Source organism: Chelon labrosus (assembly GCF_963514085.1).
Source record: "Chelon labrosus genome assembly, chromosome: 19".
Classification (NCBI taxonomy): Eukaryota; Metazoa; Chordata; class Actinopteri; order Mugiliformes; family Mugilidae; genus Chelon; species Chelon labrosus.
The window spans coordinates 25,787,270-25,859,358 of NC_140352.1; the positions used below are offsets into that span (position 1 = coordinate 25,787,270).

The 72,089-nt window shown below is 41.1% G+C and overlaps 1 protein-coding gene across 2 annotated transcripts; it reads right to left on the minus strand.

Annotated features, from left to right (window-relative positions):
• Positions 1 to 9,503: 9,503 nt before the first annotated feature.
• LOC311504799 (zinc finger protein 518A) lies at positions 9,504 to 43,353 on the minus strand. Of its 2 annotated transcripts, none has more exons than XM_084568097.1 (3): positions 42,971 to 43,353; positions 41,477 to 41,551; positions 9,504 to 27,314 (listed from the first exon to the last, which is right to left on the minus strand). In XM_084568097.1, exon 3 carries the CDS (start codon positions 27,294 to 27,296, stop codon positions 23,271 to 23,273), a length of 4,026 nt encoding a protein of 1,341 aa, XP_084424223.1. In that variant the 5' UTR covers positions 27,297 to 27,314; positions 41,477 to 41,551; positions 42,971 to 43,353; the 3' UTR covers positions 9,504 to 23,270. The 2 variants fall into 2 exon arrangements, with proteins under 2 accessions (XP_084424223.1, XP_084424224.1); XM_084568098.1 differs by lacking the exon at positions 42,971 to 43,353 and adding an exon at positions 41,796 to 41,938.
• Positions 43,354 to 72,089: the final 28,736 nt, after the last annotated feature.

Here is a 72,089-nt window from a genome sequence, read left to right on the forward strand (position 1 = left end):
TAACCTTGGAGACAGGTTTGGTCATAGCATCTGCAACCATCTTATCTTATGTACATAATACATCCCAGTCATACACATTATGTCAACACACGGTCAATAATATTAGCCCCCTTAAGAACTGACCATTTTATTTAGCCATAGCACAAACCACTGTTGTGCAAAGATGTGCTTTGACTTTGTAATGCTCAAAGCTTGTAAAATCAAGTTAAAATTAAGAGTTAGCTCCCAATTTACACACAGTATAAATCCTCCAGTAAGGGTTTTGGCTGGCACTTGAGGAAGCATCATACCAAAAACAAAACAAATCAGTTTACACTTGCGAAAGAGAATTGCTGATGCTCACAAAGCAGGAGAAGGATACACAAGTTATCACAGCGTTTCCAAGTGTCAAGAAGTGGAGTGTAGTGATGGGAACTGCAGTTCTTTTGACTGTACTGAATCACTAGAATCAGTTCATTAAAATGATTCGTTCACCGAATCATTCAGTGCTTAGCAGGAGCCCTGACTGCATAGTGCACATATGTGAAACTCAAGGTCTGCTGGCCACGTCCGGTGGTTGCCATGGCAACCACTCGGCGTATCGGTACACTCTAAGAAATGAAACATCACATTTACTTAATATAGTTATGGCAACCGGTCCCACGAAACTAGGCTGAATAAATGGGAAGAATACTAGAAAACTAATTATTACTACATGCTTTTAAGCAAATCCCACCAAACCATCTTAATTAAATCTACTCAACGTGCTTATGTTGACTTTACTCAATGCGCTTATGTTGAATTTACCTAACGCAGTTATGTTGAATTTACTCAACACGCTTATGTTGAATTTACTCAACGCGGTTATGTTGAATTTACTCAACGCCCTTATGTTGAAGATACTCAACGCGCTTATGTTGAAGGTACTCAACACGCTTATGTTGAAGGTACTCAACGCGCTTATGTTGAGATACTCAATGCGCTTATGTTGAAGTTACTTGACACAAATGAGTTGTATTTATGTTGTAGTGTTTTGTTGATTGTACTCAGGGCCGTTTCTATGTATGTATCTAGTTATGTTTCCTCAAAATGATTTATTTGCCTTAAATATACTGAATTTCATTTTGTTAAAGAAACATGATTTTTTTATGTCAAACCAATAACTTTTTTAAATGTTACATTTACACTATTAAGTTATAAAGCTTCTGCATAATTTGCTCATCCATTGCATGATAAAATTATTTCTGTGCACTAATTTCTGTTACTTAAATAAATCCATTTTGTACATCCTTCTGGCTGATCCAGCCTAAGCTCTTATTTACAGCATCTACCATAAAATTTCCAAAAACAAATAAGACATACAGAAAAACTTTTTTACTGAAGTGATTTTATTTTGTCAAATAACAAAAGAAGAAAAACTTTAACTCAAGGCACTGCAAGGTAAGAAAAAAAAAAAGGCAGTGCAAGTATTTGTCCAACAAAAGAGCAACCACGGTCCCTGACAACAGCTCACTCACAGAGTCTGTTTTTTAGGAGTTGGGTTTTCTTTGAAAGCGTGTTTCCGTCCAGCTCCATCACAACTTTTTGCAGCACTTCAAAACAATATTTCAGTTGAGGAGGGTAAGTGAGGTTCAACACATATATTAGGCCAAATAACATGGCAGCAGCTAATGCAGTGTTGTCCAGATCATGCAGTACCATCTGGCCTTCCAAGACGACCACAATGTCTTCAGGTTTACTGGTAGCATCATGTCTAGCGGCATATATTCCCCCACCACGGTCTCCTCAATGGATCCTTGGAAGGAGGGCTTCATCTTCTGCCTGCAGAGCGCACAGTCACAAAAGTAAAGTGAGATCAAACAAAACACATTAAACATATACACTTGAAACATTATACTACTGAATATCTGCACAAATAATATACAAATCTCTGAATCCCTCTGAATATTTTATAATAATCTATTAATTCCATTTCGTCCTCCATTTATTCCAACGCGGTTTAAAACTCGTGCACGGACACAGTGAAGTATAAACAGGAAATGACGTTACACTGTCGGGTTCTGTCCAATCAGAAACAAGAAGTGTTCAAAAAAACAAAACAAAACAAAAAAAAAACAAGAAGCGTTGGTTGTTCAAACCATTTCCAAATGTTGTTGTGTCTTGTGAAATGTTGTGACCTTCAGGGCCACCGTACTAACTGGATGTGATGAATATAACTAAATGTAAATAACTAGCGCCTGTTAGCTCCTCCTTGTCTCACTATCGGTGAGTTATTAGAGCAGTGTACAGTTTCCTCATATGCTGAATATGAAGCCTTTACTGTGAAAGTTTTTTTTCTCCTTAAGGCTGATATAACTCATCATGGTAACGATTTTCTGTCATCGGAGTGGATGGACTTCGGCCGAGTAGGGGCGTCCACTGTAAATATCTGCAGTAAAAGGTAGCCGTAGCTGTTTCCCCAAAACTTTTCAGGGCGACTTTGACTTTCCACACCTCGCGAACGTGGATATGACTCCGCAAGCTAACGGGGCAGTTATGACCCTCCCCTCTCCACTAAACGCAAACTCCAGTAAATGTTAGCTAACATCGTCTTATTCATGTTGCTCAATGTTCCTGGCTGATAAAAACATCAGCTTTATGAAAACTATACGTCTAAAGTGACTACTTTGAACCCTGACAAACATCTGATAAGTTTTAATTGTCCTTACCTTGTCCATAACTCTCCAAGTCGACTTCAATTTGTCCAGTGAGGGTGAAAAGATGGCGGACAAAATTCCTGCAGTTTTCCGAGGGGGTGGAGTTTCCAGAGGAAACATAATTATTTTCTGTTTTCTTAACATGACCAAGATTTAAGGGATTACACATGATTGAAGCATGTTCAGAGGAGAACATAACTCAATCATGTTTTCTATACGAAATGTATACATGTAAATTGAACAATCCCCCTTTCCCCCTTTTTTCAGTGTAGAATAAAATTAGCATAAAGTATAAAAAATAGGCAAGTAAGTAATATAAATATAGAAAGTGACAATTGTGCATTACTGGAGTCTGTGCAAAACGACTGCATTCAGTCCAAAATGTATCTGTGGTTGGTTGTGGGGAGGGCGGGGCAGCACTCAGGCAAGTTAAACTGATAATACAAGGAAAACAACAATCCTCTATATGTCAATAAATAAAACATATTTTGAGTGTTTATAAAAATGTTTACAAAAGAGAATACAACAAACCAACACTGATTTTAAAGTGCAACAATGAAAACAAAACAACACTAAAAATAATGCTTATTTAACATCACAGTCACTTATCAGCAACACCTGATATACTTAATCAAAGTAATAATAACAGTTTATGTGATGGTTCTGGAGCTTCCTGGTCAGGAAGTTCAGAAGATCCCTCTGGCTCAACGTCTGGAGCTCCAAAACATTCTAGAATTGCTCCTGCAAAGAAAAGGCTCCTTAGGTTATCACGTAAAATAGATCATTAGTGCATATTCCTATTTTATAATTGCAGTGATGTTGCTGTAATACAGAAAATGAAAATGAATCTGTTTTTATATTAAACACTGTGACCTACAGTGTGCCCAATAACAAAGTTGTCACTTTTAAGAGTTTTCTGCATTCATTTACACATAGGACTAGTGAAATAAATAAATAAGATAAATGATCCACTACCACAATAGTATAAAATAAACACAATGCGTCGTATGTATGAATCACTTAAAAGACAAACCTTTCAAATATTTCTTTAAATTATAAAACTGTAGCACACTTCTAATTAGAGGCCTTATAATACACACAAACTTGAAAATGACCATGACAGGACAGACTGTCCATTCACATGCGACATATTCATTTTACATTTGTGAGTTTGTGACGAACACATCCCAGCCAGCGAGTTAACATTTACACTCAAAAAAAGGAAATTGGCTAACTGTTATATTTACTAAAGTGTAACATGTAGTTTGTAAGAAATAATTTCATGTTTGCAATATGAATGTGATTAAATCACGTATAATCAGCATGAAATCCAACGACTTTGCATTTATTAGATTCATTCACGTTGAAATAAACGGAGACAATCACGTTTCTACGTCATCGCGAGGCGAGAAGAGAATTGGGAAGCGCGCAAAGAAGAGACCTGGGAGTTGGCGTGTTCATGGAAAAGGTAAGCAGTAGAGGTGTGCGATACCGCTAGATTTGGTATCGATCCGATACCAAGTAAATACTGGGTCAGTATCGCCGATACCGATACCGATATCGATACTTTTTAAAAATTAAGGTGGATGCGCCATCAATCTGAATCAATCTAAATCTGAATGAATTCTCATGACATTTTAAGTGTTACTTTACCACAATAAAAGTTTTTGTTCAGAAACAACACAAAATGATCACTTGAGGACAAATAAAAACAAATTATTTTTCAGGCAGAGTGTTCAGAAACTACAATAAAAACTAAATCTCTCCCTTCATTGAACTTCTTTCTGGATTTTTTTTACTTAAATAAACAAAGTGTAGAAAATTATCACTCCACAACAAATATTACAAATAATGTAAGGACGTGTTTAGGAAGTGTAATACAATACAAAAATAAGACAACATTTCTCCCCTTTAGTGCACTTTTTTTCGTCGTATCAGCAACTGTAGGGGCCAAGTGGGCGGGGATTTTAAAAATTTCTATATGCTTTTACAAGTTTGTTGTGTTACCACTGTATCTTACCACCTTTTTACAAATAGCACAACTTGCTATCGTTTCATTTTCGGCCCGAAAATATAACCAAACTGCCCTACTCTTTCTCTCGTTGTGTGTAATGCGTTGCTGCTGGCCGAGCCTGCTAGTAGCGGTGGGCTTGTTCGGTCACCTGGCGCTGTAGAGTCACGTGATGGTACAACAAACACGCGCGAGGGGGAGGAGGAGCAAAGTGAGCCTGATCTGCTCTGTGACAGCAGCGGCATCTAGACAAACAGAGTCAGGTCGCTTCTTTAATGAAACGAGAGAAACTGAAACTTAAGTATCGATCTCATTACATTGGTATCGATCAATCTCGATACCAACGTTGGTATCGATATTATCGATATTTGGATCGATCCGCCCACCTCTAGTAAGCAGAATTTCATTATCATCCATCTGAATGTAAACGAAATGCTATGCAAAAATACTGTAAATACCACAGTCTTTTTGCCATTTTCATAACGTTTTTATTTAAGGGTATTTGATATTTTTAATCAGACTTAAAATACCGACCGTCATCATGTGTATGGCTATGGCTAATCATCACACGTGGAAGTAACGAATTATATTTACCGTCATTATGGTAACGTCGTTTTGTCAATTTGTAATTTTTTGAGTTTTTATTTCTTTAAATGGGTAATTTTACCGAAGTAAAAGAGCCCCGGAGAAGAGACGTTGCACTCAGCTGACGGAAAACGCAACTTTCAATGTTAACGTTTGCTGGCTGAGAGTCAGGTGTCTGTGTATGGAGGGGTGAAAGCTTGTCAACAGTGAAATAATAGACTAAAATGAAGGATGGCGTCCATATGGGTTACGGTTAAGGTTAGCGTGCCGTCGTGTCATCGTGCCTTATCAACTGGTCGCAGCTACCATATACATGTTAAATGTTCCACCCTGCGAGCACTTCCAGTGAGCTAAATCAAACACACCCACGATGCTAACATGCTAAAATGTTAACGGTGGATATTCCGGATGACTTCTGAGTTTGGCCTGTGTGAGTAGTTTATGTCGTCTGTGGCAATAATCCCCGATGTGTCTGCAAGTGTTAAAAAAGTTCGGTGTACGCGGTGGAACAGAGAGGACAAGAAAACTGGTTGTATGATGCATTGAGAGTGAATGACCTGAACCTATGGAGCCAGATCACTGACATTAAAAACTGTCATTGAAAACAGAATTTGGTAAAATTGGAAAAATCTCAATGCCAAATTCTGTTTTCACTGCCAGTTTTTAATATCAGTGATCTGGCTCCATATGAACCCAGTGAGGGGGTGGAGGCCTTTGTGGTGCACAAGACTCAGTGTTGATTCTATAAGAAATGTCAGGCTATTTAATTTGCTTGGCTTAATATGCCCAGCACCCAGTGAGTTGTCCATAGCTCTTATTTATGGTTAATCATTTGTGTTCAGTTGTCTTGAATTTGTTTTTTTCTGGTTTTGCTACTGAGGCTACACTGAGGTCGGCAGTTGTATTTATAACCGGTAATAAATTGTTTGCCCGGCTGCAGTGTGCCATTTATAGAGACTGATCTTTAGAAAAGTACTGTACTTAAGAACAAATCTGAGTATTCCTGTTTTTGGTTACTGTATACCTCTACTTAACTTTATCTCAGTGGCAAATATTGTACTTTCTACTCCACTGCATTTGTCTGATGGTTTTAGTTACTTGTTACTTTTCAACAGTATGTAATTAATATATCTATATAATATATATCAATGAATGAAAACTAGCTCCATTAACATGCATTAAATAATTATAATCAAGTATATATATTATTCTGAAATGGGTCATTGTGCATGATGAGTACTTTTGAGTATATGTTGATGCTAACTTGCTTGCTTTTGTACTTTTACTTGAGTTAAATTTTCAGTGAAATTTCAATTGTAACAAGTATGTGTAGTATAGCTACAATGGGGGCACCAATGTAGCTACAATGTAGAATCACTACTTGCGGTGCATGTTCAGCCCTTGTATACTTTTCCCATTTCTCTTGCACCCTCCTAGATCTCATCATCTTCTGCCTCTGTGCTCTCTCTCCTCTGTGTGTGTTTGTGCCAACTTATCATAAACATTGATAAACATTTTTGTGTAATACAAGATGTTTTCCTATTGTATTCTAAACGTAATAGCCTACAAAAGGTTTCATTTGGATATTCAAATCACTACAAATTTTCGTTCAGGGGAGTGACCCCCATACTTTTTCCACTATACCTGATTGTTTACAGGTCTGTCAATGATTATTTGCTAATTTAACTTTCATGGACATTAACTGATTGATCTCTCTTTTTTTCACAGCAGTTTGTGACTGTAGAAGTGATCTGTGTCATTATCTCACCTTAAGACTGTCCTGTGTGACCGCACTGACTGCACCTGTGTCTGCCGTCTATCTGCACCAGTGACTGACTGCAGGTTTGTTTTTATTTTATTTTCTGGCAGACCTTTTTCGCTCTACTTGTTAGTAATTGGGAAAATTAAGGACAGCAACAGGTTCTGCTCTGCTAATCCTTCTGTTTACATCCATTGAATGGTACTCTGTACTGGAGCTGTTGAGTTTTCATTCAAACTACTGTTCTTTTTGAGTCTGATTGGGCTGTTCATCATATTCGAGATATGATGGATGGAACATGGAGAAACTGGGCTTTTTGACTCTTTATACATGATTTTACTATTATCTAGATTTCTGTTTGTCTTCATCAGTGCAGTGATGTCTGACTCATACTATTCTTTTTGATCTTTTTTTCACAGCAATTTGTGACCGCAGAAGTGTCCTGTGTCATCATCCGACCTCAAGAGTGTCCTGTGTGACTGCATAGACTGCATCTGTGTCTGCTGTTCAACTGCACCAGTGCCTGACTCTAAAAGTACAAAGTACAGTGATCTTTCTGTTAGCACTTAAAATAATTTAAATAACTGAAGCAGTTTGCTGTATTTTTTGTGTCAGTTTTTCAAAAAAGAGTGAAATTTTTATGTTTGCAAGCCAACTGCCAGTTGATTATTGCCTCTTTTGGGAAATACAGTTTGATTGCAATATCACCCATTTGTTTTGTTATGTTTTCACCCTTGACACCGAACAGACTGTAGACTTTGTGAAACTTACACTAAGTTTCAGTTACTTTTCACTGTAACTATATTTGTATTGTTCACATTACTCAATAGTAATTCTTTGAATGAACTTAAAAAAATCATGGAAAGTATTTCCACATAATTAAATGGCTTTCTTTCAGCATTAAGCAATTCTGTTGAGCCAACTTGGTTTACTTGGGTTGGATTAACTTAATTTACGGGTATAATTTTAAACCTATTATACTAAGTAGGACCTAACCTATATAAATAAGTTGTTCTAACCCAAATAACTTAAGTTTACCCAACCCAAGTAAATTAAGTTGGACTCACTCCTAGTAAATACACTGAATCAACCATAATAAATTAAGTTGATTCAACTCAAGCACATTAAGGTGGACCAACAGAATTGTTTAATGCTTAAATAAAACCATTTAATTATGTGGAAATACTTTCCATGATTTTTTTAAGTTCATTCAAAGAGTTATTTTTTTGAGTGTATCAAGGGCTAACTAGCTGGCTAGTTAACATTTATCCAGGGCTAGCTAGTTAACATTTATCCAGGGCTAGCGAGCTGGCTAGCAGGACAAATAAACAAACTTGCTAAACGGCGTTTCACCTCCACCTATCCAGTCCACGCCACCAACAAATGCCTTACCTTTATCTTTTGACCGTTTTTTTCTTCCGTTTTCCACATAACTGAGAAAACTTCTTTTTGATGCCATTATTGTGTTTGTTTTGTTTAATATTCTCGCTAACGGGAAGGATGAGTAGCTGTCAATCATGTCCATCACACCTGTCAGCGGTCCGCTACGTCTTCTTCTTCTTCTTCTGTAATGTTTATTGGCAGTTTGCATACTTACTGCACTACCGCCATCTTCCGGGCTGAGGAGTGACCCAATGGGATGCTATTTATACCCTATTTAAACAAATAAAGGAAAAAAAATAAATAAATAAATAAATGTCCGCTACGTCACTCACATTGCGACAGTGCGGTCCAACGAATATGACGCAGTATTGCCACAAAAACACCAGTCACTGCTTATTATTGCAGTTTATTTTATTTTTATCCTACGACGTTCATTTTTAAGCATATAAGGGATGTAACAAACACACTAGATAGCTATAGATAAAGTCAGAACATTTTAATTCTCAGATGAGGATGAACATGCAGCTTTGGGGCCCCCTGGTGGCTTGGGGGCCCTATAAGCATTTGCCTAGTTCGCCTATAGCAAGAAACGGCTCTGGTGTAACATAAACATAGTGTAAACGAACGAAGGCAGAGTGTATTAGTGACGTAGATCAAAAGGTCCAACGTCAAACACGCGAAACGAAAGGGGCTAGTGGTACATTGAAAAAAACAACGGTCTTTCGTTAGTGAAGCAAGGGTTCGATTCCCATTGATTGCTTTTTATGTATTTTATTGTAATAAGTATATAATTTATTTATTATCAGCTTTAAACCACATATCCATGTGGTGTAGTAGAACAGGAATGTGCATGGCAAATCAACTCCCATACAAGCATGAAGACACGTCTCGATTGTACTGCATTTTATTCTCCACTATGTCCTAATAGAGCACTGTGTCATTGAAGCTTCGAGTAATGAACCTTTTTTTGAATCACGTGTCGAGGCCATCACTTCGTATAAATCTCTATGGGCGTGTCTTCGAAGGCGTCCTCAGCCACACTGCGCATGTGCAAGAAAGTACGGGAAACCGCGTTGGGACGGTCTTCATTCATTTTAACGCCTGCAGTGCGTTTTAAATAACTTGTTTACGTAGATTCAATTCAGCACAATTTTGTAATCCCAAAACCTCTTTGTATTACATTAATGCAATGAAACTCTCTTGATTTATTTTTCAAAAGTGGAATTATTCAATAGTTTCACCTTACAAAAATGATGTAATGCAAACAACATCTATGTTTCACTTCTTAGAGTTTACGGCAGCCTAGTGCTCTTAAGTTACATCAGTCCATATAATTGACCAATAAAGGCTCAAGTCACAAGCATTAGAGCACTAAATACTGAAATATGTTTCTTATGATTCTTATACAAAGACGTAGTAACGCTGTACCAGTTAGCAGACAACGGACTGAATCTGTTACTGACTTGTTCTGCTACTGTCCCGGTAGCACATACAGCCAGGGGCGGCGCTAGGGATTTTGGGCCCCATGAAAAGAATCTTTACAGGGCCCCCCAACACAGCGGCGAGATTTTTTGATGCTATTTTACATACAATTATGCATTTTAATGGTATTTTTGACTATCATTACCATATTTGTGAAAGAAGAACAACATGACAGTTGACATGTTACAGTAGGGGAAGAACTGAGCACGAATACAATGGAATTCATTTTGATTCATTTATTTGCTGCAACACTGATTCTTAAATTGGAAATAAACTCTTCCATGAAAAAATAGCAATTATAATCAGTGGAGAGAAAAAAATCTCAGCAAAAACCAAAACACCATCAAAATACAAAATGGCCATATATGATTTCTCAACATTTAAGTAGAACTTAATATATGAAAGAATGGCAAATATATAACGTTGCCGACTGAGTCAAGCTTCCTTTTGCAACCTTTCAATCACTGGTCCTTGCTGTGGCGCTGTGTGACAAACCACCGGTGCGCAACCTGCAGCTGATCCAGTCGGACTGAACCATTTTACTTAAATGGGGGGGGGGGGGGGCTGCAGGGCTTGCATACAGCAAACTGCAGGGCTTGCATACAGCAAACAGAAAACTTACTAAAATATAAATGACAACACCACTGCAGATAAACACCAGTTTGTTAACATACATGCTAACATACAGATACACTAAAAGTGTCCGTTTGCCAAATAACAGCATGTTTAAAACGATATTAGCATGCTAGCTTAGCCCCGTAGTTAGCTGCACTTTTCACCGTATAGTAACCACCACGTCCTGCTAGTCTCGTTTTATACTACACAGTGAACCTGAGTCCTCTGTGCAGTACATTCACTGAACATGCTACACGGATGTTAACAAGACAGTAATTTTAGCGATACACTTACTAAACGTGAATCAAGTCCTCCGCGAGTCCTCTTTCTTTTATATTGCGGATTTAAGCAAATATTGGAAACTAGGAAAGGCGGGGAAATAAAAAAAAAACAAAAACAAACAAACAAAAAAACACTGCAGCTGCAGCTGAGATTCTGTTACTTTTAAAAACTTCAAATATTTAAATTATTAATGTTTTATATTATGTATTCCCTTGTAGGTCTAATGCAAATATAATGCTAGTCTTGTGCAATATAGACCGAAGACCGAACACTATGTGCGTGTATTTTTCCAGCCTGTCAAATAAACAAATAAAGTGTATGTGACTAAATGTCTGGTTGTTAAATATGTTTTATTGCACTGAAATGAAAACAAGAAATAATAAAAGTGAGAAATAATAAATAAAAGGCAAAATGACAAGCTAAAACTATTATAAATACTTTACAAGTGTCAAACAAATGAAAGATTGTCCTTGTCATCAAAAGATCTTGCCCCTACTCCAGATTTGCATCTCAATATACAAGCTGGCTGATTTTGGATGATCTCTCCCCCCCCCCCCCCCATCTTTATTTAAATTCATCACCAATGACAAATAAACAATACTGAACATAGGGTACATACATTCGACTCAATTAGAAGACCCAAAGGCTTTGTGGAGAAAATAACTAAATAAAAAAATATAAGTGGATAAATAAAAATCACAGTGAGGATCTAAAGGCTCTGTAGAGAGCTACAGTCCGGATGGCCTTCCTGTTAGTTAGTCCTGTTAATGTATCAAAATATATCCTCATTTCATTTTTAAATTGGTGTATATTGGGTTTTCTTTCAGTCCATTTGCATTTATGTACATAAAATCATCCAAATAATATAAAAAGGTTTAACAGAAAGACATGACTTTGGTCCATAACTTTTTTCTCAAAGTAAAAAATAACATCCCTTTTTTGCAGGTTGATCTTAATCCCACATAGTGATTCAAACATATTTTCAACATCAATCCAGAAAAACTTTACATAGATACAATCATAAAATAAATGTACAATCGTTTCTGTCTCAATTTTACAGAATACACAGGAATCCGAGAGATCAGGTCTGTATTTTTTGAGAAGATGGTTCGTTGGGTAAATTAGGTGTATCATTTTATAATGAACATCATTCACTTTATTGTTGATCAGATATTTTTTTATACTAAGTCCATACCAATTTCCAGTTAATTCCATCAAAAAGACCATTCCAATAACTTTTGGCACGAGAATTAATAGAGCATTGCAACATATGTCTAAACAATTTATTATTGCATTTTTTATCTTTAATATTGATGCCATTCAGCAGGATATCAGTCTTCAACATTGGTTGTTCATTGAACACATTGCTGCCTTGTAATAGTCTTAAGAAGCATGTTGGTATCGCATCAAACACTATACAATATTCTCGTGCCGGTATTGGAATACCGAAGGTCTTTAAAAATTCTGCGTATGAAAGTAATTGACCGTTCTCGTTGAGCAATTGTGATATGAACAAAATCTTGTTTCTTACCCAATTATCAAAAAATATTGATTTAGTTTTATATCTGATGTTTTTATTATTCCAAATTAAGTGTTTGTGGGGAGAGAAATTATGTTTGTATATAAGAAGCCAACATAAAAGCGCCTGCCTGTGAAAATTAGATAGCCGAATCGGGAGATTATTTATGTCAAAATCACATTTGAGAAGAAATTCTGTTTTTTCAAAAATAAGATTGGGAAATAAGTACCATAATTTATCTTTATTTTGGATGTAATGTTTAATCAGTTCACTTTAAAAACTATGTTAGATGAATGAAAGTCCAGCATATTTAATCCTCCTTGACAGTCTGAGTTACATAACACACTCCTGTTTAGGATTTTGGATGATCTTATCTGTCACATCTTGCTGTAAATGGAGTCACGTTTGCTCAGGCGTCAACAGTCCCCCCCCGCCCTGCACGCTGGCTGCGTCATTCGCGTGAGTCACAGAACTCGTGCAGTTCCGCGCTCGCCCGACACGCTCACGGCTGAGCTCAACTGAACTGAGAAAAGAACAAATCAGTTCATGAAGTGATTCCATTCAGTAAGTTCACTCAAAAGATTCGTTCATTGGAACGAATCATTCGCGAATGACACAACACTAGTGGAGTGAGAACCATCATCAAGAAATTAAAAGAGAGCCACATTGTACGGAACAAGCCTGGTGGTAGGAAGGTAGGAAGCGAAAAATTTCTAAGACCCTGGAAAGAAAACTTGTGAGAGATGTGTCTAAAGACCCCAGAACAACCACCAAGACACTAGGGAATGACTTAGCCTTGTCGGGAATTGTAGTCTCAAAGAAGACAATAACTAGAGTTCTGCACAGGAATGGACTGCGAGGTTGCAGACCAAGAAAAACTCCACTTCTGCAGAAGAGACCTTAAAGGCAGACTGAAGTATGCTAAGGACAACCTGGAAAAAGATGATACATACTGGAAGCATGTCCTTTGGTCAGATGAGACGAAACTAGAGCTCTTTGGCCACAGAGACATTGCTTATGTTTGGAGAAAGAAAGGTGAGGCGTATAACCCACAGAACACCATCCCCACAGTGAAACACGGTGGTGGGAGTATTATCCTGTGGGGATGCTTTAGTGCATCTGGAACTGGGAATCTGGTCAAGGTGGAAGGAATCATGAAGAAAGAAGGATATGTGAAGATTTTGAAAGAAAATGTCAAGCAGTCAGCATCAAAACTGGGTCTGGGTCGTCGCTTTGTCTTCCAACACGATTACAACCCAAAACACACGTCACTCCTGGTGAAGAACTACCTCCAGAAGACCAAAGTGCCCGTAGGTGTGAGTGTGAGTGTGAATGGTTGTCTGTCTCTGTGTGTGGCCCTGCAATGGACTGGCGACCTGTCCAGGGTGTACCCCTGCCTCTCGCCCGATGACAGCTGGGATAGGCTCCAGCAGACCCCCGTGACCCTTAACAGGACTAAACGGGTATAGAAGATGAATGAATGAATGGTCCACTTTTCTCCTTTTCGACAAATTCGTTTTAGGTAATAATGGTGCCACAGAGAGTAATTTAGACAGAAAAAGCGCACGTAGAATCTTAATAAGAATTAAAGCTGCAAGCAACATTGAATGGGCCCTCGCACCCCACACCCGTCGGGGACCGGCAAGGACGAGGTTACTGTAGTTCTCAGGGGATACACTGGAGTAACAATGCACTGTGGCACGATGCATAGTCTGTGCAATTCAATATTTGTCAGAGCAAATCATCTGTGACAGCTGTAAGTCTTGGCTGTTTTGAATGTATTCTCTCTGTGGCATCAAAGTATGTTAAAAAAGCTTCACACACACACAGACAGACAGCCCACCAGAGAGAAATGTAATGGCTCCATCTGCTGGACTGTCAACATTTGAAGTGAATCCAGTCAGTCTGACAGTAACAGCAGGTCACACTAAAAAATAAGACATTTCCTGTTCTCAATGGGTGGCGCTACAATAATTGTATAATTATTCTCTCTGTGGCATCAAAGTATGTTAAAACAGCTTCACCAATCATTACAGGTTAACCAACACATACACACTGACATTCAGCCACCAGAGAGAAATGCTATGGCTCCATCTGCTGGACAAAGTAGCACACTACTTGAAATGATGATGAAATCAGTAAGACAGTGAACCATTTCACTTTCACAACCACAACAGGCCCAAAGTTTAACGAAAACTCACAATTTTCGCAGTAAGTCATCACGACAGCCATTAGTCATATCAATCTGATAAGGTTTAATACCTGATTTACACACCCTACGAAAAATTCTGTCCAATTTTGACAGTTTTATCAAAATAACAGGCTTCCTGTTGGGTTTAGAATTGAAAGTTCCTGACAAATAATAATAATAAAAATAAACAGTACGAAAACAATAGGGTACCCTGCACTTTGGTGCTCAGGCCCTAATAACAAACAGTACGAAAACAATAGGGTCCTTGCAACTCTGTTGCAATGTTATATAGCTGACCAGGCCCCGGCCCCGGCCCCGGCCCCGGCCCCCCATCACAGTCAGGAACGATAATGTGGCCTCCAGAGAAAAAAGTTTGGTGACCCCTGCTCTATAGAGCAGGGATGGGCAACTGGCAGCCTGGGGGCCGCACACGACCCGCGACCTCACTCGAAGTGGCCCTTAGATTAAATTTGAAAATTATAAAATTGTGTCCTCTGCGGCACTGAATCAGTTGTAATGACACAGTTGGCCACTAATAGCGCCTCTAATGCAGACGCCGCCTCGTGCACGCTTCCACCAGGTCTTCGCCACCAGTGAAGAAGAGATGTTGAGCTGTGGCTAAGAGCGGAGGAAGAGAAAACTTGATGTGTGTGTTTCAGGTAAAATGGGAAGATTATCTGTTCACAGAATTTAAAAGCAAACCTATGTGCTTAGTCTGCTTAGAGACGTTATCTGCCATGAAAGATTTCAGTTTAAGTTGCCGCTACAACATGTTGCACAAAGCTAAATACGAGAAGTATACTGAAGCTGCAAGGGCTGCTATCGTAGCGGACCTCAAACAACAGCGACTTTTTACCAGTGCCCACTGCTGGTAGCGGCGAGGTAGAGTGGGTATACAGGGAAAATGTTAAACTGTTTCTTAGTGTGAAAATGAACAAATTAGTTCTTGCAATTAATGTTTGTCTGCTGTTGTGCAGCTTTCTGCCATCCTTGGGATGGATGGTGATTTGTATGTTTTTAAAAAAGAAAGAAAGAAATAGCAAGAAGAGTTTTTTTGTTAGTGTCAATGAAAATTGTGGCCCCCTCCATCTTTTAGGTTTCCCATCCCTGCTCTAGAGGTACACCTAATATTATTCCAGTCTGGCATAAAGACAAGAGTTCACAAAACATATTCATCACAAATACAGGGTGGATTTCAAGGTGCAAAATATTCACAAGCCTCAAGAACAGGATGAAGAGATGATTAAATTCATTCATTCATTCATTCATTTTCTATACCCGGTTATTCCTGTTAAGGGTCGCAGGGGTCTGCTGGAGCCTATTCCAGCTGTCATCGGGCGAGAGGCAGGGGTGAGATGATTAAAAACATCTAAAAATATATAATAAACAGGAGTGACGCTGGACAACGAGCATTTATTAATGACGGAACAGTAGCAGTCGGAAGAATACTGTACAGTGTATAGGGATATATAGTCTCTTCACATTCAGCCCAAGTAGCAAAGTTGAATAAAGACTGTTCCTAAACATTTCATATGATACTTTTGTTCAACCCCTTGAAAAAAAAGTTAACCATCTGGAGGAGATTCCAGGAGACAAGAAAGTTACACTAGACTAGGAGAACTGGACAGGCCGTAGAAGGTCCTTGACCCATTAGCATGATCAGTATCTGCTCCTTTGTGCAAAGAGGAACAGGATGAGCACTGCAAATGTGAATGTCCCTGACCAAACAATCAGGACCTCTAGTGGGCCCTATGCTCAACATTATGGAGCTCAACTGGCATTTGCCATAGAACACCAGAATTGTCAGGTCTGCCTTGTGTTAGATTGGAGCAGGTTCGCCCTGAGCAATATATGACAGACATGAAAGGGTTTGGAGAAGGCGTGGAGAACATTATGCTGCCTACAACATCGTTCAGCATGACCGGTTTGGTGGTGGGTCAGTGATAGTCTGGGCATATCCAGGGAGGGACACACAGACCTCTATAGGCTAGACAACGGCACCCTGACTACAGTTAGGTATTGGGGTGAAATCCTTGGATTTACTGGTGCAGTGGGTCCTGGGTTCCTCCTGGTACACAACAATGCCTGGCCTCATGTGGTATGCAAGCAGTTCCTGGAGGATGAAGGAATTGATACCACTGACTGGCCCCCATGCTCACCTGACCTAAATCCATCAATGGAACACCTCTGGGACATAGTGTTTCGCTCCATCTGACACCAGCAGGTTTGTCATCTCATTAGGGGCATGCCCTGACATTGTCTGGCATGCATACAAGCATATGGAAGCCATATGACTACCATTCATAATATATTTCTAAAACCAACATTTAACTTATAATATCCTCCTGACAACCAGTAGCTCAAATTTGTCCTCTGTGGAGGACATTTGTAAACCTGAAAATCTCCCACCCACTGCATACTACTGAACTAACTCCTTTTGCTATCTACAGAGGACATTTAGGGATTTTCAATGATACCCGATGTGAGGGGATGGGGCTTTGGTACCTTTCTCTTTCTCATTAAGGAAAATGTCATCCATCAGTCATTAGATATCTTAAAAACAAAAACTATTTTTTCAAAAAAAAAAAAAAAAAAAAAAAAATCCAGTGTTCTTATTTACCTTACAACGATTGGGGATTTTTTTTTAAAAAAAATGTGATTGGACAATATTTTTTTTTCCTGGTAGTCAGGAGGATATTAACCACACTATTATATTAGAGTTGGAAATAAAAATAGCAAATAACAGTATAACTGCACTGACTGCACGTACTGTAGTTCCCTGACTGTTCCCTGCGTGTCACCGAACTACTTGTTACATAGGTAACTAAGCAGTAATGTTACACAGAAGATTCTGAGTGAATGGATGAACTTTTCTATGGGCTTTATAAGACTTTGGCTTCGCCAGGCTAGTCATTTCAATTTTTGCAAGTTTTATGCAAAGCTAGTCTAATCGTAGCCAGAACCCATCTTTAAATCCAGATATTATTCTGACTATTTCATGAAGAAATGTACTTCTCCTTTTATAAAAGAACTTTCAGTCTGATCTGGTCTGGCTCCAAGGTAATTAACCTAACTAGAGTTGTCATGATACCAAAATGAGTAACCACGATACTATACCAGACAAAGTATCACGGTTCCGGGTATTATGGCATTATTCGAATTTCTAGTATAGTAGGAACCGTTACGATTTGGCACCGCGGTGTACCGTGGGTACCGTGGGTATCGTGCAACTCTAAACCTAACTTAGATTAAAAAACATATGACAGAGCAGGTCATTAAAAAAAACAGTAACTGCATGTTTTTTTTGTTTTTTTTATTTACAGCCATTTTGAAAGTATGAAGCATTAGCATTACTTGCATTGTTCACTCTCTTTTGCATATTATTCAGAATAAAACAGTCATTTCCATGGTTCGGTCATCATGTAAAATAACTATTGAAAACCCATGAAAAAAATAAAAAATAAACTGCAGTACAAGAAAGTCCTTGTCCTACTAATATTGCAAAAAAAGTGATGTCAAAAAATGTCAAATGTAAAATTAAAATAAATGTATGTATAGCATACTGGATTTGATGACATCATCAATATTTACAACAGCAAGTTAATGGAGTCCAAGCAGATGGTGGGCATAAAAATGTTTACAGAGCATGGAAAACAAAGCATGCCAGTAACTAAGTCAGTAAGCCAGTTCTCAATGTATTCGCCTTTTTGGCTTGCAGAAACAGCTAGCAACCGTAACACAGGTTCAAAGGCAAAAAACTTTCTATTCCCCTAGAAAGGTGTGGTGCCCAAAAAAGCTCAAACAGTGTCATTTTGTAGAGGGTGGTGATTTACACAGTGCTTGGTATTATTAGTTGCTTGTTGTATTAGCAAGCAGGCAGCCAATATCATTGTCCAGATTTGGAGGGGCTAATATGCCCACAAACATTACTGTAAAAATATGTGTTGGTGACAAAAAATAATTACTGTAAATGATCAAATATTGGCAGTGCTGGGAAGGATACTTTTATGTATTCCATTACAGAATACATGCCCTAAAATGTAATTTGTATTCCATTACTCAATCTGAGTAATGTATTCTGAATACTTGGATTACTTCCACATTGAGTTTCATTCCATATGTCTATCGATCGATCTATGAAATGTATGCACATAATGTAAGAGCACTACCTTAACAACACGGATGAGACAAATAGCAGCTATAGGAAAACTAAATACACTGTTGAGACGTGGCAATCTATGGCCACATTTATGTAGGATTAAATAAAGTATCCGCGAATAAATCAAATTTATAGTGAACAGTTTACTTTTTATAATAATAATAATAATAATAATTTAAAATCTCCATTGTCTAAAAAATCAAGAGCACAAACACTGGATTTTAAACAAATGCTACGCGAGTCCCGTATGTTGTCCGAACCGTTTCTCCGTCAGGTTAAATTAAATACAGAGCAGGTGAGCGGCCGGGGTAGATATAGAAACGCATTCTTATGCTGGCTCTGTTCTGCCGGCCCCGGCTCCAGCTCCAGCTCCAGCTCCGACCCTCCGACATTATTTCTGACTGATCAAGCAGATAGCGCAACTGGATGTTAACGTCGTAAAGTCTTCGGCTCCATGTTCTGCACTAAAGCTTCAGACATGCGTGGAGTTTCTTTAATTTATTTAGAGTAACCGCCATGTAATCCTTTCATTTCAACAATGTAACTATATTCTTAATACATCTATTTAATTTGTAACTTTAACGGAATACAGTTACTCATAATTTGTATTCTAAATACGTAACGCCATTACATGTAATCCACTTCCCCACACTGAATATTGGCTATACGTAGATGGCAACTAATTTAATGGTAAATTTCACTGTATCTTTGTAAGAAGATTCGCTGCCTCTAACATGTAACAGCAAATACATTTAGAAAGAAATATAGTACTGACAATTGAGCAAGAAACTATTTTGTATGATACAGTGCTGCTTAAATGTATTTATGTACAAAAAATACTCAAAACAACAGCTGATGTCCTGAAAGAAGACTAAGAATACCCAAGAATTACTGCAATTATTTATTCAGAAAATTTAACCAACATTTCATATCTGTGAGGTGCACCTCTAGGAATTTCAAGGTCAAATTAGAGTCCATTTGTTCAGAAGTGAAACTCTGGTGTTCTTCAGTGCCCACTTTGTTTAAAAAGACTAAAAAAAACAAAAACAAAACAGGGATGGAAGTGTACAGTATAATGGCATGGACAAAGAAGCTTTCTGTGGCCCTCTGAAAAAAGAGTTTTTGCTCGTCAGGCTGGAATATGTAGCAGAACCATTTCTAAGGAGTTTGGACTCCAAAAACCCTGTCAGATTGTGAACAAATGGAGGACCGTCACCCTCCACAGGTGTGGTCAACCAACATCACACCAAATGAAAGACACACATTAGTTTGAGAGCTCTGAGGGGAACAAAGGAGCTTCTAAGCAACTAAAGGCTTCTGTCACAATGGCTAATGTTAATGAATTCACCATCAGAAGAACACTGAACAACCATTTCTTCCCATCTGCAGTTTGAGCCAGAAGTCAGAAGAGTATTGGGAAAATGTTTTGTGTACAAATGAAACCAAAACAGAATGTTTTGGTTTAAATGAGAGGTGTCATGGAGATGAAAAAAGCATCAGAACTTAACTGAAACAGTTCTGTACTGAGAAATAGGACAAAATTGTGCTGTAAAGCTGCTTTGATCAGTTACCGGAAACAAGTAGTTGTGGTTATTTTGGGGGGGTCACACTAGATACTTAAAACAATGGTTCATGCACTTTTGCAACTCATAGATATGTACAAATGAATAATTTTCTTGAATAAATGAATACACAGTATAATATTTCTGGTTCATTTGTTTGACAGGGTTTTCTGGGAAAATCCAGTTTTGAGTCATTTTTATGCAAAAATGTAGAAAATTGTGAGGGACACAAAAACTTTTAAGCAGTACCGTATACGCTTAAAGAGTAGGAGACAGGGCTGGTTGACCTGATAAAACCACATTACTCCAGTCTGCTGCAAAGTTTGTTTGGTCAGATATACTGTTGTTGTTTAATAATTTTAATATCTTCCACTTCTGATGTTAGGCTACTGTCAATAAATAGTTGACTACATGCACAAATGTTTACATCAAAAGCCATCCAATATATTAAAAGGCAGGATATCTCTTATCTCTTCATCAACACATCATTATGTGAAATATCTTAAGGGGACAACGAGTTTCACTGGCTATTTATCAAAACATATTCAAGTTACAGTTATGCAATGAATATGGACTCAAAGTGTAGATTCTCAGCTTTAACTTTGAGCATCCACATCAAAATTGGAAGAAACGTGTAGTAATTACACAACTTTTTTTTTTTTTTTTTTTTTTGCTGCTCTTAATGCAAGGGAAACAGGCCATCTTTAGGCTGCAGAAATAAAACAAATTCATTACAGTTTGACACATTCTGAGAAACACAAAAAGGCATGGACATCCACATGGAGGATCTCAAGATGCAAACCACTCATATACCTCAAGAATAAAAAAAAGCCACATTTGTTGTTGCCAAAGGACATGTTAAAAAAGGCTGGGTGCACTCAAATGAAACTGAAATCAACTCATATCAGACGGACCAGAATAAAAAAAAAAAGTATAGGAGAGTAGAACCTGGCTCAGAACCAAAACTGTGATTTATGAGCATGCATGGCTCCAGTAAACACCAGTGACGCATTTACTGAAGACAGAAGCAGCCACATGAATTATAAAGTGTATAGGTATATACTGTCTGCTCAGATTCAGCCAAATGAAGTCATTTGGACAATGTTTCACAGTACAGGTAGTTATTTGTCCAGTTAATTTGTATAAAATTGTTTGTAATTTTTTACACTTTTACTCAACTTTGGATGTCATCATTTATCATTTATAACATAACTCCACCTTGAATATGTTTTGGTTTATAGCTAAAATAAAATGTAAAATGTATCAGGGCCCAAGCTAACATCTAACTGTATACCACTTATTGACACACAGGGTATAATTGCTCAGAATAATTAGCATACAAATCACAAATTTTAAAAAGGTTTTGAAGTAGATTTCACTTCACAATGTTTCTAAGACAGGTTCTTTCATAAACATACCATACCTACATTTACAGCATGAACGCAAAATCATGTAGCCTTTGTGATTTAAATTCAGAAATCAAAAACAGGTTCACTTTTCACAATATGAATACAAGCAAATGGCCAGAGCTGCTAACAACAGAATTTATTTTGACTGCTCTGTATTTCTCAAGTACTGATAGTATGCCATGGGTCACCCATGATAAAAAGATAAAAGAAAACATTTTCTGAAAAGCTATTTCAAAAAACAATGCATCTATTTGCAAGACCTGGCAGATTAAAGGGATTACTGTGGTAAATCGAAGCTCTTTTAATGTGAATTGCATGCTACAGGTTACATGAAAACTGTACACTATGCTGGCAACAGATTAAATTATAACACCTTCAATTGAAACATAATTCCAAAACAAAAAAAATATTTTAAATCACAATCATAAAACAATTTAGTTTACAAGCATTAAAATTAATTATTCAAAGTTGCAGCCCTCAGCATTTTCTACATTCTGCGTAAAATCTTGTGAAAACATCAGTGGATTTTCACACATGTCCTGAAAGTAGACACATATTACATATCTGTGAAGTACAAAACTAAGTGCACAAATTCATGTCCAGTCAATGTAATGAGACTCTGGTGTCATTTAGTGCCACGTTTTGTTTGAAAAAAATCTGGCATTTGTCACAGTCTGATCTGATCTTCACAGCAAATGTGATTCAACAGGACTGATAGACCAACAAAAATCACTCCAAAAGCAAGAGGCTGTCCAAGACGTCACAAGGAATCCAGGGTAATTTCTAAGCAACTAAAGACCTCTCTCACATAGGCTAATGTTAAAGTCCAGGAATTCATCATCAGGAGAACAATGAACTACCATAATATGCATGGCAGAGTTCAGAAAGCCACCAACATCTCAGAACTGAAGTAGTTCTGTGCAGAGGAATGGGCTAAAATCCCTCCCAGCTGCTGTAGACAACTGATCAGAAGTTACCGAAGAAGTTTAGTTGCCGTCATTGTTGTACACGATGGTCTCCCCAGATACTGAAAATGAGTTCACTCACTTTTGCACCTCACAGATATGCACAAATGATTAATTTTCTTGAATAAAAGTAACACAAAAGTATATTATATCCGTTTAATTTGTTTGATTGAGGTCTCTTTGTCTATGTCAGGACTTGTATGAAAATCCACAGATGTTTTTATGCAGATATGTAGAAACTTATAAGGTGTGCAAATATTTTTATACTACATTTTTAACTTGTATACAAAAAAATGACAAACCAGGCTACTACAAAATTACCTGAGTAATACATACACCCTTTGCTGATATTATCCCGTTTCTTTCAGCCAGTGCTCATACCGCAACTTCTTAATACAGTGTACCGTCTTCACAGTTCCATTTGACATGAGTAAACATGACATTCAGAATATCATGCTTGCAGTACATTATTTACTAGAATATGCAACTATTAAAAGATAAACTAAGATTCACTTAAGAACATATATTTACACGGACAGAAACTAAACTGAATAGATAGTGGAAGTTTCTTAAAAATAAACAACTTAAACTCTTCCACCACAGAAGGACAAAATATCAACCCAAACATTTTCCACAAAAGGTGGACAAGTTTTCCATGAGAGGTGGAAAACTTTTAGAATAGTTTATTCCAATCTCTAGTTGCCTCCATGAGATGCCTCTGCCCATGGCCAATCCAATCTTCTTGGCAGTCAAAGAGCCGACCACAAAACCAGCAGTCAAACATCACTGGCTCACGTCTATAATCTGATAAAGTTTCTACTACTTCATACTTTCTTTTGCTTTTTTTCCTTAGTTTCAGTTTAAGGAGGAAACGCTCTTGGACAGAACTCTGAACTGGCCGAAGTCTTGGACCATCACAAGGCAGTGCACCTTTGGTCCAGAAATTGTTCCCTTGAGCGCCAAGCTCAGAGAGTGCTTGGACTGTTCTTTGAGACAGAGATACTTTAGAGACAGCACCTTTGTACCTGTTGACTACCTTCATGATACTAGCTACTTCAGGAATGTCAGCATCTGGATGATTAAGGACCACTACAGGTTGGTATCTGCGAGGGAATTTGATCTGCTGTACATTACTTAATGGAGCAAGTCTCAGTGTCTTTTCCTCTTCTTTGGCCACAGGCTTCCACAAGACATTTGTTTCTTTCTCTGTTGGAATTTTTGAAAATCTTCTAGCCTTATGCACTGGAAGTTCATCAAATAACGTTCTCCTGCGCCTTTTTCTTTGGCTTGGAGGCCGAATTGGCCTTGGCGCTAAGATAGGTTTCTCTGCTTCACATGGCTGTACCTTTACATTCATCTGAGAAGGTGAAACACATGATCCCTTGGCTTCTTTCTGTGGAGTATGTTGTGTGGAAATCAATTTCTTTACTACGTTGGGGGTGGTTGCATGAGTCTTGTTTGATGACACCAGGAAACACTGGGTCTGAGATCTAGTGGCCAGTAACAAAGGTTGATTGTTTGAGGTGGGTGTGCCACTCGTTAGAAGGGTAGTGGAGGGAGCGACAATTTTAAAAATGACTTTGTTTCCAGAGTTGTCACTGGTTTGGCTACATTGAGTCCCAATCTGTGCTTCTTGGTTGTTCAGAAGCACACCTGATTTGGGTGGAGAAATGTATCTGAGCAAAAATGCTTGGCGGCCAGTCTGTAGTGTGCTGGGTTTGTCTGTAGAGCTCAGGGGCATGGCCAGAACTGGCCGTGAGTTCAGTGAGAGTTGGGAGCTTCCCAGTCTGAGGCCAGGTGTACTGGGGGTTTGCAGAAATGGGACAGACCTTTGTACCAAGTAACACGTTGTTTTGTCTGTAGGTGTATTATGCGGTGTGCTTGAAAGGAGTACAGGACTCTTAAAACCTGGGTTGTTGATAAAGTACTGATTTGACCCTGGCTGAACAGCAGCAAGAACAGTCGTCCCTTTTTCAGCAGTTCCTGGCTTTGCTACTGGTGCACTTGTCATCCTACTGTTTGGCGTAAGAATTAGACCAGTGGAATTAGTTGATCTTTCTAATCCTGGTTTCACGTAAGATACATTGATCTGAGGATTTGCAGAATGGGTTATAAGTTTGAAACCTGGAGTGGACTTGCCCTGCACTGGCATGGCAAAGCAATTCTCAGCAGCCTTAAGGAGTACTTGCTGCTGACCCTCTGGCAGCTGAAGAATTCTAAGAGTTCTTTTTGTTTGTTTTGAAGAATTACTCCTTACACTCGAAGATTTGTTTCTTTCTACTCTAAGCTGTTGGGTTATGATTGCATTTGAATGTTCTTCCAAAAGAGTACCCGATGAAATTGAATTTCTATTTGTTTCTGATTGTTGTTTGGATATAGGAATGCTCTCCTCTTCAATTTTGATAATATTGAAGTCTTGGAGTACAGAATCAGGGTTTTCCTCAGTCAAAGGATTGTCAACACTAGTTGTGCATTCATCAACTCCACTGCCATCTGCACTTTCCAAAGGCTCTGCCAATGTCAAGCTAAACTGTGATGATTCACAATAAACTTCTTTGTCTGCTGAGTGTTTATAGTTATTGACAAGGTTTTGGATAGTGTTAGGTGAAGTGCTGAATGTTTCCTTGGAATAATTGTGAAAGCTAAAGACTTCTTGGTTTGGTGAATTTTGTGTGCAGTTTTCTGAGCCAACAACGATTTGTCTGTAGCTAAAGGTTGATGGGGATGGCTGTGATGGAGGTACCACATTTTTTACATATTTCTGTCCTTGTTTATTTTTAACCTCCGCTCTAGCCCCATCACTTTGTTCTTGAGGAAGCTGAGAGGATGGGTCCTCAATTTCCAGAGTGTTTAAAGCAGAGATCCCCCCGTGTTTGTCGATGGGTTTCTCATTGACATCAGTCACTGATAACTCATCTATAGCTTCATCATTTTTAACAGTTTTCCTGAAGACTGGTTTGGAAAGCAATGTTTCCTTAGCAACTTTTGAAGGTGAGGAAAAAACAGCAACCTTATCTGCTTTAGGATTACTGCTTTTAGAACTACTATGGCCTACTGATTTAGAGTTAGAAGTTGCAGTGACGGAGTTATCAAAATGATTTTTCTCTGAGTAGGTCATTTCATTTGGATGACTTTGGTCAAACTGATTGGTCATGGAATATAAAGTATTTGCACAAGTGGTAGAATTATTCAATAAAGGATTTGTTTGTTCCCCAACATTGCCTCTATGTACAGTGGAATTAAGTCTGCAAACAGAGGTCTCCTCCTCCTCAATCTTCACCTTTACTGCCACAATATCATCTTCATCCATGTGTATTGAAGATCCACTTCTTGGGGAAACAATTAAGCCACATGATGTTGAGTTCTTGCTATCACAGCACTGCTCTTTAATAGTAGATTCTTTACTTTTATTCGACACAGGATTTGATGTTGAGGAGCTCCCATATTCAACTAAAAAATTGTTCTGGGGGGACAACTCTTCTTTTTCTGTTGGTATTACTTTTAGAACTAAATGTTTTTTTCCATCAACCATCTTGAATCCCATCACTTTGGTTGTACAGTGAGGCGGAAGAGAGATTTTGTTCTTAACCATCAGAACAGTCAGTCCATTGGCATTGGTGTGCCTTCCAGCATCGGAACTTAAAGAGTTGTCACATTCCTGTAACATGACTGCTGTTGACTGTTCTGTGTTACAAGAAACTTTGCTCCAGCTTTTGTCGTTTTTTGGTCCAATCCCATCCATAAAGTTGAGGGTCTCCTCTAAGCATATCTCTGGTTTAATTAATCTGCCATTCTGGTTTGGTAAACTGCCAGAAAGACAATTCAGTTTCTGGGGATTCTGCTCCTGTGAATCACCACTTCTTTTAAACAACAGTTTTAAACTTGCAGGTGTACCAGTGTCTTCTATAGGCCTCCACGCTTTCCTTCTCTGAGCTTCCTCTTTGTGAACAGCTGCTGTGTGTTTTTTAAGGTACTCACTTTTGGCTGCACCATATCCACAGATTTGACATGTAAAAGGAAATGTACCAGTGTGAGCTTTAATATGCTTCTGGTGATCGTCTTCAGTCAGGCTAATATAACTGCATTTTGAACACTTCCAGTGGCTCTCATTATGATGATGAATGTGTTGAACAAATGTCCCTGCATCCAAAGTTGTAAACTCACACCAGTCACAGTTAAACCGGCCATTTAGACTGTGACACATGCTGTAGTGCCGAGTCAGCAAAAGCAGGGAGTACTGAACATCATCATTGCAGAGCTCACATGTAACCAGAGTATTCCTGTGCTCAATCCGATGGCGCTGAAGAGCAGGGAACTCATTTGTAACAAAATCACATAAATCACAAGGGTATGTTGGAAGGGTTCCTTTATGAACTGCTTGGAAATGCTTAAGGAGATCATTGGGGCTAAATGTGAAATTGTCTTTACACACCGAACATCCAAAACTCAGAATTTTTCCTGAGAAAACAGCCCCCTGCTGAATTTTACAGTGGGCTTTATTTAGAGTTTGTTTTTCTTTCTTAGTGGAACTCCCATGTACCTTACAGGTAGAGTCTTCTGCATTATTGAAGAGTGACCCATCGGTTACTTCTCTGAAATGCTTACAGACAAAGTCTTTTACCTTTTCTTTTTCATTCTCCATTACAGAAAGGTTGCAGTTTTTGGCAGAATCGTGAGGTACGGTGCAGTCTTCTTCCATTGTAAATCAGCTGTAAATCTGCAAATTTAAAGAGAAGACAAATGTGTCTTTCATTAATACATGGGCAGATTTACTTAATCCACATATATTGAACATTGCAGCAGAGCAGAAAAAATACGGCCTATATGTATTATGTATGTGATGCAGTGCAATGATACAGGATAACCCCTGTTTCAATCAAGTGGCAACCTCCAGGTCTGAAAAATGTGAGTGCTAAAAGCCAAGTGCCAAAAACTGCAGCTCATCACATGACCACTTGAATCTGGTGGCAAACTGAAGTCAGTCCCCACAGAACAAAGTAATTAACGTTTATTATCTGTGCACGCACTGGCACCCATTGCAAAGCATTCCAACATTCCGAAATGACAAGCTTCGCTTTGCTCAGCAATAACTCGGCCATGCTTTGCAGTTGAAAAATGCTTTGCAGTTGAAAAATGCCAGGCACGGGAACTGTAGCATTTTTTCCGAAAAACGGCATTTCGATACCTTTTACGGTTTGGTTAGGGTCGGAGAAATTTTGAAAAAATCTGAAAAGAAATCTTGTTTATGAGGCGGCACTCTCTCACTTCAGATTTTCTTCCAAATTCTGAAAAAAAAGTTTCAATCTGATCAGGTGGCCACAGTTTTTGAGGTACACAGAGCGAGGAGTGCGCCGACCACGTTCCGAATTTTTCTCCGTGTGTGTATGTGAAAAGTGAGACAGATTTTTCGTCGAAAATCCGTTGGCTAGAGTATAAAATATATTACTTTATACCTTGTATTATATATCATGTGCGGCATGTAGTCATGGCAACGGCCCCCGATGAGCAGACACAGCACAGGTGCACACTGAAGGTGTTTTATTTTTATTTTTTGGATATGCATAATGGGTGCAACAACACCAAAACAAATTCCTTGTAGGTGCAGACATACTTGGCAATAAAGTCTTTTCTGATTCTGAATGTCCATATGTGGATTTATGTGCATATTGGGTTGCCAATTGTCCCTTGAAAAACGGAATCGTCCCGTATTTAGAAACACATCCCATACAACCCGTATTGAGCTGAAACGGGACGCACTTTGTCCCATATTACCGTGAGAATCAAAAATAGTCCGTAAAATGGCAGGCTCTCCGTGACCACCTGAGGGCTCCACAGACTACAGATACTTTTAAAAAGGACTTAAAAATAGGGCTGCAGCTATCGATTCTTTTTGTAATCGATTAATCTAGCACTTTATCAATCGATTAATCGATTAATCGGATAATTTTTTTTTACGTTTTTAAACAACCAAAACAAATAATGCATAACGAAAATTATGTGGCTGTAAAATGATCAAGCATTTGCCTTTTATTTCTCAAAAAAACAGAGAACTCCAACTCCAACATTTGGCTCCAAAACTAAGCCCATTTATTGCAATTTACCATTAAAAGTGCCAATGCTAACAATTAAATAACAATACAGTTAAGCAAACTTACTGTAAAACATGTATAACATGTAAAACTATTAATACAAACTTAAATAGTAAAGGCCATTTGGTCTTAGTTTTGTCTTCTTAATACAACATTACAAAAAAGGATTGCACCTTCTGCAAATTACCCATGTAGATTTCTACACCTGCAGCATTTACCATTAGGATACTAACAAATAATACATAATTTCTGGGGTGAGCCTATTTGCTATGGTAACCTAGCAACCTGTGTGTTTGTTTGTGAACGCGTGCTGTGCGTGAGGAAGAGTGAGAGATGAGGGTGCATGCGTGTGTGTGTGTGAAGGGGTTCTTTTTTAGGCTATACCAAAGATTCTATAGAGAGCCGAAGTCCCGCCCCCTCTACTTCCGGGTTATGGGACCTATCTTTCGAAAAAATATGAACGGCAGTCTATGGGGAAAGATAAATTATTTTCTGGTCCCGATCGACTTGTGCCTTGGATTATACATATGTTGTTTTTCAGAATAAAAAGTGATTTTACATGTCAAGAATGTCACAGTTTGTCGCAAGATAGTTCAGTAAAACGCTATGGAAAATACGTAATTAAATGAACTACAAGTCCCGCATGCTGGCGCGTACAGAACCGACCAAAACTCCCTTCGTGTAACTACAGCTCTGGACATGACCCGATTTATAATGATTTTCACCTCGTTTGATGCTTCTGCCTTCGTCCTGGAAGAAGACGGTAAAGCTCAACAAGGAGACAGCCATAGCTCTCAGACGAGAGATGTAGTTCACTAAGCGATCTCATACAAAACCTAATGTTGTTCAGCTTATTTACGTCAAATAATTTATCTCTTGACGTGAAAAATTATCTTTTAAATCCACACACATCATATGTGAAATTCATGCCACAATTCGATCGGGACCAGAAAATAATTATGATCTCGCCATAGACTGCCGTTCATATTTTTTCGAAAGATAGGTCCCATAACCCGGAAGTAGAGGGGCGGGACTTCGGCTCTCTATAGTTACCGTCTCTGGCTATACTGTCTTGCAATTGAACGTGAATAAGTTTACTAGGCTACTTAAAAACATCAAAGCTAAACGCCGCTACTTTTGTCACTTGCTTTGGACCCTGCGGCTTATACAACGGCGAATGGATTTTTACAGCTAACGGTCACCAGGGCGCACTATCATGTCATAGACGATGACACGAGGATTAAGAACTGACTTTTCTGGTATAGTAGGCTGGTTATTTTGATATAGTAAACGGCCGTGTTACTGCACCTTTACTGCTGTGTTGGCTGTTTCCAAAAAGATGCTGGTTATTTTGTTGAGCAGCCGGGTTACTGCACTTTTGCTGCCGTGTTACAGGCAAGCACTTTCAAAAACGAATTAAATTTAGCCATTTAACGTTATTGCCTCGTCAAGCGTTGTAAGCTTTGTTTTTTGTTATACTGCACTACTACGGTACTATGACTGCAGGAAGTGCGCTAGGAGCGCACCGTTGTATTATTTGTGCACTGCACGAATGCTGTTTGTAATGTCAAAGATGTGAAAGTTTGATCGATTGATTTTTTGTTTGATTGATCGAAAGATTTATGTTTGTCAAATGTAAATAATTGGGACGCTTTGCGTTTCCAAACAGTCATTTCTGTCCCGACAATCCCCTCCGTGGTAGAAGAAACCCTTACGGTAGTTAAACATTAAAACACCAGCGGTTTATAGTCGGGTGCGGCTTATAGTCGGGTGCGGCTTATATGGCACAATCTGTAGTTTCCCCAAAATTTAGCTGGTGCGGCTTATATTCAGGTGCGCCTTATAGTCCGGAAAATACGGTAGTCAAACTGCATCATGACATCGCTACAAATACAGTATGCGATTAAAATCAGCGAACATCAATGTATGGGTTTAGGCCCTGTCCACACGTAAACGCAAATACGCCAAAACGGAGGTTTTTTTAATCGTTTTGGCCGAGCGTCCAGACGTATCCTGTAAACGCATAGCCCTAAAACGCACTTTTCTGAAAACGGGTCCCAGGGTGGATAAATTTGAAAACGCAGCTCTAGCGTTTCCTTGTGGACACAGAAAAACGAAAACGATGACGTCATCGTATGCGTCCCCCCCCGAGCAGCCTTACACCTCCCGTGAGCGAGACGTCTCATAACAACATCAACAACAATGGCGGACTACATGCTAGTTTTCCTGCTGGAGAAGATATTGAGCCTATTAGGGTTACCAGGGCAAAATATCATGCTCCTGTACCCACCACGCTGAGCAAAAAAGGCGATTTGTAAACAGCGCTCAAGCTTTGTGCGCATGCTCCGCCTCTTCCTCTCCATTTTTGGTGAATTTCTGAAACCGAAACAGCGCCACTTATAGGCCTGGAATAGGAAGTAGCGTTTTCGGTCGAGCAGAAACGGACCCGTGTAGACGCGGATATTTCTTGAAACGATGACGTCGAAAACGGAGAGAAAAAAGATCGTTTTCGTACGTGTGGACAGGGCCTTAGGTTACGTTACCTTGTTTCAGCGACGCTTGGTGAAACAGCATGTGGATGTGTTCTGTTTAGATGCTGGATCGTTGTAAGCCAGGTCTACTTTGCAGTATATACACTGCACTTTGTTCTCTTCCTTTTTTACAATGTAATGATCCCAAACTTTAGACATTTTTTGCCGTTTATGGACATCTTTACTCTCCGCCATCGCGCCAACTAAATTCAAAATATATCACGCGCTCGTGGTGTGCTTCGAATAGGTGCTTCAAAAACAAGGTCCGTGTGGAACAATCAGATCCCTGCGCGTATAGTGCGCGTCATAGGAATTTAACGAGGCTTCGAGGCAGAGTTTTTGCCTCGAGCAATTTTTGTAATCGAGTTAATCGAGTAACTCGACGAATCGTTTCAGCCCTACTTAAAAACATATCTTTTTAAAAAAGCCTACAACTAAAATGTATTTTTTTCTTCCTTCTATTTTTTTTAACCTTAATTTTAATTTTTTTGACCTTGGTTGTTTTAACTTACATTATTTTTTAAACTGTTTGCCCTGTAGCACTTTGAGATTGCTTTAAATGTAAAGTGCAATACAAATAAAATTGATTATTATTATTATTATTATGAATGAACAGGGCACTTTATATGGAAATTTACAGTAAACTTACAAGAGGAATGTTCTGCTTTGCTTTCGCTATAGTTTTATGTTAATTTATACAGTTTTTTGTTAATTTTGTTATTTTGTATTAGAAATAAATTGTTGAATTCTAATTTGTTTTGCATGTGTTCATATCACTCAAAAATATGCATCTAATTCTATTCAGGTAAAAAAATAATTTCACACACACAAAAAAGGGCTAAAAAAATTCACCATGCTGGGAAGGGTGAAGGCAATTGGGTCGGCTGGCCCTGCCAACGAGGTGTCCCTTATTTATATTTCAGGGAGTCGGCAACCCTATGTGCATATGTTGTTCTGCATTTACAAAATAGAACACACTGACTCCTTCAGTATGTTGTTGTAATTTCTTTATTTGTTACTGTGATTACTTTTATTCTCTGGCCCCTCAGTTTGCCTCAGTTTCATGAGCTGACCCCAATTCCCAATTAATTGAATAGCCCTGTCCTAACAGAACATCCGTGACATGTTTCCTTCACTTTATTTGGTAAGTGAATTTTGAGAATTATTTATATGTTAAGTGTTTGTGCCCAACATAGCTGAACTGGTAGTAGATGTTAACTATTAGCCGACCAATGAATTAGCCTTAGGCCTAAGGCTAGCCTTCGACCATAGCTCGGGTATGTTAGCGAGCTAACCCACGGTGCTCGCCATGGCGCACTAACCCCCGGGATTAGCCACAGCGCACTAACCCGCGGGTCTAGCCACTGCGGCCTAACACGGAGGCTAGCCACGGCGTGCTAACCTGCGGGGCTAGCCGCCCGGAGGCTTATGTTGGCAGCAGCAGCATTGGCAAAGTCAAAATTTCCACAGGAATTTTCTAGTTAATACAAATAACACTTGATTCTCAAATTAGATGTGCATAGCTAACACTAATGCAGTAAAAAACAACAGCCTGTAACAACTCTAAGCTTCTGCACTGCGAGAAAGGCCTTTAGTTGCTTAGGAGTTACCCTGGGTTTCTTTGTGACTAGGGATGCACCAATACCAATATCGGATCAGTGCATCCCTGTTTGTGACCTCTTGAGCTATTATGCACCTTGCTTTTGGAATGATCTTCGTAGGCTGACCACTCATGTGGAGGTTAACGATCATCTTAAATCTCAATTTGTTTAAAATCTGTCTGACTGTGGATTACAAACACTTAAGAGGATGTTTTGTAACTTTTTCCCATTTTTTTTTTTTTTTTTTTTTTTTTAAATGAAATGAGGCTCTGAAAGACACCCGAGTCTGATTACATTTATTTGAAACAGATGGACTCTAATTTGAAATTAGGGATGCACCGAATATTCGGCCGAAAAACCGAAAATGCACTGTTGGAGCATTTTCGGTGGCCAAATATTCGGTGCCTCCCTTAAGACTTTTATCACCGAAACAACACGGGCGAAACAGAAAGTTGTGATGACGCAAGCAACAACCGCAGCCAGCACGGGCATGTCTGCCATGTGGACAAATTTCAATATATAAAGTATTACACAAATATTATATAAAGACCCACTGATAGCAATTTGCAAAACGTGTAATGCTGAAATTTCAAGAGCGTGCACCTGCAAAGAATTTCTCTATATCTGGTTTAATTTATAACCTGAAATCAAAACATCCAAGCAAGTTAGTTTCCCAGTGATGGTGCCAAGGCAAAAGGGCAGGGGTGACCAATATGTCGATCGCGATGACTGGTAGATCGCGAATGCAATGTGAGTAGATTGCGTGCCAGCGGCACACATCTATAGCCATGCGCAACTTCAATTAACACTACCGTCTTTCTTAAAAGGATAGCGCTATTTTTCTAAAGGTGCAGTGCACCAATCTTTCTCAATAAAAATAAAAACAATTAAAGCTGCGAGCAGCGTTGAATGGGCCCTCACACCCCATGCCCGTTGGGGACCGGCAACTGCGGGGTTACTGCAGGTCTCAGGGGATTCACTGGAGTAACAACGCACCGTGGCACGATGCATAGTCTGTGTAGTTGAATATTTTTCAAACCACATCATCTGTGACAGCTGTAAGTCTTGGCTGTTTTGAATGTATTCTCTCTGTGGCATCAAAGTACATTAAAACAGATTCACCAAGTACTGCAGGTTAACCAACAGTTTTAAGGCTGATCTTTGTAACATAATATGACAACAGCCTACAACACCCATAGTTATACAATAGTCTGTGCAGCTGAATCCAATCATCCTGACAGTAACAGCAGGTCACACTACAAACACACTACAAAATCAGACATTTCCTGTTAACAATAGGTGGCGCTACAATAATTGTATGAATAGTGACATATGGATGTGTGCAGTTAGGGACCATTAACAATACTGTAAAGTTTGATGCAGTTCGGACAAAGTATGGCTGAATTACAGCACATTTAATGCAACTTCCTGTTTCATGGCGCGTCATGGAACTTTGAGGGGCCAGAACGGGCACGCCCCTTCAACGAAAAGTCAATAAACCTAGGTCATTTTCGTTCGCCTATCTTTCAACAGCCAAAATTTCCAAATTTTTTGTGCATCCTGGGATGTTACATATGAGTGCAACTCTGTTGCATGGCCCCGTTGGGCCCCTGCACTTCATTGCTCAGGCCCTAATAATAATAATTAGGGATGCACCGAATATTCGGCCACCGAAAAATGTCGGCCGAAAGACTTTTATCGCCGAAACAACATGGCCAAAACAACATGGCCGAAACAGGATGTTGTGATGACGCAAGCAACAACTGCAGCCAGCATGGGCATGTCTGCTGTGTGGACGTATTTTAATATAGAAAGTATTATATAAATATTATATCAAGACCCACTGATAGCAATTTGCAAAACATGTTATACCGAAATATCAAGAGGGGTGCATCTGCATGTGGGGTTTAATTTATCACCTGAAATCCAAACATCCAAGCAAGAAAGTTTCCTGGTGATGATGCCAAGACAGGGGTGCATAGTACGTCGATTGGGATCGACCGGTAGATCGCGAAGGCAGTGCGGGTAGATCGCATGCCATTGGAAAAAAAAAATGTTTTAGATGTTAATCTAATCATTTATCTGCTTTACCTCCAAAACAAACAGCAAGACAAATGTTCATCTTTTTGTTTTGTTTTTTCACTTTTTATTGCGACACGCCCGTTCAGCGGCACACATCCACAGCCGTGCACAACTTCAACTAAGACTACCGTCTTTCTTAAAGGGACAGCGCTATTTTAAGGTGGAGTGCAATTTTTCTTAATAAAAATAAAAACAAATATGCTCAGTCTAACCGCACAGTGGATTGAAGCTGATTTCCAGCTGCAAAAGCTTCTGCTTGATTATCATTTAATGTACATATGAGTGGGGTCAAGTTAAACATTTTATTTTGAATTTAATTTAATTTTATATTGTACATTGTTGGAATGTGCTAAATAAATATTTTCATAATTTTGTAATTGATTTATTCTTTGAAACATTAATATTAATTTATGAAATTGCAATGCCTTGATTTTAGTGAGGTTAGTACACAGTCATAGCCATAAATGCAATGGTAATTGCAATAATCTAATAATCCATAATAATTTCTTTCGGTGTTTCGGTTTCTCGGCCTCGGGTTCTTCATTTTCGGTTTTCGGTTTTGGCCAAGCATTTTAATTTCGGTTCATCCCTAATAATAATAATAATAATAATAATAATAATAATAATAATAATAAACAGTATGAAAACAATAGGGTCCTTGCAACCCCGTTGCATGGCCCCGTTGGGCCCCTGCACTTCATTGCTCGGGCCCTAATAATAATAATAATAAAAAGTATGAAAACAATAGGGTCCTTGCAACTCCGTGGCATGGCCCCAATTGGCCCCTGCACTTTGTTGCTCGGGCCCTAAATATGCTCAGTCTAACTGCACAGTGGATCGATGCTGATTTCCAGCTGTACACATGAGTGGGGTCAAGTTAAACATTTTATTTTGAATTGTATTTTATTATTATTATTATATTCTGCGTTGTTGGAATGTGCTAAATAAATATTTTCATAATTTTGTAATCGATTTATTCTTTGAAACATTACTATTAATTTATGCAATTGCAATGTTTTGATTTTAATGAGGTTAGTACACAGTCATAGCCATAAATGGAATTGGAACTAATAATTGTCATAATAATTTCTTTCGGCGTTTCATTCATTTCATTCATTCGTTTTTCATTTTCGGTTTCGGCCAAGAATTTTCATTTCGGTGCATCCCTATTTGAAAACAACTTTAAATCCTAGAGGTGCACTTACTTTTACCACTGACATATGTAATACTGTTTCATTTTCCTGAATGAACATCTATCAAAGCATAATATTTCTGTTTAATTTGCTTGATTGGTTTTTTTTGTCTACTTTCAGCACATTAATTAATGCCAACAATTACTTTATTGTGCATTAACACAGTTTTTTTTTTAAATTATTATTATTATTTTGAAAGGCCATTTGCTCACTAGCTTTAATTACACATACAGATAAACCACGAGTCACAGGACGGGTGGGATGTTGGATATTGACCAGTTCTAGCAAATTTTAACTGAGTTGTTTTTTTTACCGGACTCTTTGGATGAAGCCGACACTGCTTCTGCATCCTTGCGCATTTTCTGGCTTTCTTCATATTCTGGTTTGTGCTTGTGTTTGAGGTGGTGGAACGAATTAGTGGTGTTACTGTCCTTTTTATGCACTATTTGTTAGCAAACCTTGCATGTTGTAATTTGCTGCGCCGCATCAGACATTTTAACCTCTTCATGCCTAGTGTCGCGAATTCGCGACGCACTGTTTCCGTTCAGACTGCAGCCGAAATAACGCATTACTCCAATGTCGGTTTGTGCACATTCAAAAAATTCCTAGTAACATTTTGCAAGCACTAGTTTCTCATAGGATCGGCCAGAGTTGTAAGCAAAAATACAAATATTTCATTTCTTTATATAATTGAAAAATCAATTCAGGCATTAAGGGGTTAAAACCAAACCAGATAATGGAGGTGGAGCCTCGTTTAGGAACGAGTTCCTCGCTGCCCGGCGTATCTGCTCCACCTTCCGCCATTGTCAATTTGTCAATATTCCATACATGTCGGGCTGCGTGTGTCGCGCACATATATACGTCATCTATGGGAATTTATCGTTTTTATCGCGGGATGACATATTTTTACCGTGGGGAATGTTTTTCGTAAACGATGAAATATCGCACATCCCTAGTGGGCATCATCACATGTCTAAACCAATGAGTACTTGAGGTGGGCCTAAGTTTGCTGCAGCGCTCACATTAAATGGGGAAAGAAAAATGGATTAGGGTACTGAACTCTTAGATGGACATTTTCATTCTGAGTATCTTTCAGACGGCGGAGTTAATAGAACTAAAGTTATTTGTAATCACTGCAAAGTTGAATTTTCTTATCACCGGAGAACTCCAAATCTTAAGTATCACTTATACACAGTACACACAATTGATGCCAGCAAATTAGGGCTGAACGATATGGACAAAATTTCATATCTCGATAATTATGCCAAATATCTCGATATCGAAACCATTTTTTTTAAAAGCCCTCTTTCGAGACTGTGTACACGGGTACCATGTCTTTTGCAATGTGGTATGTTATAGCGTCTGGAATGCGTTTATGTCTGGTGGACGTCGACTCATACGGTGTAACGCTACTGAACGCATCAGCAATCAAACTTTGATTGGGCTTCTTTTGGGATGACTGAGAAGTCCCCGGTGTTTCTCTCATTGCGATACACTCTTCGTGCAGCACGTGATGGTGTTGTTTCATGTGGTGAAACATGTTTCTTGTGCTATCTTGCTTCATCGCAATTTTCGCCAAGCGACCAGCACAACACCTCTCAACCCTCCTCCCAAAGTTGTGGGCCACTTTACCACAAACATCAAAAATTGCAAACGCCACTAGAGCCGGGCAGGTATATTTTAGGATATATATTTCTCACCGTCCTGTCTGAGTGCATGTGAGAGAAGAATGAGTGACTGTGTGTGTACATATCAGTGTTTCCCACAGATTTGAAAGCAATGTGTGGTGGTCGGCCGGGGGGGGGGGGGGGTCTGACCGATGGGGGGGGGGGGGGGGGGGGATTCCTAAAGGGATATCCTAATTCCTAAAGGTTAATAATTAAAAAAACAGTTAATAATTGGTTACACAGAACTTTATTAATTTCCGGACTATAAGCCGCACCAGCTAAATTTTGGGGAAAATACAGATTGTTCCATATATAAACCGCACCCGACTATAAGCCGCTGGTGTTGTAGCCTAATGTTTAATTACCGTAAGGGTTTCTTCTACCACGGAGGGGATTGTCGGGACAGAAATGACTGTTTGGAAACGCAAAGCGTCCCATTTATTTACATTTGAGAAACACAATAAATCTTTCAATCAATCGATCGATCAAACTTTCACATCTTTGACATTACAAACAGCATTCGTGCAGTGCACAAATAATACAACGGTGCGCTCCTAGCGCACTTCCTGCAGTCATAGTACCGTAGTAGTGCAGTATAACAAAAAACAAAGCTTACAACGCTTGACGAGGCAATAACGTTAAATGGCTAAATTGAATTCGTTTGTAAAAGTGCTTGCCTGTAATACGGCAGCAAAAGTGCAGTAACCTGGCTGCTCAACAAAATAACCAGCATCTTTTTCTAAAACAGCCAACACAGCAGTAAAGGTGCAGTAACATGGCCGTTTACTGTATCAAAATAACCAGCCTACTATACCAGAAAAGTCAGCCAGATCGATCGCCTTTAACTTAAAAGCAGCTCTCGTACTGCATTTGGGCTCACTTGGTTTGTTTTGCTCTCGTTACCTGGCGCGAACTGTCTGTCTCGCTCTTGCGCTTTCATGTTAGTGCGCCCCTGGTGACCGTTAGCTGTAAGAATCCATATATCCGTTGTAGCTATAAGCCGCAGGGTCCAAAGCAAGTGACAAAAGTAGCGGCTTATAGTCCGGAAATTACGGTATGTGTGTGTGAGAGAGAGACGAAGAGAGAGCAGGGAAAGGAAATGCAGCTGAACGAATACGCTGCGTGTTTTAAATAGCGTAAAAAAAGAATAACGAAACGCAATATGTGACGGTCGGTGTTGAATCTTTTATTTTTATTTTTTTTGGTCGGTGTTGAATCTGTGGCGGTCGGAGTTGAATCTGTGGCGCACCGCCACAGATTCGTCTATGTGTGGGAAACACTGCATATGGCATGGATATGTAGAGGACATTTTTTGTGTGTATATAAGTGAATGCAATACATTTTGACTGAAATGTACAGCGGACTGTCCATTAGAGTGGTGGTCCAAACATGCAGGCTCACACAGCCAGCTTTTGCACAAAAGTAAAAGCCACACCTGCAACATCTCTACCCTGTGAAAAGTTATCATCTCTTGCTGGACATATTGTACAGAAGAACAGAGTTTCTTGCAAAAGGTCAAATGCAAATGACCTTGTGTGTCTTAGCAACTGGCTTGGTGCAGAGGAGTAAGAAAATGTAAAATCGGAGGAATGGATAAATGCAGTTCATTTTGTCATTGAGTAGCTACTTAATCTGCATCACTGAAAGTGTACTTTTTTTCTTTTTTGACCAATATTCTCCAAAAAATACAAACATGGACTTATCAGACTAAAAAATCCACTGCACAGTAAATCCCAGCTGTTTACTTTTTTAGTCTATGTTCAGTCTATGTTCGGTAGCAAGTGTCTCTAACAGTGACACTTGCTACCGAACACAGGCTGTTTACACTGCTCCCTGATAAAAGAAAAAAGTTTCTGCTGGTACCTGTTCAGAGGGAAAAAAAACAAATGGTCGAGGCTATGGACCTGTCAATACCGATGTCACAAAGCAGCTTATTTGTTAGCTTCGAACAGCTCAGGTGTTTGTAAACCATATCTTACTGCACTTTTGCTTAACAGAGAACATCCAAGTACCACAAATAAATAACGAAGTAAGCATAACACACACACCACACACACAGATATGCGGTCTTTAGTATTATTGTTCCTGCAGTGTGGGTCAAAGTGACCTTTGCTTTAACAAAAGATGTTTGTTCCCCAACACTAATTTCTTTTGATACATTTTAGTGTGCATTTAACATTAGTCTTTAAAATTAAAAAAAACATTCTTCGGTTGCTCCCTAAATGTTTCTAAGCCAAGAATGTGGCATAAAAGTAGATCTTTTTTGTTTGTTTATTAATTTAAAAACCCAATTTGGCACTTAACATAAATCCCTACATCATACAGCAACAACCTTATACACCTACTGCTTGGTGGCAGAGAAAAGGTCAGACAGTGGTCATGAGCCATTTCAAATAATTAAGTGTATTAGGTTTCAATTCATTTTACTTTTTATAACTTGATGTCAGATTTTCAGATAGGGGATGTTTTTGTTTAGAGCAGAAGGAAAAATATTTGAAGATGAGCAGGAATAATAAAATGACATTATTCATACTTAATAAGCCAGAACCAGGCGTTTGTGTTTACTTTGGTTTCCCCTAACTGATAACTTGCTATTTTGTGCCTCAGTAACAATAAATTATAATTAATAAAATTATACCGTTACTAACTCTGTAAGGTTCTGCAATTTGAGCACAGACGATTCTTTTCTGCATACCAAATAACTGTGCCTGCTTTTGCAGGCAATGCCATCAAAACAAGACCATTTAAAGATACTATGGCAATGAAAGAAACAGTCCATTTTCTTAGTGATGTACTTTTTAGCTATGAAAGTCATAGAGGTGTCAGTACAAAATTTAGACCAAACTATAAACTCTTAGTAGCTGCTTTCAAATAAGAAGAACAAATTCTTCTTATGCACAACCCAGTCATGCTTTGCAGCTAAGCAGGTGGTATTTCTTTGTCAGATCTGTGGCTGTGTGTCACATGCAGTTTTTTTTTTTAGCAACTGTAAAAAAAAACAAAAAAAAACTATTATATATCACAGTATTCAAATAATATATTATCGCATATTTACATAGTTTTTCTGATATAGTGCTGCCCTAATATGTTGCACTATTATTTTGGGCTTGAGTTACATTGAACAGGGCAAAAACGACAAACAGGTGTAACAAAAGAGATGTAATGAATAAGAGTAATATATGTTGCAGGCCCAATGTAGGTGATTCAAGGTTTTTTTTTTCAGATCTGTTCCTTAAGTTTTTATCATATGGGGACAACACTTAATAGCAGGAGATTTAAATTGTACTTGTTGTTGTATAAGGTTTATTGAGCAACTGTTTTGGACCATGAATGAAATGTTGCAAGGAGTAATACAATGTGTAACACTACTTTTGCAGCATTTCTTTGAGTAATTGTGGTCTCAATGCCTTAATTCAAGGTAGGATGTTTCAGCGAGTGGGAAAGGCGAAATGATGCCATGCTTAAGGTGGGTCTTTAAACCAAGTTAAGTTATGTTGATGTTTTAACCACTGAGAACCTACTGGAGACACCACAGCTCGCCAGTTGAACTACTAATCATTATTATAAAATTTTGTCAGAAAAGATCCAGTAAGCAAATAACATTCAGTGCTCCATAAAATTCCAAACAAAAAAGTTGCAAAATCCATACCATATCATCATCTGAAGTAACAGCATTGATTTAATGGTATAAACAATGAATAACCAGTAATTGTTACCTTTACTCCTTTAGAAAAACCTCAACCACTAATACATGCCGTCTTTGAAGAAGAGGGGTAGTGTTTCCAGTGTGCCTGTAAGACAGAAGAATAAAATCACAACTTTATGTTTACTGTTGTATGTTTTCTATATAAAAGTCTTTAATCAAAGGAAAAAGGCACATGGCTACACAAACTGTAGCAACTTGCAAAAATTGTGTTGAAAACAAAATATACAAATAAATGGTATTACATATACAGTGGATATAAAAAAATAAATAAATCTACAAGTTAGAACCTTTGCCCATTTACTGTAATGTAATTATAGCCAATGCATTACCTATAGAACAGGTGTGTCCAAACTATGGCCCGCGGGCCAAATGCATCCCATTTTTAAATGGCCAGCAGCAAATTTTAAAGATGTAATGGAATATGGCCCACAGATGAAACTTGCACTTCAGTGTGTTCTTCTATAACTACGTCTTGACTACTGCAGTTTCTCCACAAAACAAGATTATTCAAAGAAAACCGTTGCCACAGAAGACCAAAAATGGCAGAACCAAAGAAACGCATGATAGCAAGTGAGTACAGAAAATGTTAGACATGGTGGGAAAATTAATATTTCTTCACAGAAAACGAGAGAAAGCATGTCTGTTTAATATGCAATGTAACTGTTGCATATGACGACACTATGAAACCAAAGGTCAAACCTACACTTGTGCCAAACAAGAGCAGAAAGTTAAGCAAATGCCAGCTGTTTTTTGCGGGGAAGTTGATGATAACATACGTTGCTTTACGGAGAAGCCGATTGACAACCAGCCAACTCTGAGATGTCCTTCACATCTCAATCACCAAACTTACTCCTTCCCTGTCAACCATCCTTCAGTCCAAAGCTCAGCATCACTTCTCCCACTGAGTGCAACATTGTTACCAGTAACAATGAGTTACAAAATATATATTCCACAGTATTCATGTGTTAATAAGTCCACTTACCAATTTCATACCCCAATTTCATAATCCCCCCTCCCCACAAGCTGCTGTTTTGTGAATGAGCTGCCAACTATATTGGTGACAAAGTAAATGAAATCCCTTTAATGGAATGCTGTGATGTAGGCTGTTTTTTCTTAACGCATCATCATATACCAAATATAATTTACCGACTTACACAGGTGAGGTATATTTGACAATATGCCTCATCTAAGTGGCCCAGCCCTTCGTATATTTTGTCGTATGTGGCCCTCAGTGAAAAAAGTTTGGACACCCTTGTTGTAGAAAGTATTGGCTTCCTTTAAAATAATTAAATATTACAGACGGACAACAACTAAGGACTCCACGTTGTTACTGTGCTTAACTGTAACTGCATGGCGCCCGTTTTGCCTAAATTCAGGGGAAATGTACGAGTCGCCAACTACAATGTTTGTGCATGTGGAGTTTAATAACCAGTTATTTTACATCAAAATGAAACCCTCAACCACACGAAGGCATTCAAAGTTACATAAATCAGTTATTTCTTACTATGAACTCGATGAAAGTTCGGGTGGCGTCCCGTCAGCGTCCGGCATTATTGCAAAAGGAAGGTTTGCATGAAAAAAACAAAACAAAACGGAGTCATTTGCCTCCTTCTCTGCACTCTGTAGAACCACATCGACGGCGGCCATGACAGTCCATCCGGGTACTGTTGTGCTGTTGACACTCATGTAAAAGCGGATGAATATGCATTGCTTGTCAGACACCCAACTAGTGCCACGAGGTCGGATGGTGGTTATTTGTAGGAAACGTAGTTAAAATTACTTTCACTGCAGGAGAAATATATTTTGTATTAGAAGGCAAGGCTGAAAGAACCTATCGGTGTTTTTACAGCACGAGTCTTACGTCATCCTTTGCGTGCCAGTGCGTGTGTGTATACTAGATAGGTAGGAAGGAGCCACTAAGAGCAGTAATGGCGGGTACACGCCATTTCCTATTAAACTCGTTCTGTATTGGCCGAAACGCCTTTGTTGATCTCCATCGCGGAGTTATTCATTCAACTGTTTATAGGTCTAAATTTATCCTATTTCCTGTCCGTTTCTTTGTTTCAGTCTCAAATGTGCACACACACACACACACACACACGCACACACCCATACACTGTCCTCAGACAGGACAGTATCTATCTATCGATCGATCTATCTATCTATGTATATATCTATACACACACACACACACACACACGTGTATATATATATATATATATATATATACACACACATATATACACAAACACACACACACACACACACACATATACTGTATATATAAAAGCATCTGAGGCCACCACAACCCGATTAAAGCAAAACACCAAGAGTGAGTTAGGTTGGGCGCCTACTGATGTGACAGTGTAAAATAATAAAACAAACGCTCCACAAGCTCCCACACACAGTTTTTTCTGTTTCTTTCCCCTACAAAATAAATATTTCTGTTGTGCTGCAATAACCCAAATTACATAAACTGAAATTAATAACATCATTTCTATTCTATTCAGCGGTGCACTGCATATGTGTAGGTTGGGATCCTCTGCAGAATGAAATGAACACTTTAAGTAATCTATACTTGTAAAGTTAATTGCATACTGATCATCATAAGTGAAGCAAAATTACACTAAAAGCCTGGCCTGCATGTTTGGTTTGTACTTGTACCTGAAGGTTCCTGCTCTGAATCTTCACTGATGCTGTCACCACTGCCGTGACAGCAGGAGCTCTTGCAGCACTAGTGCTGCTGACTGTGCTGCCACTGCTCCCTTCTCCACCTTTATAAAGAAAAATCCAAAAGCCATTCATAATATCCCAGCTATTCAAATTCACTAATTGACAATTTTTATGCACTGATGTTCATATAACAACAAATGGTCTTAATCTCATTGGGATTTTACCTGGTTAAATAAAGGTTAAATTAAATAATATAATACAAGGATTTCAGTATTCACATTTGTTTTATGAAGTTAGTTTTAGCCCATCAGCTAACCTCCTTATTAAGCTAGTCGTGCTGGATGGTCTGTTGTCACCACTGGTGTTTAATGTCTTACCTGCTATTTTACAGCACTTTGCTGCATCTGTGGCCAGTGCTTTTATCTTTTTAATTCTCTCCCTCTCTGCTCCACTGTTCCTCTTGGCCTGTCGACCTCAAAAAGAGAGGAGGGGGTGTGTTTGTGCGGTTTGTGCCCAACGTTGCTGCTCAGTCTGTGTGAGCTTCAGTGGGGCAGATGCCCTGATGAGCCGCACGACGGATTGTTTATTTAAAGATCACGCACGACACGACCTGACCTAACCTATCGCCAGTTCGACGGCCCGATGTATATGTATATATATATATATATATGTATGTATAAAACATCCCTCTCACCCTCTTGGGGTGGTATCTGTGTCATCCTCAAGCTTGGGTCCTCTATCAGAGGCTTGATAGTTTGAGGGTTCTGCGCAGTATCTTAGCTGTTCCTAGGACTACGCTCTTCTGGACTGAGGCTTCTGATGTTGTTCCTGGGATCTGTTGGAGCCACTCCCCCAGTTTGGGGGTCACTGCCCCAAGTGCTCCCACTACCACGCTCGGCTTGACCTTCCACATCTGCTCCAGCTATTCTTTCAACCCTTGGTACTTTTCAATCTTTTCGTGTTCCTTCTTTCTGATGTTGGCATCTGCTGGTATCGCCACATCTATCACCACCGCCAGAGGTGGGAAGTAACAAAGTACAAATACTTCATTACTGTACTTAAGTAGATTTTTCAGGTATCTGTACTTTACTTGAATATTTCATTTTCTGATGACTTTTTACTTTTACTCCCTTGTGTACTTTGTACACAAATATCTGTACTTTCTACTCCTTACATTGGAAAAACATGCTTGTTACTTTTTTAACCTCCATGGATGACAAGACGTAAAAGACGTTACATGATCGGACATGACTAGAGCATCGGACTAAAGAGGGAAAGTCGAAGAAGAAGAGGAACAGACCACGGAAAGGTATCAAGTGGGTGGAGAGTTAGAGAGGGAACCTCCAGCAGCATGGAGGATAGAAGTGAACTGGGGTGTAGTGCTGACGGCGACGCTTCCGCATCCATGGCCTTATTTAAGAGAACTGTTCGATGTTGTCAGCTCCAAGAAGGATTCATGCCGAATGCGCATCATTTTGATCGTATATAGCTAACGGTAGCTCTCCATATAAAAAACAACAACGCAATAACCCTCAATGTATTATTAAAAATTATCCAGATGCTCATGCAGGACCTCTGGTCAGTTCAGTCTAGATTACTCTGTCAGAACATTTTTAAATATATATATACACTACCAGTCAAAAGTGTTAGAACACCCTAATTTTTCCAGTTATTTATTACAATTCAAGTCGTGCAAGTCCAATGAATAGCTTGAAATGGTACAAAGGTAAGTACTGAACAACCAGAGGTTAAAAAAAAAAGATTTGTTTACCCAAAACTGAAAAATAATGTACATTTCAGAATTATACAAAAAGGCCTCTTTCAGGGAACACAAAGTGGGTTAACAATTTAAAGCTGTTCTGCAGCAATGAAGGTTGAATCAGCCTTGAAAGCTGATGCTACTAATTCCTACAGGGGTTCCAACTTTTCTTGGTTACTTACAACCCCCTCTGTCTGCATAAAAGCCTGCTGACATACTGCATCACAGTATGGTATGGCAGCTGCACTGTTGCAGACAGGGAGAGGCTGCAGAGAATCGTAAAGGCAGCGCAGAAGATCATTGGCTGCCCTCTCCCCTCCCTGACTGACATTTACACCTCCCACTGCCTTGGCAGAGCCAAAACCATCACCAAGGACAGCTCCCACCCTGGCTCCGACCTGTTTGACCTGCTGCCCCCTGGGAGGCGCTACAGGTGCATCAGGACGAAAACAAACAGACTCAAAAACAGCTTTTTTCCAAAAGCAATATCCACCCTGAACTCCCACATGCACTGATTTTTTCTTTCATGGATTCTCTCCATCTCCACTGTAACACTGTTTTAATGTGCAATATTCCAATCAATGTGCAATATTCCATTAATGTGCAATACATTCATTATATGCAATATATACTTATATATTTATACTTACATACTGTATATTCACCATATTTATTTCTGAAAATCTTCTCAGGACTGTGCACCTCTATGTTTATACTGTATATATTTTCATATGTCTTTTTATACTATATTTTTGTTTTTTGCACTGTTATTATTGGTGACGGCTTTAATCTCATTGTGCATGTATATAGTGACAATAAAGGCATTCTATTCTATTCTATTCTATTCTATAAAAGCAGTGTTGGAACACACTGTGGTACCAGACCCCCATAAGCATCAGGTGAACAATATTGTACTGCAGAAAGTAGTGTGTTGCTACAAAAATGGCGAGAAAAAGGCAATTAACAATGGAAGAGAGACAGACCATCATAATACTTAAAAAATGAAGGTCTTTCCTACAGGGAAATTGCAAAGAAAGTCAAGGTGTCAGTCAGTACAGTTTTCTTCACCATCAAAAGGCATTCAGAAACTGGGGGCAACTCTGACAGGAACTGCATTAGACTGGTTTGAATCCTAACTGTTTGACAGATTCCAATTTGTTCATGTCAACAATGATTCTTCTACTTATACAAAAGTAAGTTACGGTGCTCCTCAGGGTTCTGTGCTAGGACCAATACTCTTCACGTTATACATGTTGCCATTAGGCAAGATTATTAGAAAACATGGCATAAACTTCCATTGCTATGCAGACGACTCCCAGCTATATTTATCCATGAAACCAGATGAAACTAATCAGCTGGTTAAACTCCAAGCATGCCTTAACCCATTCAGGCCTAAATACTCTTCTGTAAACCCCCTCTCAAAACCTGAGGTTTTTCAAAATATGTCAACGCTTACTAAAACCTTAATTTCTCAGGCTCTGTAGCAGATAAAAACATGAGATTAAAAGCATTTGACAGCTTACTTCTTTGGCTTTCAACTTGACTGACTTGCTAGGGCATAATCTTCAAATGCATTTTTTTTTTAAAAAAATCAATAAACACCAAACATTTTTAAAATTTTGAAAATCAGTAAAGATCTATTTTTCCAATTACTTCGTCAATATCACTTCCTTCACTTGAGTCAGCCATGACGGATCGCTAGCACGGTGTTTAAAATTTCCGACCAAAACATACTCCACGTGTAGTCTTATTTCGACCAATCACAAAGCGTTTTATTAGTCACATGAGTTTAAAAAAAATCCCTAAGCATCTCTGTCACTCACCCCAAGAATATTTCAGCCAATCACAGTGCATATAATTGGCCATGTGCCTCGAAAAAGACGACAACGCTCAAAATGACACAGACGCGTTTGCCGGTCATAATGGTAACTACGCATAGATGCGTGATCCGGTCTTAAAGGTAAACACGCACAGATGCGTGATCCGGTCTGAATGGGTTAAAGACATAAAGGCTTGGATGACCTGTAATTTCCTACTCTTAAACTCAGACAAAACAGAAGTCATTGTATTTGGTCCTAAACATCTCAGAGATTCATTTTCAAATCACGTGGTTTCTTTGGATGGCATTACCTTAGCCTCCAGTACTACTGTGAAAAACCTTGGTGTTATATTTGATGAGGATATGTCCTTTAAATTGCACATAAAGCAAGTAACCAGGATTGCCTTCTTTCACCTGTGTAATATCGTCAAAATTAGGAACATCCTGTCTCAGAGTGATGCTGAAAAACTAGTTCATGCATTTGTGTCGTCCAGACTGGATTACTGTAATTCATTACTGTCTGGCTGTCCAAATAGCTCTTTAAAAAGCCTCCAATTGATTCAAAATGCCGCAGCAAGAGCATTGACAGGAATTAGCAAGAGAGATCATATTACTCCAGTTTTAGCTTCTCTTCACTGGCTCCCTTTAAAATCTAGAGTAGAATTTAAAATCCTCCTCCTTACATACAAGGCCCTCAAAGGCCTAGCTCCATCATATCTTAAAGACCTCATTGTACCATATCATCCCAACAGGTCACTTCGGTCTGAAAGTGCAGGCCCACTTGTGGTTCCTAGAATTTCAAAAAGTAGAATGGAAGGTAGAGCTTTCAGCTATCAGGCTCCTCTCCTGTGGAACCAACTCCCAGTTTGGGTTCGGGAGGTAGACACTCTCTCTATTTTTAAGGTCAGGCTTAAGACTTTCCTTTTTGATCAAGCTTATAGTTAGGGCTGGACTAAACCATCCCTTAGTTATACTGCTATAGGCCTAGGCTGCTGGGGGACGATGCACCAAACACATGTCCTCCTTCTTTCTTCTCTCTCCTCTCTCGCATCCTCCACTTTCTTTTCTCTGGCACAGAGCTCTTGCCCTCTAATTTCCTATCTACTACTAGTCATGCAATTCTGTGCTATTACTGTACAGAATGTTTACTGCTGTGTGTCCCTCCCCTCCCCTCCCCTCCTCCTTCTTCTTGTGAGTATCTCTGGCCTGGAGTTGTGTGTTTCCTGTGGAGCTTTATACTACATCTGTTGTCGTGGTCTCATCAGCCTGCCCAGTCTTCATGGAATCCTGCAGTTTTCCACTCCTACCTGAATGAACACTTCTCTAAACTGCCTATGATTCCTCTTACATTTTCAAACTATCATGTAACATCATCAGTTTGTATCATAAGATTCCACATGTACGCTTTAGTCAGATATGCGTATCTATGACTGATGTATGTTTATCTTGCTGTTCTCTTCTCTCTTTCTTCTGTCTGTACCCGGCTGGTCTTAAGCAGATGGGTCCCTCCATATGAGCTGGGTTCTGCTCAAGGTTTCTTCCTGTTAAAAGGGAGTTTTTCCTTGCCACCGTCGCCTTCAGGCTTGCTCTCTGGGTTTCAGGCTGGGTTTTTGTAAAGCGTCTTGAGACGATTTGTATCGTTATTGACGCTATATAAATAAAATTGAATTGAAATTGAAGAGGTTTGGTAGACCCAAAGCCACAACTGAATCAGAGGACAAGTTTCTGAGAGTTAACAGCTTGCGTGATAGGTGGCTCACAGGACAACAGCTTCAACCACAGCTTAATAGTGGTCGTAGTAAGCAAGTCTCAGTTTCAACTGTGAAGAGAAGACTTCGAGCTGCAGTTTTGACACGACAAGTTGCAGCAAGAAAGCCATTGCTAAGATGTCAGAATAAGACAAAGAGGCTCGCCTGGGCCATGAAACACCGCCATTGGGCTACTGAAGGCTGGAAGAAGGTATTATGGACTGATGAATCAAAATTTCAAATCTTCGGTTCATCACGCAGGATCTTTTTGTAAGCTGTCGAGTAGGCGAGAGGATGGTTCCACAGTGTGTGACATCAACTGTCAAACATGGAGGAGGAAGTGTGATGTCTGGGGCTGTTTTGCTGGATCCAGGGTCGGTGACTTGTACAGAGTGAGAGGCACCCTGAACCAAAACGGCTACCACAGCATTCTACAGTGCCATGCAACACCCTCTGGTATGCGCCTAGTTGGTCAGAGGTTCATCCTACAGCAAGATAATGACCCAAAAACTATGCCAGAACTACCTCAGGAAAAAAGAACATGATGGTAAGCTTGAAAACATGGAGTGGCCAGCACAGTCTCCAGACTGAAACCCCACTGAGCTGGTTTGGGATGAACTGGACAGAAGAGTGAAAGCCAAGCAACCTACAAGTGCCACACATTTATGGGAACTTCTGCAACAGACCTGGGTTCTGAAGAATATTTGATTTCTATTGTAGAAAGAATGCCACAAGTGTGTTCAGCTGTTATATCTGAGTCAAAAGGTTAGAATACATTTTGGTCTATAAATTGATTCCATGATTTCTTTTTCAACTCAAATTGCTTATTTGTTCTATGCTTTCATTTCAGAGTGCAATGAGACACTAAAATTAATAATTTTCAGTAAAAAACTAGAGTTGTGTGGTGTTCTAAAACTTTTGACAGGTAATGTATATATATAAATGTCCCTCTCACTTTCCTCGGGTGGTATCTGTGTCATCCTCAAGCTCGGGTCCTCTACCAGAGGCTTGGGAGTTTGAGGGTTCTGCGCAGTATCTTAGCTGTTCCTAGGACTGCGCTCTTCTGGACTGAGGCTTCTGATGTTGTTCCTGGGATCTGTTGGAGCCACTCCCCCAGTTTGGGGGTCACTGCCCCGAGTGCTCCTATTACCATGGTGATCCCGCTCGCCTTGACCTTCCACATCTGCTCCAGCTGTTATTTCAACCCTTGGTACTTTTCAACTTTCTCGTGTTCCTTCTTTCTGATGTTGCCGTCTGCTGGTATCGCCACATCTATCACCACCACCTTCTTCTGCTCTTTGTCTACCACCACTATGTCCGGTTGGTTAGCCAGGACCTGTTTGTCAGTCTGGAAGCTGAAGTCCCACAGCACCTTGGCCCTGTTGTTCTGAGCCACCTTCTGTGGTGCGGCCCATTGGGATTTGGGTACTTCTATTCCATACTGGGTACAGATGTTCCTGTACACTGTTCCAGCCACTTGGTTGTGTCTCTCCATGTACGCTGACCCGGCTAGCATCTTACACCCTGCTATTATGTGCTGGACTGTCTCAGGGGCATCTTTGCATAGTCTGCACCTTGGATCTGATCTACTCTTGTAGATCTTGGCCTCTATGGCTCTTGTACCTAGGGCCTGTTCTTGTGCTGCCATGATCAGTGCCTCTGTGCTGTCTCTGAGTCCAGCCTTTTCCAGCCATTGGTAGGTCTTCTCGATATCAGCCATTTCTTCAATTTGGCGGTGGTACATGCCATGTAGGGGCTTGTCCCTCCAGGTGATCTGCTCTTCTTCCTCTGCACTCTTATCGGATTTCAGTTGCCTGAGACATTCACTTAGCAGTTCGTCCTTTGTGGCCATCTTTCTGATGTACTCTTGGATTTTTGATGTTTCATCCTGGATAGTGGCCTTGATGCTCACTTGTCCTCGGCCTCCCTCTTTCCGCTTAGTGTATAGTCTCAGGGTGCTGGATTTGGGGTTAAACCCTCCGTGCATGGTGAGGAGCTTTCTTGTCTTGATGTCTGTGGCTTCTATCTCCTCCTTTGGCCAGCTTATGATCCCAGCGGGGTATCTGATGACTGGTATTGCGTACATGTTGATGGCTTGTGTTTCGTGTTCACAGGAATGACGCAGGGTTAGTTGTGATATCCTGGTTTATTAACCAACATAACGGCGATGCCATACGATACAGGTAGTTCGCATTAAGCACAATAACAAAACTGGTCCCTTCACCCGGTAACCTGTATAACAGAGTGTTCTTCTGTACGGTGGCTGCAGTGGCTCAACAAACTTATTAATAACACAGTGACTGATCTACATCCCCTTTTCTTATCTCTTGCTCAACTATCAATACCGGCTGAATAACATATACTGAACAATCACTCAAATAACATATATTAAACAACTGTTCAATAGTCACAAAGTGATGATTATCAAACATAAAGAAGGAAATCTGCCCTTAATGTACAAAATGAAAACAGCTGTCTTGACAAAGCATATGTTTAGACTTCAACACAAAATAAGGTAATTTATATACCTGAAACAAAACCCAAAGACCTCAATGTCGGCTTTTAGCAACTCAGAGAACTAACTTAAATGTCATAACCTTCAAACTTTTGAGCTGACTAAGTGACTCAATCCTCATACTTAGGAACTTAGGATTTGGCTTGCTGACACGACCATAGCGTGTGACATACAAGACCTCCTGTTGTGTTAGCAGGTATCACAGCTTTAGGAGATTTCATATGTGAGTGTTCCGTGTCCAGAGTGTTGTGCGACACTTTTGTTGGTGTGTGCTTATTGCTAAGTTCACGTCCACTCTCTTGACATTCACTGTCATCTGGGTGGTGCTCTGCTGGAGGAGGCTCGACAACAGGCAGAATGTGGCGCCTATTTCTCCTGTACAGCTTTCATTCTGAGTGAATGAGATATGATCTGGGCTCCTTGCAGATCTCCTTTACCATGCCTGTTCGATCGTAGCCGTGAGGGGTCTGCATTCTGACGACTTGTCCTTCCATCAAAGGTTGAAGTGGTCGGCTCGACTTGTCATAGCACAACTTCTGCGTCAGTCTTTTTTTAAGAAGCTGAGCCTTTACCTCCAGTGGCTTGTACACTTCTGGTTCAAGCAGCTTTCTTGAGACTGGCAAAGTGGTGCGTGTTTGCCTTGACATCAGTCTTTGCGCAGGGGACCCAAGTTTTGAGTCACGTGGTACATTTCTGAGATTTAACAGATTAGGAAAGACATCACTTCCATCTCTATGAGACTTTTCCATAAGCTGTTTTGCACTGCGAACAGCCCTCTCAGCTAAACCATTAGATTGAGGATATTCTGGGCTGCGAGTGAAATCCCAGTGTGTAGCAAAGTCCTTGAAGCGCTGACTCGTGAACTGTCTACCATTGTCAGATACGAGTGTGTGTGGAGTCCCATGAACTGAGAAATGTCTTTTGAGTTTGGTGATGACTGTTGCTGATGTAGCATCACCAGTGTTTGGAATAACGCCGTTTAAAAGAACGGCGTTAGGTAACGACGTTATTTTTTCAGTAACGGGGTAATCTAACTAATTACTTTTCCCGTCGTTACAACGCCGTTAACGTTACTGAACGTTAAATGCGGTGCGTTACTATGCATTGATTGAATAAACTGTGTAATCCGAACGCACCCCTGTCTCAACGCTAGTGAGGAGGTGGGTTAATAACGAGGTAAGCGATTATGATTGGCTAAGGCAGAGTCATGTTTCATGGTAGCCAATCAGAGCCAGTGGTTTTACACACATGACAGCACACGCGCCACACACACACACACACACATCAGCTAAACAGAGATTCGAAGAAGCAGCAGAGATGGCGAGTCAGGAGCAATCCGATGAAAAGTTGGCATTTTCAAGGTGGAGATACTACTTCAATAAATTAAAAAAATTGTGGTCAAAGGGAGGAACGTGCATGTAATGTGTACATTATGTCCAGGAGCGAAGACTTTGTCGACATCCATTGTAAGCAACTCTAATTTAATGAAGCATCTCACAACAACACACCAAAGCTAGTGGCCAAAAACACCGATACCTCCACCACAGATGATAGCTCCCATCTAAACCCTATCGAAATATAAGTATTATATATATAAGTATAATATAAATATAAATAGAAAATATATGTATAAATATCGAAAGCTACTACAAACACCTGTCTGTTCTCATTTCAACTGACTTGTGAAAACTGCTCAAAAAAATCCAAATTCTTTGACATATAGCAACTTTTTTTTTTTAACAGTAACGCAAATAGTTACTTTCCCTGGTAACGCGTTACTTTTATTATAGAGTAATTCAGTTACTAACTCAGTTACTTTTTGGAACAAGTAGTGAGTAACTATAACTAATTACTTTTTTAAAGTAACGTTCCCAACACTGAGCATCACAGAGTAAATCAATCTCATACCAGCCTGAATATGAGTCTACAAAAACTAGGTACAGCTGATTGCGCCACTCAAAGATGTCTGTTGCTACAGTGGACCAGGGAAGATCTGGCACCGGGTGTAGCTGGAGTGGTTCTTTCTGCTGATGTGGTTTTGTGCTGTTACACACTGAGCATGACTGTATTTCTTTGTCAATGTCGTCTGTCATTGTAAGCCAGAAAACAATCCCCCTTGCTCTGCGTTTAGTTGCTTCTGCACCAGGATGTCCTCTGTGTACAATGCTAGTGTAGACTTTTTGTAAAGACTTTGGAATGACAGCCTTATGACCTTTCATCCATTTTCAATAGTCAGTTCATCTCTGAAAGGATAATAAGGATAGAGAGCATGAGGAAGGCTGGATGGTCTGCTAGGCCATCTATGTCTGATGATGGAGCTGAGAGTCTGCAGAGTTGCGTCATCTTCTGTGTGTTCTTTCAACTCCGACAGCCGGGAAGAAGAAATGTAGTTGACTGTCATCACATCAAAGCTGTCCTCCTCTTCACCTTCCTGAACAGTTGAGCTTCTGGGAGCTCGAGACAGTGTGTCTGCCGCATACATAAGTTTGCCACTTTTGTATACAAGTGTGAGGTCATACTTTTGCAGTCTGAGCATCATCCTTTGCAGTCTTGCCGGAGCTGCATGAATAGGCTTCTTTAGTATGGTGACCAGGGGTTGATGGTCTGTTTCTATGGTCACTGGCTTGGCATAGATATAGTCATTGAATTTTGAGCAAGCAAAAACTACTGCCAGCAGCTCCTTCTCAATCTGTGCATATCTGGTTTCAATGTCAGTTAATGTGCGTGAAGCATAGGCTACAGGTTTCCCTTCCTGCAGACACGCAGCACGAAGCATCGCATGTGAGAGTCACAGGTTTGTTCACGTCGAAGTATGACAGAACCGGTGGACTAGACACATGTGTTTTTAGCTGTTCAAAAGCATTTTGCTGCTGGTCATGCCATGTCCATGCTGTGTCCTTGTGTGTTAGTTGTCGTAGTGGAGCTGTTAGCTCACTGAAGTTGGGAATAAACTTTCCAAGGTAGTTAACCATCCCAAGAAATCTTTGTAAAGCTGGAACATCTGTTGGAGTTGGCATTTCACTGATTGCTTTTGTTTTGGAGGGGTCTGCCTTGAGGCCTTCACTGGAGAAAACATGACCAACATAGCTGACCTGGTGTAGCCGGAACCTGCACTTGAGAGGATTGAGTCTCAAATTCACCTCTCTGGCACGGTTGAGCACTCTTCTCAAATTAGCATCATGTTCTTCCACCATCTTACCGCCAATGAGTATGTCGTCAACTATAATTGCACAGGGATACCCAGCAAAAATCTGTTCCATGGAGCGCTGGTACACCTCACTGACCGAGTTGAGTATGAAGGGCATTCGCAGAAATCTGTAGCGACCAAAACTGGTGCTGAAGGTAGTTAACATTGAGGATTTGTGAGGAATCTGCCAAAATGAATTTTTTGCATCCAAAACTGAAAATACAGTCGCATTTGACATGTGTGCAGCCACTTCCTCTACAGTGTGCATGGGGTGGTGTGGTCGTTTTAGGGCAGTGTTAAGGTCTCTTGGATTTATGCATATTCTAATTTCTTGCTTGTCCTTTTTGTTTGTACCATTGATGACACCCAGTCGGTTGGCTCAGAAACTGGGGTGATGACACCTAATTCCTGCATTCTGTTCAATTCAGCTTTGACTCGGTCTTTCATAGCCACAGGAATGTGATGTGCAGGACGAACAACAGGTCTCACCTCTGGATCAAGTGTCATGGAGTAAGTCACAGGTAGTTTCCCAAGCTCATCTGAGAAGAGGTCACTGTATTCAGTGTGAATTTGCTGCGACAGATCATTATCAGTAGAGGTTAACTGATGAACATCTTTGCTGAATGAGACGAGTCTCATCTCTCTGCATGCACGAAGACCAAGCAGTGGCAAAACATCCTCATGAACAATGAAGAACGGCAATGTGTGTGTTTGTCCCTGTAGGTGACACTGTAGCTGAACAAGACCAACAGTTTTAATTTTGCTGCCCCCATATGCAACAAGGTTTGTGGGTTTCATGTTTACTTCAAATTGTTCATTTCTCTTTATCTGTTCAAATGTCTGAATTGACAGGACATTACACTTAGCTCCAGTATCAACTTTCAGCTCAACTGGACTTCCATTGACATGTACAGTAACAAAAGCTTCATCTTCTTTATTTACGTGTCTTTTTCAGTGTTAGGCCATCAACCTAGAATGTATCATCAGCAACGTTATCAGCTTGGTCAGGTTCAGTCTGATGAACAACTCTCCTGGATTGTAGCTTATTGTGGCCCTGTCGTACAGATCTACAACATCTTTTAAAGTGATTCCATTTTTTACAGGCGTTGCACTGATGACCAAAAGCTGGGAATTTGTCTCTCTTGGCCACATGACTGCCTTCATAGTTGTTGCAGTTAGCAATGCTCTGTGTGCCATAGTTTTCTGGGTGATTGTCCACTTTGTCTCCATCATGCTTTTTTATTCTCATGAATTTTGGGTGGACAGCATCAACATTTGTAGCATAGTGTTGTTGTGAAGCTAATGTCTTGTTGTGCTCTTCCGTCATGTCATTTATTTGACAGACAGAAACTGCTTTGGCTAGTGTCAAGTCACTATCACATAATAGCACTTTCCTCAGATTGTCATTATTTATGCCACAGACAAGTCTGTCCCGAACTAGCTCTTCACATAAATCTCCAAAGTTGCAGCTCGTTGCTTTAATTCTCAAGTCACTGACATATGATTCAATGGTCTCACCAGCCCTCTGATTGCGTGTGTTGAACTTGTGTCTTTCCATCGTAATATTGGACTGTGGGTTGCATATCTCACGAAACTTTCTTTTCAGGCATTCGGGATCCTCCTTGGATTCAGCGGGAACGAGGACTTGTCCTCCCTCGCCAGGTGCTCTCACTTCCGCTGCATACACAAAAGACCGCGTTCAATGGCCTCTGGTCCAGCCAAATTGAGAAGAATGTATGCACGGGTGCGGGCTGACTTGTCGGAGTGTGCCGCCGCGACGAAAATATCGTATTCCTGTTCGAAGATCCGCCAGTTTTCACTGATGTTGCCAGAAAAGACGAGAGGGTCGGGTCGCCGAAATCCGTCCACCATGTTCGCTGATTCGCTCTGTAGGTAAGGTGGCTCAGTTGTCCTCTCCAGAAAAATAAAAAATCTCGGCCGAAAAAATGTGCGTGAACGTTCCAAAATCCTCTAGTTCTGACACCATGTTTCGTGTTCACAGGAATGACGCAGGGTTAGTTGTGATATCCTGGTTTATTAACCAACATAACGGCGATGCCATACGATACAGGTAGTTTGCATTAAGCACAATAACAAAACTGGTCCCTTCACCCGGTAACCTGTATAACAGAGTGTTCTTCTGTACGGTGGCTGCAGTGGCTCAACAAACTTATGAATAACACAGTAACTGATCTACAGCTTGGATCTTGTTCCTGCCATTTAGCTGACTTTTCAGGACCTGCCTCACTCTCTGGAGGTATTTGGTTGTGGTTGACTTCCTTGCGGCTTCCTCATGGTTTCCGCTAGCCTGTGGGATACCAAGGTACTTGTAGCTGTCTTGGATATCACCTATGTTGCCCTCTGGTAGGTCGACCCCTTCAGTTCTGATCATCTTGCCTCTCTTTGAGACCATCCGGCCACACTTGTCCAATCTGAATGACATCCCTATGTCGTTGCTGTAGATCCTGGTGGTGTGGATCAGTGAGTCGATTTCTCGCTCATTCCTGGCGTACAGCTTGATGTCATCCATGTAGAGCAGGTGGCTAATTGTTGCTCCACTTCGGAATTGGTACCCGTAACCACTCTTTGTGATGATCTGACTGAGGGGATTCAGGCCTATGCAGAACAGCAGTGGTGATAGTGCATCTCCTTGGTATATGCCGCATTTGATGTTGACTTGGGCAATTGGCTTTGAGTTGGCCTCTAGGGTTGTCTTCCACATTCCCATTGAGTTCTGGATGAAGGCCCTTAGGTTCCTGTTGATCTTATACAGTTCCAGACATTCCAGTATCCATGTGTGTGGCATTGAGTCGTAAGCTTTCTTGTAGTCAATCCAGGCGGTGCACAGGTTGGTCTGTCTGTTCTTACAGTCTCGGGCGACTGCTCTATCGACCAGTAACTGGTGCTTGGCTCCTCTGGTGTTGCTACCAATTCCCTTCTGAGCCCCGCTCGTGTATTGAGCTACGTGCTTACTCATCTTAGCTGCAATTATGCCTGACAGGGCCTTCCATGTTGTGGAGAGACAGGTTATTGGCCGGTAGTTGGATGGGATAGGTCCTTCTGGGGGTCCTTCAGGATTAGGACTGTCCTGCCCTGGGTTAGCCACACTGGGTGGGACCCATCCCTTAGCAGCTGGTTCATCTGTGCTGCTAGGCGTTGATGGAGTGCTGTTAGCTTCTTCAGCCAGTAGGCATGGATCATATCAGGGCCTGGTGCTGTCCAGCTCTTCATCTTTGACACTCTTTCTTGGATGTCTGCCATTGAGATGGTTACTGGTTCTTGTTCTGGGAGGTTGCTGTGGTCTGCTCTTAGGTCCACTAGCCATTGGGCATCTAGGTTGTGTGATGCCTCTTTTTCCCATATACCCTTCCAGTATTCTTCCACCTCAGCTCTTGGTGGGTCTGACCGGTTGTTATTTCCTCCCTGCCACTGAGAATACACCTTGGCTGGTTCAGTGGAGAACAGCTTGTTTATTCTCCTGGTCTCTGCCTCCTTGGTGTATCTCTTCAACCGGGTGGCCAGCGCTGTTAGTCTCTGTTTGGCAGTTTCGAGTGCTTCAGGTATGGAGAGCTTGGTGTACTTCCTGGGTGCCCCTTTATTCACCATGTTGCCTTTCTGCAGTTCTGTTAGCTGGCTAACTTCTCTCCGTGTTGCCCGTATCTTGGCCTCTAACCGTGTTCTCCATGGTGGATGTTGCCTGTTATGGTTTGAGCCCATCTTGTAGCCTAGCATTTCTAGGATTACTGTTGCTGTACTGTGTATCAACTTATTGGTCTCAGTGATGGTTCCCGTAGCAATTGTTGTTAGTGCAGCATTCACATCTACTAGTAGATCTTCTGAAGGTACTTTACAAGTCAGCTTCGGTATTCGTCTGGGGTTCCAGGCTTCTAATTGTGCCATGATCTTCATTCTCAGGTCAGCAGCTCTTGCACTGAGGCTGGTATCTGTTGGGGCTTGGCACCCAATCTCTGATTGTGGGGGTGATGGTGGCATCCCCCCGCTGACCTGTCGTCCTGGTGCCCCCTTGCCATAGCATTGTTGTTGTATCTCATCAATCTCTAGTTGTGATAGGAGTTTTCGATTGCTGATGTTGGAACACTGGGCTAACAGCTGTTTCGTTGTTGGCCTTGATTGTGGGTTTCGAAGTGACCATTGGTCCCTGATTCGCTGCATGTATCCCTTCGCTCTAGGGTTGCTCGTATAGTAGCATTCCAACAGTTCCGTGTTTTCCGCCCTTGTCCATCTATGTCTTGTTCCAGTAGCCCATTTCTCATCAGGTTGCCTTGGTTCCCTAGCACCTGACGCGGACCTTGTTGACCCGGGCGACGTCCGAGCCGGTGTGACTCTGTCATTTGTCTGTACTCTCATGTTCCTGAGGTAGGCCTGATACATTAAGGATTGCAACATGTATGCAATACCAGTCATCAGATACCCCGCTGGGATCATAAGCTGGCCAAAGGAGGAGATAGAAGCCACAGACATCAAGACAAGAAAGCTCCTCACCATGCACGGAGGGTTTAACCCCAAATCCAGCACCCTGAGACTATACACTAAGCAGAAAGAGGGAGGCCGAGGACTAGTGAGCATCAAGGCCACTATCCAGGATGAAACATCAAAAATGAACTGCTAAGTGAATGTCTCAGGCAACTGAAATCCGATAAGAGTGCAGAGGAAGAGGAGCAGATCACCTGGAGGGACAAGCTGTTGGGGCTTGAATGCAGGGTGGACCCAAAATGCAGAGAGATCAGTTGGCAAGGTTTAACAAATGTTTATTTTCCAGATCCTCAACAAAAGGCAAAAACTACAAACTCAAAATTAGTCGCTCAAGGTAACAAGGCACAGCAGGCAGCGACCGGAGGCTGGCAGACAGCAAGGAACTGAAGCAGTTAGAAAATGGAATCATCCGACAGTGGTGTCGAGGGTGAACCGGCTTTTACGGGGTGGTGATTGTGAGATGGAACTCAGGTGTGCTCTGCAGTAGAGGGCTGCATTGGGATTGGGACCCGCCGGGTCCCGCGGGACCCAACGCAAATCTCGCGGGAGCGGGCAGTTTGAACTTTGCTGCGGGCGGGAATGGGCGGCTAAAAAAAACCACTGCAGGATCGGGAGGTAGCCTAGCGACATGATGGAGATGTCATTACTACTACTATTCATCTTCCTGACCAGTGCGTCAGAATACATGCAGGCCAGGGAAACGAAACAAACAACCCCATGAATCTCTTTAATAATAGCAATACAAATACGTTTTTTTTTTCTTCCTGCGGGACGGGAGAAGACACAAAATCAATGCATCTCTATTATTGTGCGGGAATAAATTCTCAGAGTTTTGCGGGTGCGGGTGGGAGTGGACATACATATTGCGGGAGCGGGCGGTAGTGTAACACACACGTTGCGGGAGCGGGCGGTAATGGTCAGAAATTCGGCGTGCGTGGGCGGGAGCGGGATGAAGAAAACAGTCCCGCGCAGGGCTCTACTCTGCAGATCCTAAAGAGAAAAGTGGGTCAGCCACGCCTCCGAGCCACCACCTGCACCGCTGGAGAAAAAGAAAAGGGAAAAACTGAACATGGCCACAAACTAAGAATATAAGACAAAAAACCTCAAACCATAACAGTACCCCCCCACTAAGGGACACCACCTGGCATCCTACCAGGCTTGTCAGGGAACCTAGCATAAAAGTCAGATAATAGGACAGGGTCCAAAAGCATGGAGCGTGAAACCCAAGAGTGCTCCTCGGGGCCGTACCCCTCCCAATCCACTAGAAACTGGTAACCGCGGCCTCGCCTGCGAACATCCAGGATGCGGTTGACTGTGAAGGCTGGGTGGCCATCAATGAGGCGGGTCAGAGGAGGCGGGTCGGGTGGGGGATTCAGGGGACTGTCAACTACTGGTTTCAACAGAGACACATGAAAAACTGGATGTACCTTGAGTGCTGCAGGGAGTTTCAGTCGGACTGCACTGGGATTAATAATGCGTTCTACGACATAGGGGCCGATGTATCTGGGAGACATCTTGCGGGACTCGGTCTGGAGAGGGAGGTCCCGAGCGGACAGCCAGACCTGCTGGTTCCGGGCAGCTGTCCGTACTAAAGCCGCACGGGCCTCCTGCCAGACCCGACGAGCTCGGCGGTAGTGGGATTGGACTGACGGAACAGCAACCTCCATCTCCTGACTGGGGAATGGGGGGGGTTGAAAACCGTTATAGACCATAAAAGGAGACATACCCGTAGCAGAGCTGACCAGGGAGTTGTGGGAGTACTCCACCCAGGGCAAGTATGTAGACCAGGAGATTGGGAGACGTGCCGCCACACACCGCAGCGATGATTCCAGGCTCTGATTTGCCCGTTCCGTCTGGCCATTAGATTGGGGATGATATCCGGAGGTTAAGCTGGTCGTCACCCCTAGGGCTCGGCAGAAACCCCTCCACACCTGAGAAGTGAACTGCGGACCCCTGTCTGAAACAATGTCCTGGGGGATACCATGTAGGCGAAAAACATGCTGAACCAGGAGATCAGAGGTTTCGAAGGCTGAGGGGAGCTTGGAGACTGCGACAAAGTGAACAGATTTTGAAAAACGGTCAGTGATCGTCAGAATAGTGGTGTTACCTTCAGAGGGAGGAAGGCCGGTGACAAAATCCACAGCTATGTGGGACCAGGGGCGATGTGGGATGGGTAGGGGTTGAAGGAGACCTGCCGGGGCGCGGTGGGAGGGCTTATTCCTGGCACAGACGGAACAGGCTGTAACAAACTCTCTTGTGTCTGAGGTAATGGTTGGCCACCAGAAACGCTGCTGCAACAAGAAAAGAGTCCAGTGTATTCCAGGGTGACAGGCCACCTTAGATGCATGCCCCCACTGGAGCACAGGAGTTCTCATTGACTGGGGAACATACAGTCGTCCGGGGGGACACCCGTCTGGTGCTGTTTCCTCCAGGTGGGCCTCTTGGACCCTCTGTTCAATTTCCCACCTGGCTGCCCCGACCACACAGGATGACGGTAGGATGGTTTCTTCTGTGGCCTCCTCTTCCCCTGATGTGAACTGCCTAGAGACGGCATCTGGCTTGACGTTTCGCGAGCCTGGGCAGTAGGTGAGGGTGAAGTTGAATCTTCCTAAGAAGAGGGCCCACCTGGCTTGGCGTGAGTTGAGTCGGCGAGCAGAACGGAGATAGACGATGAATGGCTGGACCGCCCCCTCCAACCAGTCCTGTAGGGCCAGGACCACCGCAAGTAACTCTCGGTTCCCCACGTCATAGTTCCTCTCTGCTGGAGTCAGGCGTCGGGAGAAGAAGGCACAAGGGTGAAGTTTGTGGTCAACAGGCGAGCGCTGGGAGAGGACGGCCCCGACCCCTGAGTCAGAGGCATCAACCTCCACAATAAACTGGAGGCCTGGATCGGGATGGATTAAAACAGGAGCCGCAGTGAACTTAGTTTTTAGCTTATCAAAGGCTGCCTGAGCATCGGGTGACCATACAAACGTTCTCTTTAATGAAGTTAACTGGGTGAGAGGGACAGCAAGGCGACTACAGTTACGGATAAACCTTCTATAAAAGTTGGCAAATCCCAGAAATCTTTGTAATTGTTTCCGAGTGGTGGGAGCAGGCCACTGTTCCACTGCTCTGATCTTTTCAGGGTCTGGTTTGAGCTGCCCCTTCTCGACCACATAACCCAAAAAACTAATGGAGGCGGCATGGAAATCACACTTTTCCGCCTTTACAAACTACTTATTCTCAAGCAGTCTCTTTAACACCTGCCTAACATGGTCAACATGTTCTGCATAGCTACGAGAAAAAATTAAAATGTCATCAAGGTAAACAAAAACAAACCTGTTCAGCATGTCTCTGAGCACATCATTGACTAGGGCCTGGAAAACAGCAGGAGCATTTGTTAAACCAAAAGGCATAACTAAATATTCAAAGTGCCCCAAGTGCGTGCTGAATGCAGTTTTCCATTCATCCCCCTCTTTAATCCTGATTAAGTGGTAAGTGTTTCTCAAGTCCAGTTTTGAGAAAATGACTGCATCGTGAAGTGGTGTGAAGGCCGAGTCTAACAGCGGGAGAGGGTACTTGTTTTTGACGGTGATGGCGTTTAGTTTGGTGTAGTCTATACAAGGTCGCAGAGTTTTGTCTTTTTTATCAACAAAAAAGAACCCTGCACCAACCGGGGAAGAAGAGGGACGAATGAGGCCCGCTGTTAGTGAATCATTGATGTATTTTTCCATAGACTCCTTTTCTGGTTTGGATAGGTTGTACAGTCTTTGTGTGGGCAGAGGTGCACCAGGGAGCAGATCAATAGTGCAGTCATATGGCCGGTGTGGTGGAAGAGTGAGAGCTCGGTCTTTACTGAAAGCTTCTTTTAGATCATGATATTCACAGGGAACGCTCGTTAAATCTATGTTCTCAGGTGGTGTAGGCACAATGGTGGAGTGTTTGGGGATGGCTGAGAGAAGACAGTGTTGGTGGCAGTGATCACTCCAACTATGTATGGAAGCTGTTGACCAGTCTATGTGTGGGTTGTGAGTTTGTAGCCAGGGCAGACCAAGAACAACAGAGGTTAAGGGAGATGATATGACATATAGTTCTGCAAGCTCATGGTGGTTTCCTGATAAGGTTAGTTTGATTGACTTGGTTTTGTGTGTGATGCTATCAGTGGGTCTGCCGTCAATAGCCAGAACTCTTTTGGGTTGGTCTAGCTGGTAAATTGGGAGATTATGTTCTCTTACCAAACCAATGTCTATGAAATTGTCATCTGCTCCTGAGTCAATTAATACGTCTACGGAAAGAGTCTGCTGTGTCCAGTGTATCATACCTGATAATCGTATGCGGTTAGTGGAGGAAGCCATGGAGATTTGGCTCACCAGTGTCCTCCTAGCTGCTGGTGAGCCTGTCCTTTTGGTGCTGCAGGACACTGTGCTCGATAATGTCCCTCCTGGCCGCAGTAGACGCAGAGTCTGTTCGTGAAGCGACGCCGTCTCTCCTCTAGGGACAACTTAGCCCTCCCCAACTGCATGGGTTCCTCCACCATCGGGGAACCAGGGGAGCTGGTGTCTGCTCTGGTGTTGCTGGATGGGGGGCCAATGGTGGAGGGGAATGACAACATTTGTTTGGCTGGAGCGGGGGCGAGGGAACAAAACCTCTGTACCTGTGATCTTTTCCTACGTCTTTCTCTTATCCTGTTGTCCAATCTGATGGTTAAGTTTATCAATGATTCCAAGCTATCAGACTCATCTTTGGTGGCTAACTCATCCTTTAATTCCTCTGATAACCCCTTAACAAATATCCCCTGTAGTGCTGTGTCGTTCCATCCACTTTCTGCGGCTAAAATGCGAAACTCGAGTGCAAATTGAGAAGCTGACTGGGATCCCTGCCTCAAGTTAAGCATACGGCTAACAGCCTCTTTCCCTTTAACAGGATGGTCAAAAAGCTTTCTCATTTCCTGGGTGAATGCTTGATAAGACTGAGTAAGTTCTGGAGAGTGAGTTGATAAAGCTAGCGCCCAAGCAGAGGCTTGGTCAGACAGGAGGCTCATGACAAAAGCTATTTTAGCCTGATCAGTGACATAGGCGCCTGGTTGTTGATGGAAAACTAATGAACACTGATGCAGGAACTGTGAGCATGTCCCTGGGTGACCGGAATACCTGGGGGGTGTGGGGATGTAAGGTTCACGGGCCATGGGCGTGGGTGCCACAGCTGATCCTGGCTCGGGTGACGGTGCGAGCAGAGGGGAAGGGGCTGCACGAGGGAGAGCACCGAGTTGATCCGCAATGGCGTCCATCCTCCCTCTTAGCTCAGTTACTCCCGTGGCTAACTGCTGTAAGTGGTCCACCACTTGTCGTAGAGTGGAGTCATGCTCACTCACCAGAACGCCCTGTGTTGTGAGCGCTTGCATGAGGCGGTCTTTCTCTGCTGGGTCCATCGTGGTCAGATGATTCTGTTGGGGCTTGAATGCAGGGTGGACCCAAAATGCAGAGAGATCAGTTGGCAAGGTTTAACAAATGTTTATTTTCCAGATCCTCAACAAAAGGCAAAAACTACAAACTCAAAATTAGTCGCTCAAGGTAACAAGGCACAGCAGGCAGCGACCAGAGGCTGGCAGACAGCAAGGAACTGAAGCAGTTAGAAAATGGAATCATCCGACAGTGGTGTCGAGGGTGAACCGGCTTTTATGGGGTGGTGATTGTGAGATGGAACTCAGGTGTGCTCTGCAGATCCTAAAGAGAAAAGTGGGTCAGCCACACCTCCGAGCCACCACCTGCACCGCTGGAGAAAAAGAAAAGGGAAAAACTGAACATGGCCAACTAACAAACTAAGAATATAAGACAAAAAACCTCAAACCATAACACAAGCCCCTACATGGCATGTACCACCGCCAAATTGAAGAAGTGGCTGATATCGAGAAGACCTACCAATGGCTGGAAAAGGCTGGACTCAGAGACAGCACGGAGGCACTGATCATGGCAGCACAAGAACAGGCCCTAGGTACAAGAGCCATAGAGGCCAAGATCTACAAGAGTACAATTCAATTCAATTCAATTTTATTTATATAGCGTCAATAACAATACAAATCGTCTCAAGACGCTTTACAAAAACCCGGCCTGAAACCCCCAGAGCAAGCCTTAAGGCAACGGTGGCAAGGAAAAACTCCCTTTTAACAGGAAAACCTCGAGCAGAACCCAGCTCATATGGAGGGACCCATCTGCCTAAGGCCAGCCGGGTACAGACAGAAGAAAGAGAGAAGAGAACAGCAAAGAGAGAAGAGAACAGAACAGCAAGATAAACATACATCTGTCATAGATACACATATCTGGCTAAAGCGTACATGTGGAATCTTATGATACAAACTGATGATGTTACATGAGTAGATCAGATCCAAGGTGCAGACTATGCAAAGATGCCCCTGAGACAGTCCAGCACATAATAGCAGGGTGTAAGATGCTAGCCGGGTCAGCGTACATGGAGAGACACAACCAAGTGGCTGGAATAGTGTACAGGAACATCTCTACCCAGTATGGAATAGAAGTACCCAAATCCCAATGGGCCGCACCACAGAAGGTGGCTGAGAACAACAGGGCCAAGGTGCTGTGGGACTTCAGCTTCCAGACTGACAAACAGGTCCTGGCTAACCAACCGGACATAGTGGTGGTAGACAAAGAGCAGAAGAAGGCGGTGGTGATAGATGTGGCGATACCAGCAGACGGCAACATCAGAAAGAAGGAACACGAGAAAGTTGAAAAGTACCAAGGGTTGAAAGAACAGCTGGAACAGATGTGAAAGGTCAAAGCGAGCGTGATCCCCGTGGTAGTAGGAGCACTCGGGGCAGTGACCCCCAAACTGGGGGAGTGGCTCCAACAGATCCCAGGAACAACATCAGAAGCCTCAGTCCAGAAGAGCGCAGTCCTAGGAACAGTTAAGATACTGCGCAGAACCCTCAAACTTCCAGGCCTCTGGTAGAGGACCCGAGCTTGAGGATGACACAGACACCACCCGAGGAGGGTGAGAGGGATGTTTTATATATATATATATATATGTATATGATTTTGAGACAATCATAAAGAAAGTTAAGTGTATTCTCTGTTCTTGGATATAGAGGGATTTATCAAAGTTTGGACCCATTTTGATCTCTCTCCGGTATAATGCATCCTGCTTAACTTAAATGAATGAATTATTTTCAACTTCATCTGGAAAAACACCATTATCTTAGAATATCCTCACCATTTCACCCAGAGCTGGCTCATGGCACTTGTTGGAGGGAAGTGCTGGGTGGGGTTTAGCTGGAGGCAAAACAATCCACAGGATTATGTTAGTTAACACAGATTAGTAGCTTCTGTTGGTTTGTTCTTGACAATGGTGGAAGAAAATGTGAGTTTTCTAATTTAAATATGTACTCTCAGTCACTCCCCAGGACCACAAAAGTTTCTTGAAAAAATTAACATTAATAGACGGGACCAGATTGGACCCATCTATTAATGGTAGACTTGTAGTCAAGACCGCCTAAACCGAGACCAAGACACTACCAAGACCAGAGAGTATCAAGACAAGACCAAGACCAAGACAGACCAAGTCAAGACCAAGACTAGTTCAGCTCGAGACCGAGACCAAGACCGAGACCAAAAAAATAAACTATTTTTTTTGCCATTTTGCATGAGTTGTAGAACCTAAGCACCATACTGGGTTCAGCTTCTTAGTATAAATATGAGATTGTATTATTTCAACTACAGGGACAATAATACAGAGACAGTGCATGTCTTGTGTGTGAACTCACTATAAATGTTTTCATCAATTGGCTAAAAATCAAATATGCTATTTCTACACCATTTGAGGATTGACTCTTGAGAGCTGTTAAGGACTGACATGACTATAGTCCTAAAGTCATCTAACAAAATAACAAGCCTCCAACACCACCCTGCACCTCAAAAAAAGTCTAATGAATTGGAAATATGTTACTGATTTAAATTGTATTTAATTTGTAGATGAAACTTTAATTCTAAATATTAAAGATACACATTTATCAACTTGAAATTATTATTATAGTAGCCAAATTACACTGTATAATATCAGCATCACTGAAATGGCATAGGCCTAATGCTTAATCAATCACAACGATATGCAAATATTATTCAAAGGCCAATGATGCCATATATTTATTCAAACAAGGCCATTATAAGCACAATACTGTAATTAAATACACAGACACACATGCAGGTGCACCAAACTCTTTATGGTCTGTAAAACCAAACCTGACGACTGACGAATTCGCCGACATTTTGCATGAGAGGACGAGCGCCAATGCCTTCTGTGTCACAAAATGCATGTGATTGGTACTTGAAAGGGGCGTATAATGATAATAAGAAAAAAAAACAACAACAACAAAAAAACTGTGCCTGCCTGGATATTATAGGTTACAAATCCCTTCGAGACCGCTCGGCCAGTCCGAGACATTGCGAGACCGAGAGACCGAGAGACCCGAGACCGAGACAATACCGAGAACAAAGACTGTCGAGGCCGTGACAAGACCAAGACCACGAAAAAGTGGTCTCGAGACCGGTCTCGAGACCAAGACCGGTCTCGAGAACTACAAGTCTAATTAATGGTACACAAAAACACAATGGATGGAGGATCTGACAAGATTACCTACTGTGCAACAGTCAGACACTTGATAGAGAAACCAAGCGTACACACTAAAGGGCAATGACGACATATAAATTCTTAAATGCCTGCATCTATGTCCTGAATGGTCATGAACTTAGAAAGATTTAACAGTTCTGTCTAGCTGGCATCAGATTTGGGTTATTGTAGAACAAGACTGAATTACTTTGAAAACAATGGAAAAATGGAAAATTCCTTGCTTTTCTCAGCTGAAAAGAAACAAAGAGAAATAATAATTTATTACAGTAACTAAGGACCCACAGGGAAATTTAACCGATGACTCAAAAGCAACTAACAAAAACCTTTCTGACAACTATAATTTAATCAAATTCAATTCAATTTAATCTATATAGTGCCAATAACAATACAAATTGTCTCAAGACACTTTACAAAACCTCTTCTGAAACCTGGCCTGAAACCCCCAAAGCAAAGCGACGGTGGCAAGGAAAAATTCCCTTTTAACAGGAAGAAACCTTGAGCAGAACCCAACTCATACGGATGGACCCATCTGCTTAAGGTTGGCCAGGTAGAGACAGCTGCCTAGGTGTATTACAGCATAACTAAAGGATGTTTCAGTTCAGCCCTAACTATACGTTTGATCAAAAAGGAAAGTCTTAATCCTGACCTTAAAAGTACCCAAATTGGGAGCTGGTTCGGAGTCATATCACAGCAAGCCTACCACCCACATTCAATCCCTGCCAGTTTGCTTACAGGACAAACAGGTCTACAGAAGACACCATTGCTACAGCTCTCCCCACCACACTCATTCATGTGGAACAGAGAGGAGCTATGCCAGGTTACTCTTCATAGATTTTAGCTCCGCCTTCAACACTATCATAACCAACAGACTGGTCACTAAACTACTGGACTTGGGCTTTACGCAATCCATTTGCACCTGGATCCACAGCTTCCTGACAGATCGCTCCCAGAGGGTGAGAGTAGGACCACATCTCTCCTCAGCTCTCAGCATCAGCACTGGCTCTCCTAGGGGCTGCGTGCTGAGCCCTCTTCTCTATACCTTGTATACACATGATTGCACGCCCACCCACCCTGGCAACGTCATCATAAAGTTCGCAGATGACACCACCATAGGAGGACTCATCTCGGGAGGTGATGAGTTGACTTCAGGAGGAGGAAAGTGGACATTCAGCCCATTGTCATCAATGGGGACAGAGTGGAGAAGGTCTCAGATTTCAGGTTCCTGGGTACTCACATTGAGAAGGACCTGTCCTGGGCAACAAACACCACAGCACTGGAGAAAAGGTCACAACAGAGACTCTACTTCCTGAGAAGTAGAGTGGAAAAGTAGGAGTCCTCAGGGAGAACAATCTATCTGAGAAACTGTTGGTGTCTTTTTATTGCTGCACAGTGGAGACAGTGCTGAGCTACGCCATCTCGCTGTGGTTTGCCAGCTGCACAGCAGCAGAAAGGAAGGCATTGCAAAGGGTCATTAACACCAACCAAAAAGTAATTGGTTGCCCGCTTCCATTGTTATGACCCAGGGTCATAATTTAGTATTTTTGTGGTCTTGATGTGTTTTTTTTCTGTGCTGTTGTTCCTCCCTCCCTGAGGGTGGTGGTGCTACCACTCTTAGGGTCTCTCTCTCCAGGTGCTGTTCCTCCCTGCCTGATGGTACACTGCATGAAAAGTGTGATTTTCGTCAGTATGAGGCACTGTAGATTGTCGTGAAAGTTCAGATTAATGGCTGTTCACGGCAATTTGCAGGCAATGCCAAAAACTGCCATGAATGGTCAGAAATTGACGTGGGCCTTGCTTGGCAGTCATTCCCCATGACCCCCCTCCTCCTAATTCTAGGGGAGGCCAATTCAAATGCAAATCAGGGTTGCAGGGGGAGTTTTACCCCAGGTGACATTTTTCTAAAAGGTAAGAAAATCTCTGGTACAAATAGATCAGGCTCAGTATAGCCTAATTATAGTCTCTTAAATTTGAGCTTAAATTGATTTATTTAATGAAAGTATGCTAGATTACTGTATATGTCATTAGCAATGGCAAATGTTACACAACAGAAAAAAGAAAATGATACACAACAGAATTTATTTGAACAATTAGTTTCAATCAGCCTTTGCCACAAAGGTAAAATGTGCATTCCATGCAAACAACATTAGAATCAGAATGAGGGGTCTGCAGAGATCAGTCTCCTAGATCTCAACCACTGTGCATAGTGGCATGACTACAGTGACCTTTTCTTTGGTCTTACTTAAATGCACAGTGGATGTATTAACCAGTGATGGGCAAGCTACTTGATATTTGTAGTGAGCTAAGCTACTAGCTACTCTACAATAAATTCAGCTTCACTACACAGAAGCTACCACCCATAAAAATGTAGCAAGCTAAGTTACAGTCTGTCAAAAGTAGCTTGATAAGCTACATTAGTAGCTACTTTCAGTTAATCAAACTGCATGCCAAGTCAATGCAATTTTAGTGATCAACACAACTGTCAGTCAGATAAAGGCTAAAATATGATTTATTCATTGAACAATAGCCCAATACACAAAAAAATAAATACAAATCAGAGCACATTTTTAGCTCTAGTTACACAAGAATGCCTTTTGAAATTGTAAATAAAATAAAGTATGTAAATAAAGAAAAAATTATAGGAATGAGCCTGAATAGGACAAAAATATGAGTTTAGTTTCCAAATTAACATTGTATTTTCATTACAAATTAGCACTGTAATTGTATTTTCCTAAGAACTGTTATTTAACTGTAATTTAACTGAATTGCTATATTTCAACAAGAATGCCCTCTGAAATTGTAAATAAAATACAGTAAGTAAATAAAAAAACATGGTCTCCACCAATGTTCCATCTAATTTTTCACGTGTCTGGGCATACACAAAAACTCTGTGAGTACACTGTGGACCACTGTGGGCTACACACCAGTATCACACCTGTCCAAAACCTGAGATCATAGCAAGTTACATAGTTAATCAAAAGAATCCCATTATAGCAGTAATTTCCGTTACTTTCAATATAAGTGATTTGGCCCACTTAACATAAAAAGGACAAAAATCTTGTTGTTCATGAGCCGTGTAGTATATGTCAGTGTGAGGGTTCTGCTGTTGTCTGGGTGAGGAAGAGTCCTGCTCTGGAAGAACTGACACATGTACACCTTTCAGAGATAAAATAAACCCTGTATTAAAAAAATATTAAAATTAACAGATTAAAACCTGTCCTTCTTAACTTAAAACTGTATAAATGAATATAAAACAATTGAAAGCAGAGCATTCCTCTTGTAATAGTGCAATAAGAAAAGTTCAAACAGAAAATTTGAGGAAAAGTTGTAGACACACACTCCGACAGCCATTCCATCTTAAAAGAACCACATTTAATTTTTGCTTTGTCTTGGTGAGTGGATGCGCCACTGCCTTAACCGCACTGTTACCTAGCTAACCTGCAAAACAGCGGCGCCACGGCGCATATGGGCGGGGCACGTACTGTCATGATTGGCAGCGTAAGTGAACCGCATCATATAATTGGCTGGACAGCTGTCACTCACTGAGTTATATTGCAGAATGGTACATAAACAAATAACAATTTACTTGTTTAATTTATTTATAGTTCATGTTGGATTTTTTTATGCGCTGCATTGATTTTCTTGTGCGCGGAGAACGTGCGAGCAGTGCGCGATTGCGCAAACGCGCAGCTTAGAGGGAACATTGGCCACTAAAGTGACATATTTTTGAAGGTATGGCCACTACGGTGTATGTTCATGCTCTTCCACGGATCTTGGGCTCTCTCTCTTTTCTCTCCAGTGTGTGTGTGTGT

What these genes read in the sequence shown, in the direction of transcription:
- LOC311504799 (XM_084568097.1), bottom strand. Translation starts at nt 27,296, where the DNA reads ATGGAAGAAGACTGCACCGTACCTCACGATTCTGCCAAAAACTGCAAC.